The 58275-nt window shown below is 38.6% G+C and overlaps 3 protein-coding genes across 3 annotated transcripts; 1 reads left to right on the top strand and 2 right to left on the bottom strand.

The window, feature by feature from the left end:
* Positions 1–271: 271 nt before the first annotated feature.
* On the bottom strand, positions 272–3926 carry borcs7 (BLOC-1 related complex subunit 7). The gene is made up of 5 exons (XM_014984878.2): positions 3632–3926; positions 2095–2157; positions 1695–1738; positions 1594–1614; positions 272–1490 (listed from the first exon to the last, which is right to left on the bottom strand). The coding sequence occupies exons 1-5, from the start codon at positions 3761–3763 to the stop codon at positions 1439–1441; spliced, it is 312 nt and encodes a 103-aa protein (XP_014840364.1). The 5' UTR covers positions 3764–3926; the 3' UTR covers positions 272–1438.
* Positions 3927–5026: 1100 nt separating this feature from the next.
* On the top strand, positions 5027–10717 carry cyp17a1 (cytochrome P450, family 17, subfamily A, polypeptide 1). The gene is made up of 8 exons (XM_014984877.2): positions 5027–5526; positions 5622–5760; positions 6404–6639; positions 7178–7264; positions 8187–8405; positions 9054–9223; positions 9327–9430; positions 10017–10717. Exons 1-8 carry the CDS (start codon positions 5218–5220, stop codon positions 10295–10297), a joined length of 1545 nt encoding a protein of 514 aa, XP_014840363.2. The 5' UTR covers positions 5027–5217; the 3' UTR covers positions 10298–10717.
* A 1030-nt stretch (positions 10718–11747) lies between these two features.
* col13a1 (collagen, type XIII, alpha 1) lies at positions 11748–54399 on the bottom strand. The gene is made up of 25 exons (XM_088013161.1): positions 52325–54399; positions 48920–48989; positions 42076–42180; positions 41510–41517; positions 41224–41274; positions 40669–40704; positions 40040–40066; positions 39831–39857; positions 39649–39675; positions 39513–39539; positions 38739–38765; positions 37913–37975; positions 35845–35955; positions 33415–33501; positions 33313–33330; positions 33188–33223; positions 33001–33057; positions 32899–32922; positions 32236–32289; positions 23955–24008; positions 23807–23860; positions 21796–21831; positions 16856–16942; positions 14052–14090; positions 11748–13497 (listed from the first exon to the last, which is right to left on the bottom strand). Exons 1-25 carry the CDS (start codon positions 52634–52636, stop codon positions 13465–13467), a joined length of 1470 nt encoding a protein of 489 aa, XP_087869287.1. The 5' UTR covers positions 52637–54399; the 3' UTR covers positions 11748–13464.
* Between the last annotated feature and the right edge of the window lie 3876 nt (positions 54400–58275).

Genomic DNA, 58275 nt, shown 5'->3' with positions numbered 1-58275 from the left:
AGGGTGTGCAGATTTATGGGCTATGATGGACTGGTGACCTGTCCATGGTGACCCCGCCTCTCGCCCGTTGACCGCTGGAGATAGACACCAGCACCCTGGTGACCCCACTACGGATGGATGGATTTATGGAGCCGGGTTTTGGCAGGTTTTCTCATCCAGTAATAAAAGAATATAAATGTCACATTATGTGTGTAAAAAGTACTTTCTACTTTTAATGGGGGTGTTAAGGCTGTGGTTTTGACTGCAAAAAAACAAAAACAATCAAACTGGATCAGCGTGAAAAGACGTTCAATATTATTTAATTTTAAGAAACACTGAATGCTGAAACAAACATCTGTTTATTGATATTTTAACAGTTTAATTGGTTTCATCAACACATTCTGGCACGACCGGCCCTTTAAGAACAGTCAGATTTTTGATTTGGCCCGAAATGAAACCGAGTTTGACACGCCTGATCTAAACCTTCAAATTGAATGTTGCACCCAATCCCCATCTACTTTCTTCTTCTTCTACTAAACGCTCCAATTTGCATTATTTGCTGTTATTTTAACTGATGTGGCCAAACCGGCTACAGGTGGTTTGGCATTCTAAGCGGTTGTGATTCCTTCCTGGAGGAGGACATAGAGTTGAAATAAAACGACCATCAGCTAATCAGACTCGTTTTACTTTTCATCAACGTAGAACTTAGACATCAGCTTTTTCATTTCTGTTTTGTGTCTCTGCTCTGTCTTCTCAAACCACCAGTCGTTGTGGGAAATGGTGTCTCATAGTGAGCCAGGTTCCTCTGAAGGTTTATTCCTGTTAAAAGGGAGTTTTTTTTTCTCTCCACTGTCGCTACATGCATGCTGTAAAAGTCAATGACAGTGTGTGCTCCCCCCAGTAGACGGGGGAGGAGTGAGTCCTGCAAGTCAATGACTCCATCCAACCTGCTGCTGGGTTTAAACTAGTCCGATAAGGGACTGAACTTGTTGCACTATTTGACAGGATTTGACTAGGATCAAAATTACATTTTATATAACGTGCCTCCAGATAATGTGTTGTAAACTAGCACTGTATAAATAAACTGAACTTAATCAAAATTTGTGTCCAGACTCCAGTGGCATCCTGAAGAACTGCTTTCTTAACCATCTGAAGTGACTAATCCTGTCCTTCTCATCCACTGAATGAAGCTCCACAAAAACACTTGACTTCTTTCATTTAAAAATATCAAACACACCAAACACATGTAACCAGTCCAGCTGTGCAATTCATCCAAAACCTGCCAAAAAGCCAACTGATCAAACATGAATGTGACACATAAGCAACCGAAGAGCCAGTTCTAGCGACCACTGTCTGCACTGCAGCAGCAAAAGCTGAGGTGATGATCATACAGGCCAGCAGGGGGCCTCTGGGAGCACCATTACATTAACCCCTGTGATGGCGGCGTTGTCATCCTGCATCACTTCAGCAAATGCGTCAGCTGGTCCTGGAGGTTCTTTGAGTGCTCCACACTAAGGGACAAAGGACAGTGAGAATACGCCGTGGCTTTGTGTTATGGCTTTACTCAGAGATATGGAGTACAGCCTAAACAACGCTGGGTATGCTGAGACGTACTTCTTCTGGATGGCCTCCTGCCTGAAAGGGGAGACACACATGCTTTAACTGTTTTTTCCTCCACAGCACCGACTAAAGTGAAGCAGCTGAGTGATACTTACTGGTATTGTAGATGAGTTGTTATGATGGACATTTTTCTCAGACTCTGGAGGACAGACAACACAAATGTCTCCAGTTAGCTCAAAGAACAAGGTTTCCCCCAGAAAACCTGCTAAGCCTGGTTGGTGGTTGGGCGTTAGGGCAGTCATCCATCCAGTAGTCCATCATGTTTTTGAGTTAAAAAATGTTTAAAGTTGACGTGAAATTTGAAAATATCACTTGATAATTATGTCTTATTGAAAGATTGGGAGATTAATAACTGAACACCAACTATGAAGTCTTAAAAAAATGCAAACAGTTTTTAAAAATTTAAATAAATAAGTAATGCTAAGCCTGGTGGGGGCACAAGTAAAGCCCGCCAGGCTTATAGTACACTGGGGGAAACCCTGAGTAAGAACTTACATCTTCAGAGTGCAGAATGGCATCCTCTTGGATCACCATATTCCTTGCTGCTTGGCCAAGAAGCTGAAAGACACCAATAATGAAAACATTATTGACAAAAAAAAAATCCTTCATTTCAGTAACTCAAACATTACAACCCATTTTGGGTGATCAATTCAACTCAAGTGGGGAAATAGTTCTTCACTGCTAGCAGGCCAGTCTCATATCAGCGCTCCTCAAAGCCAGGATGTTGTTGCATTTTGCAGAATGTGGCTTGCCACTGATTTGCTGGAATACGTAGGGACGTCCCTGAAAAAGATGTTGCTCGGATGGCAGCACTTGTTGCTCCAAAGCCTTTTTGTGTCTTTCAGCATCAATGGTGCTGTCACAGATGTGCAAGTTCCCCATAACACACTGGCACAAACACTCCCCATAACATCACATTAAGTCAAGTCCCAAAATAAACACGTAGGTCTCAAGCCAAGTACAAATTATTTATTAAACTGTATAACAATGTATTTTGTGAACATGTAGGAATAAATATGCCTGATTTCAACTGAATCTAGAAAGGTACAAGTGACATTTTTAACAAAACAGATGATTCTCTGTATTTTTGATATATTAAGAAAACTTAATATGCGTTCAGAACATGCTCTGTGACTATGTGACGCAGGTCTTCTTCATCCAATCAGAGAATCTCTAGTAAATACTGGGTTCTCTTGAATGAGTAACAATAAATCATGCTGCAACGAGCTAAGCAAAACTGGTGGGCTTAGGAAAATACAAGAAAACTTAAGGAAATAAAAACTTGAACTTTGTGGCTTTTAGTAAAGCAGACAAATACCTACTCATCACTGTCCATTTTTAATCAAGTCAAGTTTATTTGTATAGCACGTTTCAGCAACAAGGCAGTTCAACGCGCTTTACATTTTAAACACAAAAATAAAAAGTCATAAAAAACACACCAGTCAACAATTGAGAAACCAGTAACAAACATTATATTTGTATGAGTGCCATCAAATGAATCAGTTAATATTTCTTTTTATTTATCTTATTTTTAAATGTGATCAGTTTTACGTAGCTTGTCTTAAGATCCACTGGCCGATAACTTCTGAAGGGTTTAACTGAAGTGCAAAAAATATATGTTTAATTGAAATATATTTCACTGTGTTTTGTGTTTGTCTTTTTAAAACTATAGTTGAGGTTATCGGAAGACATTGTCAATAATGTCTTTCGATTATACAGGCAGCATATTTTAAAATTTCCTGTTGACATTTTTAACACAAAACACGATGGGCCGCTGGTGGACTACCCTATCTATTTGTATGGGAAATGTGTTGCTTAGCAAGTAAACATAAAAATATACACAATTCGGGTGTACTCATGAAGAACTGCTACAATATTATTTTTATTAAAGTCCATATGTTGGAGCCTGTTAAGACGCTTTTAGAGTAACGTAGCTATCCTTTTATTTTGTAATGTGTCCTTGTTTCCGGTGGTTGTCCGGTAATGTTCAATAGTATGACGAAAACAATAATCAAAGCGAGTGTTGCGTTACCTCTTGGCTGCGGGATCCTTTCAGCACCTGGCGGGTCAACGCAATCACGTCCCCGCTACAGGAGCCCACCTTGTCGGATAATAATCCTTTAACAGACTGGCCGAACCGCGGCTGAGAATCAGCTGACGCCATTTTCCTTGTTACAAAAAAAACAACGGCAACCGGAGAGGTCCTTAATTGAGAAGCAACGCGTTCATGAGGCGCCTGTTCGGTTCACATTTTGAGTCTGTCGTCCATTCGGTAGTTTACCGGTGTTCTCCTCTGCTCATACATTAAAATATTTGGAAACAACTACATAATGAAGCCTTAATTACTAAAAAAAAAAGACTTTAAAAAATATATTCTATTTGAAAAATATCTAAATAATCTGGCTTATTATGTAATATTAAAACAGAATTGAATTTAACCTTAAAGTTTCCTAAGAATTTCCAGGAGTATACACACATGAGCATGTGTGTGTAAATCCACAGCTGATTGTTAATTAACGAGGTCCATTCTTTGTGGCTAAAACATTTGGAATTCTTGCAGGAAGTCTTTCTGCAAGGTTGAGGAGTTTTGATGGCAATTTAGACCACTCTTCCAAAATTGTATTTGTGAGGTCAGACACTGATGTTGGACAAAACAGTCTGACTCACAGTCTCAGTTCTAATTCAGTTTAGTTCAGTTCAGGATTCTATCCATGCAGGTCAAGTTCTTCGACACTAAACTACCTCTGACTGAAGAATATTTAGAAATGAAGACATTTCATGATTGATCTTCTTGCACAGGTCATCCATGTTAGAATTGACTTCAGAGCGATCCTGTCTTCTCCTGATGTTAGTAGCAGCAGTCTCCATGACTAGGTGCTGAATTAGACAGATTGCAGAGAAGAATAAAAAGCTAAACTCGCACTACTGTCTTTGCCTCACTTGGTTTCATCCATAGGATGAGCTAAGTGTGGCCCCAGCACTGGACAGTGAATGTAACTCTGTATCTGTTCCTTTTGTATGACATGTATGGCTTGTAACATTTGATCATTTTTCTGCATTAAAGCCTGTTTTTATATATGACCAAATCTCATTATTTCTAAAGGTAATTTACACTGAGGGGTTCTGGTCGGGTCCTGAAACTGGTAAATGAACCACGGAGGTGCAAAAATGAATGAACTCCAACACCATGCATTTCAGTATTACAATGCCTCCTCAACCATGTGTTATTTTCTTTCACTTCACAATTGTGTGCTACTTTGTAGTGGTCTGTCACATACAAAGTGATAAACCCAAATATACTGGGCTTTGCGGGTGAAACATGACAAAAAGGAGAAAAAGTTCAGGGGGTGTGAACACTTTTGGGAAGACATTTCATTACTTGGAATAGAACATCGTTTTTTTGAAGGGCATAACAATGGTTAAAAGTGGCTTTCTTCAAGGATTTCATCAGACAAGTGTCTCTTATCTTTGGTCTGTCAGAGTCAAGGCTTTGGCCTTGATGTGGTTGCATATAAGTGCAGTGCCGCATGAGCTCGAAGCCTTCCTTCACAGCTTCTCCCTGCGATGCATGGCCACAGGTGAATCAGATCACTCCGTCAGGACCCTCCACTCACAGATATGGCTTGCGTTTTTCTGATTGTCTTTGCTATCCTTGTTCTGGTTGTGTTGACGTGGCAGCTGAAAGTCAAGTCCTCGTTTGGCTCCCAGGAGCCCCCTCACCTCCCCACGCTGCCTTTAATCGGCAGCCTGCTGAGTTTGCGAAGCCAGCATCCTCCTCACGTGCTTTTTAAAGAGCTGCAGAAAAAGTACGGACAGACGTACTCGCTGATGATGGGCTCTCACAGGGTAGTGATCGTCAACCAGCATGTGCACGCCAAAGAGATCCTGCTGAAGAAGGGAAAGATATTTGCAGGGAGGCCAAGAACTGTGGGTACCGTTTCTCTTTGTGTGTCCTCGGCTTCATCTCTCATGCTGACGCTGTCCTTTGTGCTTTTGTTCTGCGTGCCATGTGTATTTCAAAGGTAACTACAGACATTCTGACCAGAGATGGAAAAGACATTGCTTTTGGAGATTACAGTCCTGCCTGGAGGTTCCACAGAAAAATAGTGCATGGAGCTCTTTGCATGTTTGGAGAAGGATCTGCCACCATTGAGAGGATGAGTGAGTACAGATCACTACACTTCCTTTAATGTAACAACATGTTGAAATATAGCAACACTGATTAAAAAAATATTTATTCACGCATCTAGAAATTCTCTCTGGCGTTTATCCATACAGAGTGCCTTTGTGTGTGTTTGTTTCTAATACCTTGTGGGAACCATTTTCCTGACACATACTACGCTGTGGGGACCCACTGCTCCCTGTGGGGACCGAAGTCTGGTCCCCACAAGGGGAAGCGTTGTTTTTGGGTCAGGGGTCAGATTTAGGACTAAGGTGTGAATTGAGTTTTAGTTAGGGTTTGGAATGTTATGGTTAGGGTTAGGATAAGGGTAAGGTTTATGCTGTAGAAATGAGTGGAAGTCAATGGAAAATCCCCACAAAGGTAGCCAGCCAAACATGTGTGTGTGTTTGCACGTGTGTGTGTGCATGTGTGTGTGCGTAATGGAGTGGAGCAAAGTAGGTAGGAGAAATGTTGTGCACTCAGTTTTTTTTTTGGCATATCAGTTTTTTGGAGTGAACACAAATCACTTTCCTCCAAAGTGATTTGTGGTCCTGTAGTGTTAAAATGACTGAAACCTATTAAGTTTATCTACTGGGCAGAACTGGACAGTAACTGAACATGCTGGACCTGTGGTGTGCTCAGTCTGTGCAGAGGCCCAGTCTTTGTGTTCCACTGTGTCCGAGGCAGCGGCTTTGGGCCTGGCTCTGGATCTGGCCCCTGAGCTGACTCGGGCCGTCACAAACGTGGTCTGTTCCCTCTGCTTCAACTCATCCTACGCCCGCGGAGACCCAGAGTTTGAAGGCATGCTGCGCTACAGCCAGGGCATCGTGGACACGGTGGCTAAGGACAGCTTAGTTGACATCTTCCCCTGGCTACAGGTCAGCCGATGTCAATGCCCCACACAGAGACAGCTTCAGATGTGGGAAATGAGGTTGTAATCAGAAAGACACGTGAAGTTACAGCTACATAAACAATAAGAATAGTACAAAAATTACAACAAACTAAATTAGCCAGAAACAGATGTTTCATCCAGTTTGAACAAGAGTACATTGAGGTAAATTTTCTCTCATGATAACTCATAGAAACATTAGCCTTAAATCTCTCCAACTTCCATTAAATGAGACCAATATGTTTAATAATCAAGTTATTAAACTGGTTTGAGGGTCTGATCAACAGCCATGGTAAATGTTTAGGTAACAAATCATACAGAGTACAAACTCAAGTTCTCCAGTTCTTTACATCATTGGGTTTAAGAGGCAACCTGCTTTGTTGCTTTTAAAGGGCAGTTTGTTTCACCTTAACACCTGAATAAAAACACGTACAAAAAATGTCTTCAGTAAATATTGAATCATATAGTAAAGATAATTTGAAACATGTTATGATCAAAACTGATTAACGTCTGTGTCTGTGGCCCAGATTTTCCCCAATGCAGACCTGCGTCTTCTGAAGCACTGTGTTTCAGTCAGAGACAAACTTCTGCAGAAGAAGTATGAAGAGCATAAGGTAGGCACTGATGTTGAAACCATTCATGTTGGTTAGAACCCATATTAAAACTGCACAAAAAGTCCTGGTTTCAATTGAAACGAAATGCAATGTTCCAATTAAACTGACCGTTACATGAATGGGCCACTAGGTCCACTTTGTAGCCTATTATGTTGCACTTGACATATCAGCCCTCAAGACAAAGGTTTGGTCAGCCCTGATCTAACAATATGTGTCTTATTTACTGCTGCTGCACTGCCTGTTATTGGCTATTAATATTCGAGTAAGAATAACAAGTAAGGTTTATTGACTAGAAATGCAAACTACACTGAAGAAAAATATAAACACCCCATGTCAAATATTGTTGACACGTGTAGTTAACAACTGTAAATGAGCATTAGATGACATTTTGTTGAACAAAAGTAATATTTCTCTTGATTTCTGTATAAGTTTTAATCCAACTTGCTTCTCAGTGAGCGTTACTCAGTTAGTTGGATTTTGTTTTACTCAGTGCATGGGTGGGGCATGTCCAGTGGTCGATTGGACAAAATGAACAACAACCTGACAGTCCTTGGACTAGGGACAGTAAAAGGCCACCCCAAAATGTCAAATTTTGTCACAAGTCATGACACCTCAGATGTCCATCAGAGCAGGAGCTGCAGGGCTCAGTGTACATTATCAGAGCTTAAAAATAAAAACAAAAAAAACTTTTTCCTCTTTATTTTCCCCCTGAGTGATACGACCTCTCATCTCCTGTTTGTTTTGACTGTGTGTGTGTGTGTGTGTGTGTGTGTGTGTGTGTGGGTGTGGGTGTGTGTGTGTGTGTGTGTGTGTGTGTGTGTGTGTGTTTGTGTGTGTGTGTGTGTGTGTGTGTGTGTTTGTGTGTGTGTGTGCGTGTGTGTGTGTGTGTTGCACACCGACTCTTTCCTTTCCCGTCTCCCAGGCAGACTACAGCGACAACGTCCAGAGAGACCTGCTGGACGCCCTGCTGAGAGCCAAACGCAGCGCTGAGAACAACAACACGGCGGACGTTGACACGGCGACTGCAGGCCTCAGTGACGATCACCTCCTCATGACTGTGGGCGACATCTTTGGAGCCGGTGTTGAAACCACCACCACTGTGCTCAAGTGGGCAGTAACATACCTCATCCATCATCCAGACGTAAGCCACGAATCCCCGCTCTGTTTATTCTGAACTCTATCAAACTTTCAGTACATTTAATGCTGCTCAAGCTGTTACTCTTATTTAGTCCTCTAGATGGCAGTCATACTATAATAGATGAAAATAGGACAACGTTTTCGGATATGTGCAGATGTTAGTCTTTCTCAAGTTTTACTAATGAAGACCATGTTGACGTCCCCTAAGAATATATTCAAGCTTTCATTGTTGCAGTGCAGCATGCAACAAATTATTTTATTTTTATCAATCACAACTCACTATTATTGGTGCATCTAATAATCCCTTTGAAATACATTCAGTTTAAAGTTAATTAATGATACCTCACTTGTTAAATGAGGTATTAGTAATTATAAGTTTCTAGGAACTTAAATTATTAATGGGGCTGGAGCTCTAAACATCTCACTGTTAAAAAAAAACAAAAAAACTTCTCATTTTTACTGCACGAAGCCAGATTTGATCACTTCATTTTTTCTTTAATTCTATCAACATCAAGCTTGATCTAACGCCGTAGAACTGAGACCAAACCTTGTGAATTTCTAATTGAAATGATTTAATTTTGAAATGGGTGCTATTGGTTGGAATGGTTTTACGATTCAATTTTTTTGTTTGTTTGTTTGTTTGTTTTTCCAGGTACAGAGGCGAATCCAGGATGAGCTGGACACTAAGATAGGAGCAGATCGCTCTCCCCGCCTCAGAGACAGAGGCAGTCTGCCCTACCTGGAGGCCACCATTAGAGAGGTGCTACGGATTCGCCCAGTTGCTCCGTTATTCATCCCTCATGTGGCACTAAGTGACGCCAGGTAGAGTCGATATTGTCGTTATTTAAAACAATATTTACCTCCACATACTGATAATCCTTTCAAGCACATCAACAGAGTGATTTGAACTGTTTCCTCTCATCAGTATCGGAGATTTCAAAGTTAAGAAAGGAACTCGAGTCATCATCAACCTGTGGTCTCTCCATCATGATGAGAAGGAGTGGAGCAATCCTGAGCACTTTGACCCTGGTGAGACATCTGACCTCCAAACATCCAAATACTCTGTAGCTCAGAGAATAGTTTATAAGTCACTGAACGTTTTCGTACCACAACACGTTAAAGATCTGCTGTTGTCGTATCAACCTTCCAGACCTTTTCAGGTCTTCTGGGTCTGGTTCTGGTTCTGCTCTGCGTCCCCAGAACCAGAACCAAACATGGAGACGCAGCATTCAGCTTCTATGCACCACAAATCCAGAACAAACTTCCAGAAAACTGCAAAACAGCCAAAACACTGAGTGCCTCTAAATCTAAAGCTTGAACTGCCTTGTTGCTGAAATGTGTGATACAAATAAACTTGATTGATTGATTCTGGGTTGAACAGCCAGTCTGTTGATTAGTTTGAGCACTGAGGCCACCTAGTGACTTGTTTATCATTCAACCATGAATAAAGACACCAGTACTAATGAGACGACTGACTCACTCTCAGTCGTCTAAATTGAGAGTCCTGGTAGTTTGACTGAACCATTTTTTTTTTTTTCATCTAGGTGAGTAGCTTAGTTCTCCTATGAACAGTTCTGATGTCCATCAGTCCAATCCTGCTGTCTTCCTCTTGCAGGTCGCTTTCTGGACAGTGAAGGCACAGGGCTGACCATCCCGTCATCTAGCTACCTGCCTTTCGGCACCGGGATCAGGGTGTGCTTGGGCGAGGCCCTGGCCAAGATGGAGCTCTTCCTCTTCCTGTCCTGGATCCTACAGCGCTTCACCCTTTCTGTCCCACCAGACCACTCCCTGCCTAGCCTGGAGGGCAAGTTCGGCGTGGTCCTCCAGCCAGTCAAATACAAAGTGAAAGCTACACCCAGACCAGGCTGGGAGAGAGCAAAGAGCCAGATGTGCTGAGAGCCGATCCATGCTCCACTTTCTGCTTCAAACCCAGAGAACAGAGTTAAGAACGAGCCAGCAAACAGAACAGGCAGCCATGCTTTGCACAGATAACATTTTCCAATATATAAAATCCATGAATATATCTTTGCAGAATAAACCACATAAAAATTGCGCCTGCAATCTGACATACAGGAACTGAACACATTTCCTCTTCTGTGGTATTTCACTGAACAAACCTGAGGAGAGACGTCTTTTCACTCCAAAACACTAACACAGACTGTCGTTATGCTACTTTAAAGCACAATTGTTACCTTAATCTGAGATAATGTACTAAAGAAACTTTTTGTGTTATTGTAGTAGACTTGTTGCTGTACTTCACTTTTTTTATGCCTCAAACATTTAATGGAAACATTAAAGTCAAATTGTCGATAAAAATCTGTTTCGATTATAAAGTTTGTTTACAATGAAGAAGCTCGATCTGAACCGATCTGATACGGAGCGAAGAGGAGTGGCTCTGCTGACTCTGCACTTAAGGTTGAATAAAGTAGAATAAAACAGAAGGTAACTCTTTATTTTACAGGGTGTGCATAACACTGACATGGCACTGTCATAAACATGACATAACATCTGTTTTATACATGAAGGAGTCTTTATGAATGTTTATGACCGTTGTCATGAAGTGTCATTTGGTAAATAATGACACTTTTAATGCAAAGTTGACACTTTTAATAGACGTCGAATGCGAGTTTTAATAGAATTTTGCATTAAAGGTGTATTTATTTGCCAAATAATGCAAAATTGACACATTTAGTGGAGTTTTAATGCAACTTTTAGTGCAGCTTTGTATGAAAGATGGAACTATTTACAAAATGACACTTCATGAAGACATTTATGAAGTTATATCATGTTTATGACAGTGTCATGTCAAATAACGCCCCTTCAAATAAAGTGTTACCGAATAGAACAGATTTCTTCCCATGGTGGAAACTGTTTTTCAGAGTTCTCTTCACTCTGGATGCATTCTGAATGACACTGAACCCTAAAACAGCCAGGATCAAACTGGTCACAGATTATGATGACCATAATAATCCCTGACCTTACTCTACAACCCTGTAAATAATGTCAGAATTCAATACAACTGTTTTTCAGATGTCTACCATGTCATAGCTCTGGATGTTCTTTTTAGTGAATAATGCTTAAAATCACAGAGGACAAACATGGGCATCAGGACACTGTATTTGTCGGAGTCTTTTACCTTAGAGTTAAATACAAATATAATTATAAGCAATATAAAATTTATAGAAAAATATTGAGGGATGAACTCAGTCCGCCTGCTGCCACCATTCTCACCATAAGCATCTGGTGGTGTTTTCGACAGATCACGCTCAGTTGTGCAGGTTTCCTGTGCAGTTTTAAAAAGTTGATACACCTCAAAATAATAATAATAAAAAACAAGTCTGCATGATGCTCTTTACTATTTTAATTTGGTATTTATTGGGTATCCTTATGTACATGTCAAATTGAGGACATTTTGGGTTCGGAAAAAAGCAGAAAAATTTTATATGAGAACAACAATGAAGTCTTGCAAATCACATTAATTTAAAATACAATAAACACATTTTTTAAAAATTGTGGATTGCATTTAAAAACCTCGATAGACAAATTCATTAACATTGTAAAATATAGAAAATTACCAAAAGAAAATAAAAACTTTGCTGCAATTGTTGCCAACTTCACTCCCTAATAATGAAACATTGTACATATTTTGTGAAAAAAAAAAAAACAAAAACAAAAAAAAACTTTATACGAAACTTGGCAACTCTAAAAATGTGCAAAGATCCAAAAGGCCCAGATGTATTTGTTACTTTGAAAAGCATTTCAGCTTGTATCGCACGGGCCTTTTGACAAACCAGCTGCCATTATGCTCCAAGAGCGAGGACAGGCAGTAAGTAGTGCTACTAGTGAACCTTGAAAATAACACTCAAAACTGAATCCATTATAAGGTCTGGTATGAAGCAAAAAAAGAGAAAAATCTGCTAGAAGGTCATGCGCCTGTGACCTATAAAGTATCAGTACCCAGGATGCATCCCTCGCTCCGCCTGTCAGAATCAGAATCACCCCATTGACCAGTTTGTGTTCATAAACAAGAAATCTGACTGTATTTGTTACTTTGCTCTGAATAAAAACATGCAGAAATGTACGCTTAAAAAAAGGAAAAACATGACATTAGGAATACGTCTGTGTCTTTTTCTTTTTAATGAAACAAGACCTACTTTTTCTGTTATTTACTATGGCTTTGCATTCTGAATTCAAAAGAACGACAACAGGAGACATATCCTATATGCACAAAACATATGAACGCGAACCACGTTTCACTTTCACATCCAGCGGTTTCTCATTCTAGTTCTCAACAGTACTTTCCACACCGCAGGGAGGCTCAAGCCCAGTCCGGAATCAAATGCCCAAATTCCCACACCAGCAGTCATTCAGCTCTGAACGAGCCTGAAATCAAAATAACAAACTTCTACAGTATATTTAAAAATCAACACTTTTTAAATACCTTTAAATACATAGTAATGAAATTGTAAAATATTTACAAGTATAGACATAAAATGTAAAACACATCAGTACAAAAAAAAGAAAGAATGTTAAAAATGTCACCAGTCATGACATTATGCTCTTTATGGAAATAGCACAAATGTTAACACAAGTTAATGTGCAATAGCTGCACAAAAATAATCTTAATCAGACTATATTAATAGGAATCATGATCGCTTTTTTTTTTTTTTAGGAAACACAAAATGTTAATTTGTGTGGCGTGCTGCTCGTAAGAAGTCTTTATCAAAAAGTAATAAATAAATTCCATTCCTCGATTTCGCTCCAACTTCAGCGCCGTAGGTCAAAGATAATTTAATCAGAAAACAGAAAACGATAACAGAAGACTGGAGAGAAATCCTCAGACATCGTCTCCCTGTGTGCTCCTCAGCTGGATCCTCGGTAACCTGGTGCAGGATGCTGGCATTCCTCTGCCTTTCTGCATCCCAGGACTCAAAAAGCAGGCTTTGTGTTCGTCAACAGGTTTGACAAAAACAAACAAAAAAAAAACAAACTCCCAAGACGTTTCAATATCGCTTCAAGTTTTTTCTCCTCTGGCTTCACTAAGTTGTCTTTGGCAGGCAGCGCTACTTTCTAGCCAGTTGGAAAGGATGTTGACCCTTCAGACAAACAGGTCAAAACAGGTTAATCATTAAGCACTTAGTTAAAAGGAAATATTTCATGTGCAGTTTTCTTTAGGTGGTTAAAACTTTCTCTCAAAAACACACCAGCTGTTTTTGCAAATGCTCAATTTCCTCAGGTTAAACGTTGTTCTGTGTAAATGTGCCTTCTGCTTTTATAGATGATTTTTTTTTTTACGAGATAAAAGATGTACATGTTGCAAAGTAGAAAACATAAGATGGAAAAAACATGAAACATTTGCTGATATTTTTTTTTTGGTCTGTCCATTTTCTTTTTTGGATTGATGGCTATAGCGGTGCATCGCTGTGTAGCTGCTGGGATTAAGTCTGTCTATATATATATATATATATATATACACACACACACACACACATAGGGATAAGTAAAAAATAAATAAATATATTCTTAACAGACACAAAAGCCATTCCAAGGTTATGATCACTGCAAAAGAGAACAAATTGCAAGATATGTTAGTGGTGACGTTGCAATCTACATAAACGTGAGACGAGCACTAAAACAGAATCACACTTACTTTATTCCAGCAGCCTATGACCGGTAAGCCATCATCCCCCTGGAGACAGAAGACAAGGGAAGAAAATCAAAGGTATCGTTCCATGATGAATTATGTAAAAACTTGCAACAATGAATGTAAGAATTATGTTTACGGCTCTTTGTTCGGCTAAATGACAGTAAAAATAAACTAATGTTCTAAAGCTACTTTCAAAAGTATATTTGAAACATGAACATCCATAGAGAGTCAAATGTGGCTCCAACTTTACTGACTTTTTTGAGTTTTCCATATGCATGCTATGGATAAAATGTCAGTGTAAATAACATCTATCACAAATGTTGATGCATTTCATGAAAAAACATTCAAAAATACTTTTGTTATCTAAACAAGACATTGTTGGATGTTAAGCAGAATTTTCATTTAATGCATTTTATTTCCGCAGTAACTCACGGAGAGAGTTAGTAACTGTACGATCTGTGCACACGATCAGCACAGCTCTGACCATACGCATTTCCATTTCTCTACAAGCCCGTAAACGCAGCATGATGGGCGGTAGAACATGCCCCATCAACCCATCTGTATACTCTCACCAGAAAAATTGTGTTGACTCTCTGTGTTCAGGGGGCATATTAGTTAGTTGGGGTGGTAACTTTTCTGATTGATCTGATTGGCCAGATTTTTCAGATCCGATGACAGCAAGCAGGGGATCTGGCCTAATAGGAGAAGAGGAGCGGGAGATGTGACATGGATTCAAAGTGTAAAAGGAAGCGGAGAAAGATGGAGAGGAATAAGAAGGTGAAGAAAAGGAAAGATGGAGCCCTCCTTAATACAGAAATATGTAAATATATTCTTCCATACTTGGTGAGTTGTTTTTATTTATTGATCAGTTCACATAGCGGTTGCCTTGACCTACCAGTTCACAGCTTCCCGATGAGCCTCTTTACCAGCTTTCAATCTGGGATGTTCGCTGGTGTTTTGCCTTCTGAAAATATTTTAAAAGATCAACTCAGACCTTCCCTTGCTGGCTGGGGCGTCGATGGCACCGCTCACCTGGAGTTACTGTAATATTGTATTTGTTGTTGTGTTCATATTTTCTTTCAAGGTTTCCCCCAGAAAACTTGCTAAGCCTGGTGGTTGGGCTCTAGGGCAGTCATTTCTTCACTGGACGTTGCCCCCCTTTCATCACTGCTTCCCCCATTGGTAAACCTCAGGCCCCCTTGAGATTCAAATGCATTACTTCAGCCAACAATTTTGGTTAAATCATATTAACTTTGCCTTAACCATTCTGTTTTAGGGTATTGCAAATTAAAAAGTGATTTTTAAATATTGAACTTCAATCAATCTCATAGAACTTTTGAATCTTGTCTCCTTTCTTCCAGTAGAACTTACCTGTGTCCTTATTACAACCCAATTTTCCTGGAGTATTATTCCAGGTGGCGCTGCTGGTTTCTTTCACTCATTGCAACTTTAACATCCTCTATCTGGGTTTCAAAACCTTTAAGAAAACCCGCCCTGCACATCAGAAATGTCTGACACACAAACACCAGGCCTTTGACACATTTGGACAGAATTTGTTTTGCCTGAGTCTCTGTGGTAAGTTATGAGGAAAAAAATGTGATGCCCCATGCAAGCAATATGCAGTTTACCTGAAAGATGCATACTTTTGCTAAACTGTTACTGCAGGTCTTTTGAAAATTTTACTAACAAGTTTTTTTTTCAGTTGAAGTGCACATTATACACATATCAAAGTTAGAAGTTTTTTAAAGTGGTTTCATGTCACAAACACCTGGAATCCTAACATTTTGAGATCTGCTTTATGTCAGAATTTAAATGTTCTGTTAATGATATTGTTAGTGTCGTTAATACGTTTCTGTGTACGTGGAAGAAATCCTTAGTGATTAAAAAAATGCTTGTTAGTTTAAGTGAGATACCAGAATAGATATGCCATAATTATAAAAAGCAATCATGTAAATGTTTGTTCTTGTTAGAGGAAGAAGTAATATTTTTGTTAATCATCTTTTTTCCTTTGGCAGTAAGAATTATACACAGTGCAGACATGCTGAAGATGTAACAGGAAAGGAAGAGGACCATACCACAGGACAAGGGGCATCCAGCCCATCCAGGCCTGGCAAGCCTGGTTCACCTTTGTCCCCTTTAAAGCCTCGGAAACCCTGTTTATGAAATCAGCCATTTAAGATCCATTGCTGTAGCTAAGGTGTTGCAGATCTTCCCTCACTGAGTAATGAAACGAAGTGCTCCATTCAATCAAATGGCTGCAGAGTCACTTTAAAAATGGGCTCCAACTGATGACAACACTTTTGTTAATGAAAACCGTTTTTGCTGCCTTTTTGGAAGTGTTTTAAAATTGACTTGGATTATATTTTTCTGAGTTGACTCCCTCTGCTCCCCAAACTGGTATCTCAACTCCAGAGAATGGCAAAGTAAAATAAATGCTAAAGAAGTCTAACATACTTTGGGGTTTGTGAACACTCACCAGGAGTGACGGGCTCCTGACCGCCTCTTTATGAATAAAGAGGTCCTCAAAAAGAGTTTTGGCCTTATGTCTAGGCAAAAATGGTTTGCTTCAAATGTATATCGTTGGTTTATTCTAATTAAGGTTTATTGATATTAACTACAATATCAGTTGCTGCCTTCTGGTAGGTATGAAAACCTGACCAAAACTTTTCTTGTTTTTTTATAGTCAATAAAAGAGCAAGATGATTTCTAAGTATAAATGTTCAGGGTAACCAAAGCACTGTGGGATTTTCCAGAGTGGTAGTCCTTCCCTTTGCCTCTTTACTTTCCACATTGATTTGCTGACATACCAAAGGACATGGGGCATCTAATCCAGGTGCTCCTTGGTCTCCCTTATCCCCTTTGGCCCCCCTGTTGCCTTTCTTGCCCCTTTCTCCCTGCAAACAACAGTGTATTTAAAAAAAGACACACTTTTATGTCTCTGAAGTACATTTAAAGCTGCAGTATGAAACTTTTATTTAACTTTTTTACATATTTGTTGAAACTGTCACCATGTCATGACAGCATAACATGAGAGAATCTATGAAAAAAAAATCAAGCTCGTCGGAACTTCTTCCAGTGCTAACTCGAAACAACGAATTGGAACCAGGAGGTGTGTCTTAGCGCTGTCAGTCATCCTCTTATTTGCACTGCTTACCCCTTGCTCTTTGCTACAGCTTCTTCCTGACAGCAGTGGCTGTCATGAATGCTCAGGCAAGCCAGCATGGCAAAGGATAAACAGTCATCCTGAAACATTAAGTTGTTTCTCTGTCATTAACACTTTGAGCAGCACATACACAAGTTGATTGACAGCACTAAGACACTTCTGCCTCTGATTGGTTGTTTTGACAGAGAGCGATGCATTTCTTCACATGGCAACGGTATTGATAGGAGGTGGAGGAGCTAAATTTTTTCACAGCCTCACTGTCTCAACGCAGTGACAGTTCTAAAAAATATGTAAAACAATTTTTTTTGTAAAAGTTACATTCTGCCACTTTAACTTGGCATACATGGAAAATAAGTTATTTCAAAATACTACTTTGATGTGAATTTTTTGAGGTATTTAAAAGACATTGATTTCGTGAAGCATTTCTGGTGTGAAAGGAAAGTAAGCAGAAGGAATTAAAAAGGGAGGTCAAAGGTACTCATTTGGTGAGCAGGGTTCTTATGAAGTGTCTTTGACATGTAAGTGATTAAACAACACTTATAACAACACTTCTTGGCACATAGCTTAATATCATCCACATAGAGAGGGATGCAGATAGTGAGATGTGCATCAGAACGCCATCCATTAACAGCTAGCTGTAGGCGTCACTGCCAAAATGCAGTGCACATGTTTCCTTCTAACCTGCTGGCACAGAAAGAGGACTTTTTAAACCTTCGAAGTGTTAACTGGAGAACTTCTAGAAGTATGATCATCAAATATGATTTGATTCTCATTTTATCATTTAATATACACATTCCTTTCTGTATTTTTCATCAGTAGTTAAATTACATGCCAATAGTTTGACGAAAGAGGTTAATTACGAAGTAATTCAGCTGTAAATTTAGGCTATTTTGTGGACAAATTCATCTTCTTATATCAAAATGGGTAGACCAAGGTCACAGACAGTCTGTAGGTTCCTTACCTGTGACCCATAATGACTAAACTGCATAAGAATTTTAGGGAACTGAAAACTTAACAAGCAAATATAAAGTAAAACAAACATCCTGGACCCCCTCCAATTTGCTTATTGGACCAACAGGTCGGTGGATGATGCAGTCAGCCTGGGACCACAATTCATCAGGCACAGTTTTGACTGTCTAAGGACATGTGCCAGAATCCCGTTTGTAGATTTCAGCTCAGCCTTCTAAGCCATCAGCCAAGCCATCCTCCAGCTCACAGCATCAGACCTTCGCCTGCAAGTGGATCACCATCTCCCTGACTGACAGCAACAACAAATGAAGCAGAAGAGCATCTTCTCCTCCACAGGAACAATCAGCAACGATGCCCTTGAGGTGTGTGTTCTTTCTCCACGTCTTGTGACAAATCAAGAACCTACTACATGAGCTCCTGCTCCTCTTCTACACTGCCATTATTCAGTCTGCCTTGCAAACGTCTAAGATTGCCTGGTTTGAGTCAGCCACAAAAGATGACATGGCCAGAGTGCAACGAGCAATGAGGTCCACAAAAAACATAAACAGGACCGTCTTTCCCTCCATTCAGAGTCAGAAAAAGGCCAACTAACATCACTGCAGACCCCACACATCCTGGACACAAACTATTTAGACCTTTAGCTATTTAGAATGCTACTTGAAAAAAATGAAGCCACCACAGAGACAGATTTTTCCCCCCAAGGCTGTAAAAAATGTCTCACACCAAACTGTATAAATTTGTATTTAAAATGTATGTAGATTGAGAGTAAAGCAGAACCAAAGCCAAATGGTTTGTCTGTGTGCACAAACGTGGACACTAAAGCTGGTTTTGATTAAATAGAGCAGTGTTCAGTATTGGTTATTGGTTGTAACCCAGCTGTGTGCAGTTTGGTAGGAAAACTTAAACTAACTGAACACTGTATTAATGGAGTACCCTACTCACCAAGTGCACGGCTGAAGGAGTGGATGAATCATTCATCTGGCCAATACCATCAGTTGTTGGCAAGATGAAAGATGAATATTGCATAAGCAAAATTTCAATGCAGAATTGTTAATATTTATTTATGTATTGCCAATTTCAGGTAAATAATAAGGATTGGGATTTGGGGGAGAAGGGAGTTTAAAAGAAATAGCTACTGTTATATTGAGAAAGGTGGGGAAAAGGGAGGTCTTAAAGGAAAAGGATTAAATCAGGAATATGTTAATGTGGAAAGAGGATGAGGAAAAGAAGGCCTGGGTTTGTAAGAGAAAGGAGGGCAAACCCTGCAAAAGCAGTCATAGGGCAAAGAACAAGGTGAAGGAAGGGAAAAGGGGATAGGAAGACCTGCAGAAACAAAGGAAGACAGGACAAATGGTAAAAACACCAGTACTATCTCCCAGCCTTGATTTTTTTTTTTTAAATATCTTCATTAAAGAAGTTAAAATTGGGTAGGTTTATTTCATGTGTCCCATTGTAATTTTGGATACTCATAGAAACCAAGGCCAGTTGAATGTGCTGGGAGAGCTTATGAACCTCAAGGATAGGAGTGGAAATATACATTATATATGTATAATGTATATTATATATATTTATATATATTAATGAAACCTATTTAAAGAGGTATACACAAGAGAGGAGAGTGACTATCAGTTTCTTAGCAGCCAATATTTCACTAAGATGTTCTGTATAAAATGACAACTGAAAATTGTTTATATTACACATATATGTGTGTTGCCTAACATGTGTACTTATTTTATTTCATTTCATTTTTTGCTAGGCTATTCGAACATATTCTAAGCAAACCCACATAAGTGACGTGCGGTGAGGTTCATGACTGGTGAGGCACAGACTCCTGGGTCAGATCAGATCCAAAATCAAATACAAATGTTATATTTTAAAAATTGACCATACCGAATTAAAGCTGCTAACAATATAATAGCAAAAATAAAAGAAGATTTAATAAGGTCACTTTTTTTTTATTATTTGACCTCTCTCTTTTCTGATTAAACTGAGAATCATGTATGATCTTACCTTTATTCTATAAGACGTCCATATACCTATCCTTCTCCACAAATACTCTGTTGTAAGAAAACATCCTTGTTTCTATTTATTTATTTCAAACACACAAAATGTAAAAGCAAGAAAAGAAAATTAAAACAAATTATCATGCCCATCGGCATGCAATTTAACATTATTTGTTCGAAAAGGAGCAGGTAGACGACGCAAGATCTTATGATTTCCTGCCCCTCTCATATTCCTAAACATTTAAATCTCCCCACCAGATTAACTCTCAAATTGTTCCCACTTTAAGTGACACTTAAATCTCTCATTCTCATCCTTAAATGTACAATTATTTATACATTTTTAATATGAATAGCAGTTTTGGGTTTTGAGACACCCATCCTATACAACATATTTCTCAATAATAAAAAAAAAAGCTGGTTTATATTTTTACTTTTTTTTAAACTCATCACTTAATTCATTCCATTAACACAGATATACAAACACTCTTTTGGGTTTGACACGTGACATGAAGAGAGACAACAGTGGGAATGCGTCAACTGCCAACTTTATTCACTTGTGTGATTCAGATGTGAGGCGTAGCACTGAACTGTCTCACCCCAATCGTCTTTCATGTATTTCAACAGGCAATGCATAAATTCAGTGATTTTGACCATAAAAATGTTGAAATTACCAATAAACAAAAAAATAATTCATAGAAAATTCAAGTGGACAAACTGGTTTTCTCTCGTCATTGTTAGCATCTATTTTACTTCTCATGTGTTTCTTTTTACTTATCAGGATTACAGGTGAGGCAGTGCCTCACTCGCCTCCCCTGACCGCACGTCACTGCCACGTCACTACAGTACGGGTTTGAGGTCATATTCAACATTGCTGCTGCTTAGCTGATCAATTTTATCCTCAAAAAAATGAGGATGCAACCAACTTTAAAGCTAAGTCACTAAGTCAAGCAAAGTTCAAATCAAAATGTCAAGCAAAGTTGAGAAAATAAAAAATAAAAATAGGTGAAACGTTTCTCTCTCTTTTTTAGTCACTTAGAATGACCAAAATTATTATTTTTTCTACATGTCACAACATTAAGAGACAGAATTTATCAGAGATTTATTTAGTAGTGCCAGATGATCTATCACGGCCTCAAAAGGAAAATGCATTCATCAATGAAGCTAAGTCACTATCAAGGAAAGTTCAAATCGAAATGTCAAGTAAAGTTGAAAAAAAAAAAAAAAAACTTGTGTGATACAGGATTACTTTTAAAAATGTCTTGTTTGTTCTTAAAATACCACTTTTAGATTCTCACTATAGTACACTAGTTCTGTCAGGACGAATGGGACAGAACCCCAACAAACAGCTGTGAGAAACACGTGGAAGGATGTCCAAAACATTTAAAGTTATACAGCTCAAAGACAACACTAAGAAATACTAAGGAGATATATGCAAATGATTGTGACATTTTGCAAACAGAAATAATTGAGGTAATACTAACTGACCAAAAAAGAAGAGAAGTTTGAACTGATTTAACTTCAGACAGTAAGACAGAAAAATGTGTCTCTTTGTGGGTGATGCAAACTTCTGGTTTCAACTGTAATTGTCAATAAGAAATTTGTAATTTCTTACCCGATTCCCTTTCAGTCCTTGTGGTCCTTGCAAACCCTGCAAAGAGAAATGTGAAATAAATAACACTTTTAAATCTGTAATCATACTCAATACATTTGAATTTGTGCATCAAGCAGCGTTGTCAGTAACACAGCGGGTCCCACAAGGGCCGGGCTCCTGGTCTCCTACCACAGCTTAAAGCCCGAAGAGGAGTGAGTCGGGGAAATGCTGATTTAAAAGCCGAACGTGACAGCTGCAGTCTGGGAGCGCTTTGGATTCAAACTGAATGACTGAGGTGAACAACTGAACCTGTGGAGCCGCTATGTTGTAAAACAGTAGCAACTAAACAATACAACCAGCATATTTGTAGCTAAACTGTATCTATGTAGGTTTCCTTGCTTGGGGACCGTCATAGTGACAGTCCACAATCACTGAGGTGCAGTGGCGTTTCTGATATGGGACACATGGGCCACCGCCCAGGGCGGCATCTTGTGGGGTGCGACTCCTCCCCCCAACTTCAACCAGAGGATCTGAATGTGAACGGTGCCCTTGTTAAATGTTCTTTTGAAATTACTGACCACTGGCAGGGTGTATTTGCCTACTTATGCAATTGTTATGCTATTAAAATGACAATATTATCGTTTATCGCAATAATTTGTGGGACAATTAATTGCCCAGCAAAATTTGTTATTGTGACAGGCCTAGTTTCTCTGGTCAGAGCCAGCAAACTTCAACACACCTGCATGAGTGTAACATGAGAGCTATAAAAGACTTTGTAAATGGCTTTGTATTTGCATAGCACCTTATCAAGTCCAGAGGGCCCCAAAGTGCTTCACAATACAGTCACCCATTCACACACACACACACTCACACAATTGAAGGTGGTAAGCTACTGGATAGTAGCACTGATAGTAGCCCTGGGGCAGTCTGACAGAAGCGATGTAAGGGCTTGAACTGACATGTCGAGACAATGAAAATTGCTAAACTCAACACAAAACCAGTCAATGCAGTCCATGTATAATCAGGCAGTTTGTTTTTTCATTTCAGACTTTTTTCCTTTTTTGTTTATTATTTCAATGGAAATAAAATAAAAAAAATAGACTTGTTTTTTGTGTGTTTCCTTTATTAAACCAAAATCAGATCTTTTTTTTTTTTTTACATAAATACATATTACAAATGCTGCCTTTCTGGGGTTGTCAGACTGTAGCGAGCGTCTCACTTCATATTCCTAAACCTTGAGGTTAGAGGTGCTTAATTGCACTCCTGCATTCGAAACAGCGGCCACTGGAGCTCTGACTCGAAACGAGCAAAGAAGTGGTTCAACTTCTCCATTTATTGAGATGACACTTTCAGCTGCTCCATGGCTGGTCCTGTAGTTGGTGACGTGCTGGATTCCCACCCAAACCTGCCTGCTGTTGTTATTGCCCTGGGGCTCCATGCTCCATCTGACGGTTGCTCCATGCCAAGCTGCAGAGGACCTTGTCCCCACACCTGAAAACAATGTTAGCAGCCACTGGACTACGCGAGTCATCCATGCCTTTTTGTTTGTGAGGACCTGGGTACTGTGACATTGTCAGTGCAGGTCTTGATGTAACACAGAACACTGTCAGTGAATAACTCCAGGTCTGTATGTTCAAAAATGTCCCAGTTTGTTCTTCCAAATCAATTCTGCAGCTGCAGAGAGGCATCATCAGCCCAGATTGTGATGGTTCTCGTGGTGATACCTTTTTATTTTAGTTTTCAGAGAATAATTACTATACTGTCATGTAGTAACTATAAAAGAACTGTGTTCAGAATGGAACATGATTGTATTTTCAAAGTGGAAAATCTCAGTTCAAATATTTTACTGTGTAAGAATACTGTGTCACTTAAATCCTTATGTGTAAAGGCAGATTACATAATAGTTTTGGTGATGTAGGATAACTCCCTGCTCACACAGACACAACTTTCAGTAATAATGCCAGCAGTTTGAAAATGTGTTGTTTTCCATAATGCTGGATAAAAAATATGTAAAACGGAGCGTCCGACTCACAGGGATGCCTTGAAGGCCAGTTGGTCCTAGCAAGCCTGCATTTCCCTTTTCACCCTGTTGCCATGTGGAAAAAATATAAAATGCATCAACAATGTAACACTTTTATTATGCTTTCAAGTGGACAATGAACAATAAAAATGTTAGTTACTCTATCTCCCTTTGGTCCTGGAGGCCCTGGTATACCTGCTGGTCCTGTGGGGCCCTGTTAGCACAAAAAACAAAGAAAAATCACCTGAGGGCATGCATAACAGAAAAGAAGCACAAATATTTCTAAATGTGTTTAAATGTTAAACTAGTGATTTTTTTTGCTGGATATTGCTCATTCATTCATCAATCCATCCATTTTCTAACACCCTTGTCCCTTAGTGGGGTCAGGAGGGTCCCTGCTGCCTATCTCCAGCGAACGTTTCGGGCGAGAGGCGGGGTACACCCTGGACAGGTCGCCAGTCTGTCGCAGGGCGGGCATTACTCAATTTTACAAAATAATTTTTTGGATTGATTATTTTTTTCCTGAGTCCAATTAACGTAAAAACTTTAAAAAAAACAAAAAAAAAACAGTATAAAGGGCCAGGACTGTACCTTTATTGGTACTGACAATAATGGCGTGGTAATGACATTCAGCATTACTGCGCCATTGCAGTGTGCTGTTTTTCAGTCATCATAATGTGTGTGTAGTATTTAACTGTTCTTAAATGGTCCCATATCTATTAAAACTGCTGAGGGACTGCAGCACCAATGGGCAGCAGCTTCATGTTAGTGATGGCTTTAGTGTTTCTCAAACTTTTTCAGGCTGAGGAACACGTAACCCATTTAACAAACAGTCACGGATCATCTAACCTGGTCCATGACTGCCCCTGTGATAACACATCTTAATATATAATGCAAGCTGAAATGAAAATATTAGTCTATTAACTCACTTATTGATGTTTTCTTTGTTTTCCTAATGAGAAGAGTGGCTCTGTTTGGTAAATGTGACTGGCCACGACAAAGCCTTGAACACGTCTACTTGGGCATTTTAAGTTATTTGCAGATTCTGAAAGTGTCTAAATGTCTAGACACTGCTACGCCCGGTGGTAGTGGCAGTCCACCAGTAGCCCGCTGTGTTTTTGCATTAAAAAATGTTAAAAGTTATAAAAAATGTGGAGGTTCATGAGCAGGCATTATAACTTGGAAATAATAGTGTGAAAAAACAAAAACAAACAAAAGAGATACTAAAGTCTCTGTGAACAAAATTGCCCTTCATCAGTGCACCAGACTGAAAACTTTTGTCATCCAGTTTTCAGTCTGGAAAAAGAGAGAGAGAGAGAGAGAGAGAGAGAGAGAGAGAGAGAGAGGGAGAGAGAGAGAGAAAGAGTGAGAGAGGTAAACAAATTATGAAAAAAGAAATTATTGAACTCTTTTTAATTTATCATGCAATTAATTAATTTAATGCTTGTAAAGTATTAAATTAATTAATTTAGTGCGCTTTCAAAATTTTCCACCATAGAGGTCCAGTTGTTTTCTTGGCTCTGGTTCTGGAGCCAGTTCTTACCCGATTCTGTAAAAGAACCAGTTTGCTGAGAGCAAAGCCAGTCACGTCATTATGTCGTCATGGACAGCCCAGGTTTCTTATTTGACATGATGGGGAGGTCAAAAGAAATCAGCCAAGAAACCAGGAAGAGAATTGTGCAACTGCACAAGTCTGATTCATCTTTGGGAACAATTCACCGATGCTTGAAAGAGCTGTGTTCATCTGTTGAAAAAATTATATGCAAGTATAGGCATGATGAGAATGTCCAACCATAATATTGCTCAGGAATGAGAGGGGCTCTGTGTTTCAGAGATGAATGTCTTTGGTCCAAAATGTGCAGATAGACTCTAGAACAAAAGCCAAATATCTCCTCTATATGCTGACTGAAGCAGGTAAGACAGTGTTGTTAACCACAGTCAAACTGTTCTGTACTGACATGAGCTGAAAGGCCACTTAGAGATGAAGAAACCTTTATTTCAAAAGAAACATAAAAAACCAGATTGCAGAAATATGTCAGCTGGTCTGATGAAACTACAGTGGAATTGTTTGGCCATAATGACTATCATTACATTTGGAGGAAGAATGGGGACCGTTGTAACATCCTAACTGTCAAGCATGGGGGTAGCAGCATCATGTTGTGATTATGCAGACATAAGTTCAATTTGTGCGTATTTAAGTTTTTAACTGCGACACACTGTTCCAATAAATATATTTCAATTTTGCTTTAACTTTATAAAACTTATTGTTTTTTAAAGTAAGGTTCAACATTTTGCACCACATTATTATGTATTACTGTACTAGATGGACACAGGTCTACCGAATCAAATCTGAAACTGCAGCAGAGGTCACAGAATGGATACTTAAACTGGTTCAACAAAGAATCTTGTTGAACCAACGGAAAGAGTTTAGCAACTCATATGCATTACCAGCGGTGCTTGATAGAAATTGCTTCTATGCATGTTCTAACAATGTATTTTACTTGTAAGCATAAAGAACATAGCTGAAAACTAATTCAACACATTTGGTTACAGATCAACACTGAGGTGTGAAAAATCCTGGGGGTAAAGAGGAGCATCTATGCCCCAGACCATCCCCAAGCCATATTTTGTTTTCAATTTATTCAACTTGATGAGGTTTGAGGAAATATCAATGGAGGAAGAAGTGGCTGTAGACTTTAACCGGGAAGAGAAAATACCAAAAGTTGTCCAAGGAAACCAAGAGGAAGTACAAGAAAGAACTAGGTCAAGACATCGGTCACAAGCACAGCCTCAAAGCTTTCAGGATGGGGACATTGGAGAAAAAAAAACAGAAGTCAGCAACGGAAAAGTGGAAAGATGGACCCAGATTTCCTTGGACCCTACACCATAAGTAAGATTGATGGGAAAAGTGTTGGCATTGTTGATAGCAGTGGGAAATCTATCAATAAGATCAAGATTGATCACCTTAGAAGGTACAAGGAGAAAACTCCCAGGATCCCATTGAAATTGATCAGACTTTGGGTGGCCACATCTGTTCATAACCCCTCATCATCTTCTGTCACCTCCGAGCTAACCACCTCTATCATCTCCAAAACAACCGACACCACCACCACAGCACTGCCCTCAGTCATGCCATCTGCAGTACCTCTTGCTGTAACCACAGCAAGTACCACAACAAAAACCTGTGGAACCACAGCAACACCACCTTCTGTTGAGTACAGCTTTTTGAGATGATTAAATAACTACTCAGATAAATCAATTCTGAGTGGTTGAGTTATCTGAGCAGTTATGCTAACAGATTTAAATGCTTTGCCTGGCCAACTAAAACCCACTTAATACTTTATTGTTATATGCCCCTTAAAATGGCCACCATTCCCAGGATACTTCAAACAAGCTTTGTTATCAGAGCAGTGAAGGCAACAGTCATACAACTAACAGCATGGCTGTAAACTCAATTTTTAAAACTGTATGTGAAACTTTTTTATTTTTATTATTGGTTAATTATAAAAGTAAGTACAAAGATTAGAAATGTTTAGACAGTGACACCATAGCACAGAGAAGAAATGCATCCTAATATGAAGCAAATGTTCAAGACCACAAACTCTACAATTGTAATTACTTCATTAAAAAACAAACAACAGGGAAGGAGGATACAAAAGTCTACTTACAGAAAATCGAAGAGAGCCTCTGTCTCCTTTGTCACCTTTTTGCCCTATCGCACCCTTTTCCCCTTTGATGCCAATACCTGGCTGTCCCTAAAAAAATACACAAATTTAAAAGTCCTTCAGATATTTGATGGATAAAATTAGAGGAAGGCTAAGGTTTACAGGATACTTCTTTGTTTAAATGGCTTTTAAAGAATATGGACTTGGAAATATATGTCTTTGCGGGATGAACATCCCAACATAAGGCATAGACTCTTTCGGATCCTCAGAATGTAGCTTGAATTATGTTTCAAGCTCCATACAGACAGTGTTTTCATAAAAGCTGCCAGTTTAGAAGCTTCAATGCGCCAGGTGTCGCTGATCATTTTGATGGATGAAAAAGAGCCAGGCATTATGCCACACATTATTCCCGTAGCCTTTGCCGGTGATGCAAAGGCTACAGTAAATTCCTTTGTATTTTTGAACATTTCAAACTGTCTGACAAACTCACGTGACTGTGTCTATTTAACGTGATGCGCAAAAAATGAGCCCAAAGAATTGACTAGTCTAAAACTTTATTAATTTTACTGTGTACAGTGTCAGGAAAGCCCTCGCTTACCACAGAACTACTGAGCAGGTGAGGACAGCTGGTTGAACCTCATACCCATCTTGGAATTAGTGATGTGAATCCAAAGACATCAAGACAGAATTAACATCGAGTAAGCGCTACTGCATTGTCATGACAGAGAAAGGGAAAGAGATGATTATATCTCTGGTCCCCTTCCCGCCCCAGAAGAACAGGCAGTTTCAGCAGACTTCTTAGACTGACCTGGCTGTCTTCCGTTTGCATTCTTCAAAGTGTAAACTTTGTGGAAAATTTTTATATTTTCTGGGGAAGAAGACATCTTCTGGGAACTGACGGCCTTCATCTAAACAATTCAGGTACCCGTATTCCCATGTGCTTCACCTTGGACTACAAGGTGAAGCACACAACCTCACCATCCATATCTGGTAACTGTCTTACCACATCAGAGCAGTCTGGTACTGATTGACATCTACATGGTCCTGGTATTCATTCTTCTTCTGACTGTTTTACACAAACCATCGGGCCAGGCCCATCTTTCCTCATTAACCAGTTAATTTCAGTTCGGATTACATACAGCGAGCAAACTATACATAACCGTATCCGTTCAGTATAAGATATGGTCTCGTGGTGTGGCCTTGAACATGTGTACAATGTTTGGTTTAACTGTTTCAAGTGGCTGAAAGTGGTCCTTTAGATGACCAGCACATCATGAAGTGGATGAAACTTGTCCAAGATGACATCCACCCTGGGCAGGAAGAGTCCTGTCCAAGGACAGTGGTGTCAAAGAGTCCAGCTTCACTCCCATAATGTCTTGCAGGTCAGTCTGTTCAATCTGTTGGCTGCCCCAGCACACACAAGTATTTTAAGGTTTTTGCAAAAATCGCAACACAAACTGCTCCGCGGCCCCCACTAACAACTTTCAAAATACCCTTTGCACTGACCTTACTTCACCAAAGAGACATGAAATTTAGTACAACTGTCGAACTTGTGCAGGCTGAAGGGGCATGTAGAGGTCTCAAAGTTTGACATCTCACCATGAAACACAAAAACTGTTACATTTCCTACACAAAGACTCACTGAGACACCAAACCTTCAGTGATTGATCATCATTGAGTGCCCTACAATACCCAATGGTCAAATGATGACACCACTTAAGCCGCCAACACTAAGAACAGGAAGTGTCATGTTTTACTGTGAATGGTCTCTATCTGACACCTTTGACCTAATCAACATGAAACTATGTCTATATACAGAAGACATTGTGGTGTAACTTGGTTTCCAACACTGACCAGATACAGTGGAGGAGGTGGGCATGGCAGCATGGCGAAGTGACCTGTGACGCCATTGCCATACGTTTGACTCTAAATTCCACAGATTTGAGCCGAGCTGCACCAAACACATTGGGATTGAGCCTTATCCACCCCCCAACAGGAATCAACAGCAATATTTGGTGGGCTTGGCCTACAGCATCCTCTATAATACTTTAAGTAATCAGCCCAAAGCCATGCTTTATCCCAGAATTATTAAACTTGGTATACATCTGTATAGTGGCCAACCCTCAAAATCTGACAGTTCACCATGAAACATCAAGATGCATTAACTTCTACATACAAGGTCACAGCTGTATCAGACTTTCTGTGTCTTATTACAAACCAGCCCTCATCACATTCACAGGGTCAACTGGTGACATCACCTTAGCCGTGTCCACTTCCAACAGGAAGTCGCATGTTTTTCTACTGGATGTCTTACTTTTACTCTTTAATTTATATAGGTTTAAACCTGTGCCAAGTGACAGAAAATCACATCATGATGAATTCGCTCAACACTGGCTGTGGCAGAACAGTGTGGATGTGGCAGAATGGTGAATTTCAATCCCTCGCTGCTTGTATACGGTTGCCTCTAAATCAAACATGAATCAATCAATTTGCACCAAACTGGTATGTGTTGGGAACTGGGGTTTTAGCTTTTGTGGGGAGTTCTTCTCTGTCTGCTGCCTTCTCTCAGACAACAGTTCAGTCAACTAGATGGAGCCAGGAGATTGTTCACCTGGAGGGTGTTAAGATTCCACTTACCTGCAAGCAATCTGCCTCATCAGCCTGGGTATAAGAGGAGTAGGTTGCCAACACTTCAACACCTGAGTGTTTGCCTGTTGTGGTACTCTCTGCCCCTCTGAGTTTTGTCTCTGTGTTTTTCCCAGATTGTTTCCAGTTGCATTTACCTGTTGATCTCATTGCAGGTTTACCTTTGTGGCACCTTGGATTTTACCCACTGTGTGGCCTGAGTCCTTCACCTTATGGTCTCCTTTTGTGGTGCCTTGGATGTTACCAATTGTGTTGCCCAAGTCCTTCATGTCCAAGACTGCAAGTTCCTAAGGAAGAATCTCTGGCCTCTCCTTCCACTACCTGTGCTGTTACCTGTCCGCCCGCCCTATAACCAACAACTTTTCCCATCTCAATGATCACGCTGCTCCATCAATCATCTAAATCCGGACCACTACGTGTTCTACCCACAAAGGTACAGAGCCCCAGTGATATCATCATTCATAGAGAGCTCGTAAATTTGACCACATCACACCTACTCTTTACGAGCTTCACTGGCTTCCTGTAACTTTTAGGATTCAGTATAAAATTGCACTTATCACTCATCACTGTCTATATGGAGCCTCACCGGATTATTTGAAGGACCTCCTTATTTCACATTCAACTTCTAGATTCTTACGATCCCAAGCCTATAATCTTCTCCACCTTCCTCGATCAAGGCTAAGGACTATGGGCGATCGGGCATTTGCTGTGGCTGCTCCTCGTCTATGGAACTCTCTTCCGGACTATTTGAGAGCCCCGCAATTATTGTCTGATTTTCAAACCAGCCTGAAAACGTTTCTTTTTAGACAAGCCTACTCCACTTTTAAATGACTGTCTTTTTTCGATTGTTGATTTTATTTGTTTTTTGTTGCACTGTGTAGCACTTTGAGATTTTTGTTAATGAAAAGTGTGTTATAAATTAAATTGATTATTATTATTACTATCATTCCCCCCTGGCAGATTCTCATCTACCAAATCAGTAAGTTTTACATTTATATATTTATTTTTCCACAAATCTGACTGCAATGTATCGGTACAATAACATAAAAAAGACATTTTTAGGTTTAACATAGTTTTCATCCCCACACTCATTCCCCTTACCATCCTCAACACTATCAGTCCCTTGCAATATTTAGGCTCCACATATTCTCCTAATCAATTGTAGTCCTCACTTGAAGGCCTATCAAGAGCAACTTAAGAAGTACAACCTGCTGCTTAGTCCATTTGATTCCAAGTGGCCACCTATCTTCCTTTGGTAGCCAAAGTATTCCCTTACAGCGGACTTTAGATGAGGTGAGGGGCAAGGGGTCATCATGCAGCAGCTACACATGACCGCTGGGATCCTACCTCCACTCTGACCAGTAAAAAGAAACGCTTACTCTGGAAGAATGGTATGAAAAATGTCTGTGGTTTGAAACAGCGACTTTTTCATATTATGGTATGCTTCAATACCAGTAACTGGCCCATCCTTGGTTGTTGTTAAAACCAGCAAAAACTGCTTAGAATAAAGCGGGGAAAAGCCAACAACTGAAAATGTGAGTGTTTATACAGTAATCATGCTTATTTTTTTTAACCAAGTATACCAATTAAACATTAATCTTGTTTGAACAAATTTCATCTTAGTTACAAACTTCTGTATGACAGCTAATATCTACCTTTAAAATTTTAATAAGCATTAACAAACAACTTTTAGTGCTTAGATCTAAAAATCTGCATTTTAATAGGCTTTAGCACAATTGCCAGTGCTAAGGCAGTAAATAGACAGGCCTGATTATTGTCATGAATTGTAGTGTTTGTGGTGAGGATGTATGCAACTGGACCTAGGTTGAAGTGGAAAGTGATGATTTTAATGGACAAAGTGAACAGAAATCCAGGTAAACAAAGAAGATAGGGAACTAAGACACCACTGGTAGCACTGGAACTAACACTAGACAATGAGACACGACTAACGACTAGGATCCGGCAGGGAGTGGGTGACACAGGTGAAGTTAAATACACAGGGAGGTAATCAGGGCAGGGAGATGACACAGAGACAAGATTAACTAGAAACAGACACACAAAATCTACATCCTCACAATTATAGGGTTAGAAAATCTTGTTTAAATGCCATTTTTAAAAAAAATCACCTACCTTTTCACCAGGTGTTCCAGGGGATCCTGGCGGTCCAGGTAATCCAGGAAGCCCCTATGATGATGTGGAATAATGTCAGAAAAACAACATAAATCCATTTGGTTTGTTGATTCTACTTCTGCTTGATGTTTTGGAGTTTTGCTAAGTGCCTCATCCCAACACTGTTTTTGCCTTTCAATATCATCTGCCCTTCAAGAGTCATCTTGAAAGTTTGATCTTACTATCTTACTGTTTGTTCTCTTCCTTGCTAATCCACTTGGGGCCTTTTCTTCTAAATGTTTGCATGTATAGAAATAGACTTGATAACACAAAAAAGCCTGTTCTTCAAAGCAACATGCAAACAGAATTGAAGAGCAAAGTGAGGAGAATCGCAGGTGCTATAAATTTAACTTGCCAATGCGACTAAAGTTAAAAGCATGGATGAGTTTCTCTAGATCTTGTAGAGAATGACAAGATCTCATGAATATAATGTATCTCTCAACCTTAGTGTTAGCCCCTCTGAGCTAGTCTGATCTTTAAAGCAGTCTGCTTTAGCGTTGCAGTTTTAGTTCATTTTAAGTCATGTTCAACATCTAGCATTCTTCATTGGCAGAACTGAATTCTTGGTTTGAGCAATCCTCCAACAACCCACCATATACTAAGGGATAAACTAAAGTCACTTACCATTAGGGGCATATTGCGAATGCTCTGCAAAGAAACACACTATTACTAAACCAATACACGTTCTCTTACAGGGATACAATACATACTGAAATAATGGAATACATTTTCAGTGTTCTGGAGTTCAATCTTTCCTGGCTGCCCCGTTGGACCTGATGGACCCTAAGAAACAGGACAAAAACATTTGGAACCTTTGTGGACACAGAGATAAAAGTTCTTTGATTAGCAATGAGAAATGAAATCCTAAATTTAAAAAATGTAGTATTTCAATTATGTAATATTAAAGACTTACTCTTGGGCCAGCAGGGCCTTTGGTACCTGCTTCCCCCTAATAGAAAATTGACCACTATAACATGTTTGCAAAGTAATTACCCTTATTCTTGTTTTTTTTAATGAGTGGTTTCAGTTTTGTCTTACCTTATTTCCTTTTTCGCCCTAAAAAATAAACTTCTTTAAGTCTTTGTTTTTTGTACAACTTTAATTGCTGAGCTAAAAGATAATCAATGATACTTATCTCACCTTGGGCCCCATTGGGCCAATTAGTCCTGGTGAACCTGGCTCTCCTTTACTCCCCTTAGCAAAAGAGCTTGGCTCTCCCTTTTCACCCTGGCACACATAGAAAACATGTATGTTTCTTTGGTAATCCATACTTCCAGGTGCTTCTGTTTGTGTGGGCAGTGTATTGAAATGCTTTGAGTATACTGGTTGGTTGCGGTGGTTCCTTTTTCTTGGAGTGAGGGAATTAAATGATATTACAAACTTTTTAGGGAATTTGTTGTTTTGTGGAATTATAATTTTAATCTTTTTCCGTCCTGCTTTGTATTTGGAATGACAAACCTTTAGAGGGACAGAAATCTTTAGACACCTTAGACCAGTGGTCCCCAACCCCCGGTCCGTGGACCGGTACCGGTCCGTGGACCAATTGGTACCGGGCCGCGAAAGAAATAATTAAATATTTCCGTTTTATGTATTATTTGAGTCTGGAGGATCTTTTATTTTGAAAATTCTTTAACCGGATTCTCTCAGTTACTTGCGCGCCAACATTTAGCCCACAAGCAGCAAAATGAGTAAGAAACGGATCAGATGTCTTTGGAAAGTTTCTTTGCAAAGGGGAAAATGCCCAGAGAAGAGACAGAAGAATGGATTTATCCCGGACCGGTAGGTGAGTCCCACATCAAGCCGCTCTGTGTAACATGCGGCGACCGGCTGCTAATGAGGCAATGAAGCTTCCAACTGCTTCGCCACGTAGAGAAAAGCAGGCTGTGGATATAAGCAACACTTCGGGTGTTATTGTCTCCCATCACCCCCAGATGGGACCATCTCGTTGCAGAGAAACAAGCTCAGAGCTCCCGTTAGTTATTATCGTGAGTTAAAATTTTCACGAAAGTAAAATGTTCATTTTTGTGGCGCATCTGTATCTTATTTTGAAGGGATATGTAAACGTTACCATAGCGACCAGAGTCAGAGAGTGTTTGGGCAGTGGTCGAGAGGAGATGAGTAGAGCTTGTGAGTCTTAAGTCTGGTTTATACGGCAAGATTTAAGGATTGTCGGCCGATTTTCCAAACCTCTGTGATCACAGAGCTGATAAAAGTACAACAGGTTCGATCGGTTCGTGTCTCCAGCCACAAGGCAGGAGCAACAAACCACACGAAACGATTCCACTCACAAACATCGCGATTCCAGAAGAAAATCCACAAAACCCCCAACATAGCATACGGGAATTTAGAATAACCAAACACGGATGACGATGTAGAAGCAATAGTGACAGTCTGTGGAGTCATTTTAAGAGATAAAAGACGTAATAAAAAGAAAAGGCGGTGGATAATAGACAGCGGGAGCAGCCGCTCTATTTGCCGCACTATGATTTGGAGGTGACTGTTTTTTCATAGTTAACATTTTTAACTGAATAAACATAAACATATATAATAATGACCTTTACATATAATAATAAACATTTTCACATATCTCCGATATCCACCGGACTCTCAGTTGCGTGATGTCAGCTGTTTGGGATTCCCCTCTGTTCTTACGTCACCACGCTTTCTGATTGGCTACCTGTCACATTCAGCAGGTTGTATTCTCGTTCCCAGTCAGGGTAAACCCCACAGGCTGCGATAAAAAGGCCAAGACAACCCAAATTGGGTATATGCAGTATTTAGAGGGAACACCAACATGCAGAACCTTATCTGACGGTTCACGATGACCCCCCCCGTTCCGCAGCAAAATTTTCCAAGTCTTGACCGGTCCGTGGTAATAAAAAGGTTGGGGACCACTGCCTTAGACAAAACCCAGACTGTTTTAGAGGTGTCCATTGTAATGGCATTCATTTGCACTTACCTGAATTAATCACCTGAAACATCAACTTGAATGTAAACCTCAATGGAGTTGGAGAAAAATCAGCTGACATCCAAATGGCTACCTGTAACGTCCAGTCAGCCCGAACTCTGTACTTCAAATCCACAGTACTCCTGACTTACCCCTAATTCATAGCAGCTGTTGTGCTGTTATTTACGGTTGCAGGGTTACAGACTTGCTATCGATTTTAAATATTTTGACATCGATAGCAATGCCAGGTTTCTTTTACCTGGCATAAATGGCGACAAATCAGAGGTGGATACATTGCAAGGATGTTTTAAAAAGCGTTGTGGACAATTGATTAACAGTATCTCACTCATCAATTCTCCGTAACTGGGTAGGTGACATGAAATTATGACCCAAAGTTAGCTACATTGAGAGACGATGGTGGCAATAGTAGTAGGAGTTTTCCCCGCAGTCAGTGTAAATCTTTGCTAAAATGTGTTCATTAAAAAGAGCAAGAGTACTACTTCCATGACAGATGTTTACATTTCTTTTCAACAAGGAACGATTAAAAACTAGACTTAACTAGGAATATTGTACAAAAAGTCAATTTTTTGTGGTTTTGTATTTCAAATAAAGCTGGGACTCACCGGTGGTCCGCTGGGACCATTAAGGCCAGGGGAACCAGGGGAACCAGGGGAACCAGGGGCACCAGGGAGGCCTGGTGGTCCTGGGGGTCCTTGTAATCCGGGTGCACCCTGCTGAAAGACTTTTGAGTTGCAATCAATTATGAAGACTAACAAAGCTATTAATAGACAACTCTTTACATTACTGCAAAGTTTACATTTGGTACATTATTTTTCTATTTCAGGGAAAGAGATGTACAAGTTTTAAAGCTTCTGCTAGAAGTGACAATATAGTTAATTTCAGCTAAAGTAATGAAAGCAAGTTCAAGTGATTTCCATTAAAAATATTAATGGAGAAGACAGTTAATGACTGCGACAGACTGGCGACCTGTCCAGGGTGACCCCGCCTCTCGCCCAAAACGTTTGCTGGAGATGGACACCAGTACCCCTCCTGAACCCACTAGGGACAAGGGTTTTAGAAAATGGATGGATGAATGGATGAACAGTTAATGATCAATTTTATTTATAAAACCCTTTAAACACCCAAAAAGGTTCCAGAAAGTCGATGATGGAAGATGCAGTGATGGAGTTCAGTTTGCAAATTTCTGACCACTTAGAATGAAGATAATCCACAACCAGCAGGTGGCGAGTAAGAGAAGGTACCCCATAATGTTCTCCACAGAGGTCAACCTGAATATGTTCCCAAGGTGAAGACAGCAAAGGAGTCAGAAGAAGAGGGACTGCAGCGGGCTGGACAGTTTTCCCGCTCAGAAGACAGAAAGTATGACACCAGCTCGTCATCAGTCTAATTGGGACAAACAAACTCTCTCAAGGCAGCACTGATCCAGGACCTGGACCCATTCTTAGTTGCTCTCTGAGTCTGATGATCCTCCATCCGTCATCTTCGTCACCGACATGGTTCTTGGCTTGACTCTTGACTTTCAGCTAAAATAGTACTGACTCAGCCAGAGCCATGTGACTGAAAAACCTAAAGTGTCTGGAGTGGGATGAGAGCTGTGCCCACATGGTTTGTGCAAAGCTTGCATGAAAGCTATGAGGTCTGTACAGTATTTATGGGGACAACAGCAGGACCATGGCGTGCACTAGAGCAGAGATATGAGAGCCCCCATGGGACAAAACTTGCAATTGCGCATAAATGTCTATATATATGCTCTCACACAAACACAACCAGGATTGTTGACTGTCTAACTGGCAGACCATATTTCGTGCGTCTGTGACACTGTGTGTCAGACAGTGTTGTCAACAACACAAGGGTTTCACAAGGGACTATCCTGTCTCCTTTCATCTTCACACTCTTTACAACCGACGTCAGCTATTGCACTGAGTCCTGTCATCTCCAGATGTTCAGATGTAGTTGGTTGTATCAGTGAGGGTGATGAGGTTAAATACAGGACTTATGTAGGCAACTTTGTCACATGATGTGAGCTGAACCACCTGCAGCTCAAAGTGACAAAGACCAAGGAACTGATGGTGGATCTGAGGAGGAGGACCAGGATGCCAGTGGCCCCTGTTATCATCCCGGGGCTCAGTGTGGATATTGTGGAGAATTATAAATATTTGAGACTTCACATTGACTATAAACTGGGCTGGATCAAGAACATTAGTGCTGCATACAGGAAGGGCCAAAGTCGCCTATGCGTTCTGAGACGGCTGAGTGACTGATGACAAATGATACCATGCGATACATTGGGCACGTATTTATTTTGTAGATGTTTTGAGTTAATTAGCTGATTAGTATGTGGTTCCACAAGTTTTCAATATTTAGCTTAGCCACAATAATCTTCTTTTCTGAGTTACTGAATTTTCTTAATGAATGAATAAAAAAGTAGTAATTTGTTTTGATGTAACAATTCATACCAAATCTTTGCTATGCAAAATTCTTTTTTATTAACATATAAAGTCTGCATGCCGGGTATTGAATAACAACAAATCTCTTTGGTTTGAACACGGCCAAAAATGTTAAAGCCAAAAGATTGTTAGGCAGAAGACAGAGGAGACAAAGTTTGTGGCATGTTGGTTAGTTGTACATAAGGCTTAAAGAAAAATAAATATTGTCTAGACAGATGTTTACCTGCAGGCGTTTTAAGATTAGATGGTTTATAGAAGGTGTGTTTCTCAGGGTCATGGGCAACACCTGTAAGAAGAAGTCATAAACAGACTTGACCACCATGCAAAAAGATTATTGGAAGGAAAAATCTAAGGTTCAAACAAGAATGAAAAGGAAAAGAATGAAACGGGAAGGAAAACAGACCACAAGAATGGAAATTAAAAGGGGGAGGGCATGACTGGAGTAAAGAACATAAAGCGGGAAAGGAAGCAAAAAAGCATGTGCAACAAATGTTTGCAACAATCTTAGGGATAGAAACAATAAAAATCTTTTTTTAATGTTCTTCCTTTGAAAGGATTACATTCTAGAGATCTGGAAAAGCCCAATCAGTGCAGCTGTAACAAATTCAGTACATGTACAGCATTAATTTCTCTATTCCTGGACTTTTTTTCCATGAATCTCATCACATAAAGCTTGAAAGATTTCCATTTTCAAGAGGAAGATCAAAACAATACTCCCTTCATATCTACATGTGCTTTTTTATTATTGTTATGTCTTTTAAGTATCTTTCATCTGTGTAACCATTTTGATGTGTGCTGCTGATTTTCTGCCTGTCTATATCACAATGGGGCTTTAAACCTGGTGAAGAAATTGAAAGGAACACATTTGAAATACACTCAACATGAATAACATCAATGTGAAAAGGAAGAGACTATTTAGGAAAACCCAAACCAATCAAATTGTTGTTTTCAATAGGTACTTATGACGTGTCAGCATGTTGTGAATATATATATATATATATATATATATATATATATATATATATATATATATATTAAGAAAATCTTACCCGGTGTGTTAAGTCTCCACATGTACCCTGGAGATTAAAAAAAAAAAAAAAAACATTCAGTAAACCTTCAAGTATCCATTTCAGCTGTGTTGTAAACATTACACCAACTGCACATGTTAAAGTCAGCACTTGTTTTGTATTTGGATGTCTAGAAAACTGTGTATCGAATTTGAAATGTAAACCAAACTTGACTGCTTTGTTTAATAACCAGGTTCAAATTGGATTAAATGTATTTATTGTTTGTATCTTTATTTTCTCTCTCACTGAAGGATAAGTTCTTTTTTGTGACATTGTTTCGCTTACTTATCTTCCACCGCTCCTTTGGAGGTTTGGATGCGTAAATTACCGGTGAAGCGTGACCTACCGTGGCCACCGGGGGGCCTCCAAGAGTAATTTCTTCTTTCTTGTTGCCCATGTAAAGAATGATTTCTACATGATCAAATATATATTATTGTAAAACAAATCACAACTTTATAATGAAATTGTGTGTTTTTGGTAATGTTACCACATAGAAATCATTACTATATATATATATATATATATATATATATATATATATATATATATATATATATATATATATATATATATATATATATATATATATATAAAATAAAATCAGTTCCACTAAGTGGCCGCTAAATTCAGACCTAGGATCTGGGTTTATACAATAGGACAAAGTTGTAATCTGTTTCCATACAGAAATACTTGTTGAAATACATCCACAGGTCGGCTGACTCGTGGTATTGTGATGCAAATGGAAGCATCACTCACCTTCTCCCCTTTGAGGCCCGGCTCCCCCTAGAAATAAATGAAAGGGAAAAGAAGTTTTCTTTTGATATATTTTGCAAAGATATCAGGTTTGCTATCTTATGAAAAAGAAAAAACAAAAAAATAATTGCAAACTCACCAGGTTTCCTTGAGGACCACGAGAACCCTAAAAGAAAAGAAAAGAAAAATCAACAAAACAGTTCCACTTTATCATTCCTTCAATTAAAACTGGAAATTTTATTCCACTTTTAAAACTGAAACGGTCAAACAATTCAAATTATTACTAGTGTATTGTGGGTAAAAACAAGTAGCCATGCTCACCATGTCTCCCTTTTGTCCTTTTTGCCCCTGAGTGAACATAAAATGTTAGGTTAGGTTACACAATGTGAATCGTTACATTGTGTTGTTAAAGCCGATAAAACCAAAAAGAGCTTTTAATTCATTGAAACCACAGCCATGCACTCACACAATAAACAAGTACACAAAAATCTCTACTTTTATTTTCTTCCAAAAGAAAAAAGAAAACTCACAGGCTTTCCGTCCAACCCAATAGGACCCTATGGAGAAGAAGACAAACATTTAATCCAAGTCAGTAAACAAATCATTAACAATGTCTAAGAAAATCTTAAAACCGGATGAAGCAACATCCGGTTTTAACCTAAGCAGCGATTTAAATGTAGCAAATTTAAGTATTAATCAACATGTACTTCAACAATAATATGGAAGAATAAAATGCCAAGGAATAAAAGTGTACATATCAAAATATATATGCAATTGAATTTCCTGTTATTTTAAACCTGTAAGAAAATTATGTTGTCATGTGTTTAACCTATTTAACTTTGTGTATATCTAGTCCTTTTGTTCCTTTTTGGTTGCAGATCAAAGATTAAAGGTAAAGGTTAAAGTTTGGGTCATAAAAAATAAAACATTTTACCTTGTCACTTACTTTGATACAAAAATCAGGCAGTACTGCAAAATATTTAGACCATTTTCCTTGTATTTTGGTCTCTATTCTATATCTTATATCTTACTTAGCAATTATTCAAGGTTTCTATGGCTACAACTGTGGCGTATGACGTAACTGTAAACTAGGTTTTGTGATAAAAGACACATCCGTACCCATTCCATCTGTCTCACTAAAAACTGTACAATCACTTACTGGGAAACCAGAGAATCCTCTTGTGCCAGGTTGTCCCTAAAAAGAAAGAGGAAATAATAAAAATATTGTTAATCTGGCATGCAAGAGTGCAGGATAGTAAAGAAAATGTTATCAATTTCCTTAGCTGGGGACAAAATTCATGACTTTTTCTGTTTTCTAAGATTTTGAAAAGACTTGGAGTTCACACTAACAGACTGGTCTCAACAGATTGTTGCTTTGTGACAAAGACAAGCATCACACACTTTGCAATTGCTTTTGCTTAGGGAACAAAGGATTAATCCAACCAACTAAACCTAACTGAAAACATTTAGCCTCAGAGGTAGTAACAGGGTAAAAACAACAACATACCGTTATCTAGCAGATATCAGGTATTCTCAGAGTACAGACTGTACAGTTATATCATATGCAAAAGTCAAATCAGACTAAACTTCTCTTAAACCTGTTCATTTTTAGCAGGTTTAAAAATGGAAACCTCCAAGGGAGAAAAATATAATAAAATATATACATTTTTGAAGTAATCATGAGTTTTGGCATATCATAAACAGCAGTACTCACAGGAGGCCCTCTTGGTCCAATGATAGACAGACCAGGCTCCCCTGCAGTCCCCTATGAACAGATAGCATAAGAGAAGCACACACACCAGAGTATAGTGTGTGTGTTTGTGTGTGTGTGTGTGTGTGCGTGTGTGTGTGTGTGTGTGTGTGTGTGTGTGTGTGTGTGTGTGTGTACACATATTGTATTCCACAATATGTTTTAACTCTAGTGGTGCAGTTCACACAAAAATGATAAAAGTTGTCATTTTACCACATGGAGTTCAAATACAGCGTCTGATGTTACTTACTGGAGGTCCTGCAAGACAGAGAGAGACAAAACATTGAAATTGAACTTTCAGTAGTAGAACATACATGGGAATCAAAATGTACATAAATGTTTGACACATGAATGCAAAAAGTAAAACAAGCAGAAAAAAAAGTCTCAATACATTAAATATGCATTAATCAAATTGGGATACTGGAACCGAGTTCAACTAAGAATTAAAAATTACTTTGGACATATGAATTTATGCCACATGCAATGGAGAAAAAGTATATATTTTTCTTGCTTTTGCTGTCATAAATATATTTTTTTTTATTGAAGCTTTTATTTATTTTAACTTATACATTTGACTTTGCCAGACCCCAACTGCTCTGCTTTTTGTTTTGTTTTACATTGAATTAATTGCAAAGTTGTATTTTTGAAATATTTCTCAAGGTTTGCTTTACCTCACCTCAACTTCTGTTAGACATTCGGGCCAGGAGGTAGAGAATGCAAAATATCCACATTTGAATAAATGTTTCTATTGTTATTATTTTCCTTTTTCTGGCACATTTGGAACAAGTATGAAAGAGTGTGATATAATGGTGAAACCTGAGAAGTGTTTTCTTTTCTTTAAATGTTCCAGCCATGCTAAGGTCTCTGGTAAAGTCATCTTTCCCCTGCCACGTTCGTCTACTTCTTCAGAGAGCTGACGCGCTGCAGTTGTTGCAAAACAAAGATGAGCAAAGAAGAAACATGTATGCAGACGCTCAGCAGATTCACTGGTTACTAAAGGAATCTTTAGATACTTTTGGTCAATCCATAAATTCCTATGACGAAGAAAAGCAACTGTTGTCACTCTAATTTTACAGCAGTCTGACATGCACTGCGACTCAGAGCACAGGTCAGACTCCTGTCATCTGCAGAAATACTCAATGACTGCAGTCATCGGGTGTTTTAGAGATGGTCAAGAAGCTTGAGTACAGAGTTGATGGACCGCTTTATGGCTAAGTCCACACAGCAGCCTGAATCTGATCTGATGACAGTCTGAACAACACAGATCGGATTTTTTTCTAATGCAACCCGGGCCACTTGGGTATCCGACACACATCTGATATTTTCAAATGTGACCTAATGTCCAGGTCGCATTCATCCGACCTGAACGTCACTGATACTCGACAAATGTCTCTATTCTGCATCCTGATACAAGCAAGCAGGCAGAAAAATAACAACCATGACGGACTATAATGAGGATTAAGTTGTTAATATTCTGGCTCCGGTCGGACAACAACTTCAAATATGTAAGCTATGCTCCACTGTTAGCGTCCATGTTTACTTCCACAAACACTGAGGACTTCTTCTTGTTTTTATGATGGTTGGGATAAAACTGAGCGTGCTCTCTCTGTGTGATGTCATTGTGCCCTCTACTGCGCATGCGGGACACTTTCAGGTCGTTTGCCCGTTCACACTGGAGAACACATACAGGTCGCATTTATTTGGAAGTGCGAACGGCCATGGCAAAAAAATACGATTTGACAAAAACCTGGAAATGCAGAGTGAATGTAGTCTATGTGTGTGAGAACAATCATCTCATCTTGAAGTGGAGGTGGTTGAGGAATAGAAATACTTTACTGTTCATTTGGCATCAGAGTGGACAGGAGACTCGTCAATGAATCCAACTATAAGAAGGCACAAAGAAAGGCTCTACTTAATGAGGAATCTTAGGTTCTTCTGTGGTTGCACCAAGATTATGTCTTCCAAAAGTCTGTTGATGAGGGTGTCATCTCTTCTGCCGTTATTTGTTGAGGTAGCAGCATAAGATCCAGGGACTGATGAAGGGAAGAAGTGAAGATGTGGATGTGACGGTGCAAAGAAGTTTTTCACATAAGGTCAAGAAAATGACGGACAAACCCGAGCATTCTTCACGAGCGTGGTACACAACAGTGTCTTCAGTCAGAGCCAACACTATCCATCAGCCTCTACAATAACTCTTCGAAGAACCTCGAATAATATGAGTTACAGCAACATTTGTTTTCCCTTTGGGGTTCAATGATTAACTTTGAACTGAATTGAATCATGGAAGAAGAGATTTTCCAAGTTTTCTTTCTTCCTCTCTGCATTCCAAGGAAAATGGCCAGGTTAAGCAAACAACACAAGGGTAATTTAATTTCTTACTTTTAGTTTTTAGAATTTAATGACAAGTTAAATTCATTAAATTTAACTGTGCTGTTTTTTTTTCTTTTTCAATTGCTGACAGTAAAATTCAAGGAAGCTGATTGATGATATTTCAGGATACAGTTTTGTTTGTTTTGGGTTTTTTTTATGTGATTATTATAAACAACCATATTTGGAATATGTTGGGATACTCTACCAACACTGTAGCAGAATATTCTCCAATTGTTTAGCTAACACCAGAAATTTTGAAATCAACATTTAACGGTGACATTGGTCAATAGGAGGACAATTAAGTGGAATATTTATGTTTTTTTTTTTTAAATCTGACCCCACTGGTGAGCTTCCTGAATACGTCTTGTCCTTTTATAGGGACAACCGTTATACACTTACACAGTTTCCCTTTAGAAAAAATAGACTAAATCTTACTTTTGGCGTTCTACAGTATTCAGGTTTGGGGTTTATGAATATTTGGGTGTACAGAGAGGACAATCATTTTTCAACAAAGCAATCCTCTAAAATACACCTTGCCAAGTGACTATGCCACAACAGACGTATGCATTGCACACATGCATCAGCATGCCGCCTCTTCCTGTTCTCTGTCTCTGGTTGCCACACTCTCCCCAGTTTGTCTATGCATTAGCAGCTGTCCGGTGAATATATCAAACCCCACAGAAGGTGATACGCTGTGGGCTTTTCCTGTCAACACAAATGTCAAGGTGAACTGGCGAGTCTACTTAAATAACGAGTCCCATGACCCTGGAGCACACTCACCCTGTGTCAGCTGCACAGATAAAAAAGAAAAGGCTCCCGGCCGCATCAGGCATTGTTTAAAAATCTCTTAACTCAAAAAAAGCGGGAGCACCTTGACAATTTCTGAACAATAAACATGAGATGTAGCTGAAACAGATCAGATTTCTAAAAAAGAAAAAGAAAAAAAAAATAGCCCACTTGTCACAACGATCAACAAGAAAACAGATAGGAAAAAATGTTATTAAAAACCACGTCTCAAAACGTATTCACTCCCCCATCCTGATCATTGTGTTCAAGTTTTCTAAACATATTCTTGACTATAGCTGTAACACATAATAATAATAAATAATAATAGTCCACATGGGCTGGTGATCAGCCATTTTGCATATGTGGGTTTTCTTCTGTGTTTATCTCCTAACACCTACAGTAACGTATATAAAATGTATTCTGGATAAACTGTAACACTATGTTTTTCCTTGAGTTGTATCATCTTTCAGCACTTGGAATAAATCAAATCCAGAAAATAGGCAAAACCATTTTCCCCCCATATGTTGTTCCCCCCATTGTCCCCCATATGTTCCAAATGTTGGAATATCTAAAATGCTTTACTGAATACCTTTAGGCTACACACTATTTAATGCTCTGTTCTCTTGTGTTTTTCTTATATAATATAGTTTGTTTTGGAATTTCTACCATTATGTGCTGCATTTTGATTTGCTGGTTGTTTTTCACTCAAGCTAACTGGACACAAAAACTATCTGTCTCTGACTGGCTGGAAGTGTGGTCCACTGACGTAGACATGGCCACTGCTTTCTGCTTTCTGCTGTTGCACTCTGTGGAGCTGTTTGTGTTTGAGACTCTATTCTAACATGTAAGCATAATGAACATATTTTCTGTTGCTACACTTTAAATTTTGGGAACTCAAAATTTCACGAAAAAAAAAATTAATTACAGAATATCTTAATCAGACAATGCTGTAAAACCCTTTAAAGAATTTGTACTGATGAAAATTAAAAAAGACAAATCATATTTCTCCTATTTTAGCCTCATGTAAACGGCTCCCTGTTTAATCCGAAATACAAGAGCCTTACGTGTAAAATCCTTCATAATCAAACTCCGTCATACGTCAGAGATCTGATTGTTTCATATGTTCCTAAGAGCACTTTGCTCTCAGACTGCAGGTTTACTGTTGGCTCCGATCATTTTTAAAAAAGCAGAATGGGAGGCAGATCCTTTAGTTGTCTCCTGTGGAACCAGCTCCCAGTTTTAGTCCGTGAGGCTTTAACTATCCTTAAAGCTTAAAGCATGCAGTTAGACTGCCTTAGGTTATCCTGAGCTATTTCTGTAGTTACACTACCGTAGAATTAGGCTACTGGATAACAAAATGTCCACATTTTCTCACTTGCTTCTTCTACTACTCTTCAGTTCACATTATTTGAATCTATTCACTTTTTTGTTTTCTCTCTGTTTTTTATGTTTGTCTGTTGAGAAAACTTTATTTTATGGCTGTCAATAAGTGTGTGCCTCACACACGTAAGTGTAACAATAAGTGTGACGCTTATTGTGATTTAAGTGTTCACGGGTTAGGTGTCCCAATGTTACCTGTCATCTGCATGAGGTAACATTAGGTAAATTAAGCTAAGCTAAACTGTACCTGAAAATAATGTCCATCTATACTTTATGCTTAGTATTAGACAAAGGCACTCCTTTTATCTCTCTCAAGAACTGGATGTACTCAGTTGTTTGTGGCGGCCGTTGGGGCTCCCAATGATTACTACTTTCAATAATTACACATTCTCAGTCACCTGACAAACCTGAATCAACAGAAAAACAGAGAACAGCACATGTCATATTTTGAAATCCTACTGTATTCCATTAATTTAAAAGAAAAAAGGAAAACAACAAAAGGCGGTCTAGCTTGTAGCACATTTTTGATCCCAGAGGTGTTAGCAGCGAATGGCTATCAACCGGGCAGCTAATTAGAACACAGTGGTCTGCATGTACCTTAGTAAATCTATTACTCTGGCAGCTGCTTTGGTATTCGTGGCTCTCAGTCAAGGGTTTATATTTTGGGGCGCTGAGACAGCTGCATTTTCCTGAATAGCACAACCACAGAACACACATTTCTTTCAGCTTACAGACTAAATGTTATCGAGCGGACAGACAACTGAATGTACAGAAATGTGCAAAAACTCGGTGATTCCCCAAATCATACTCCAAGACTTGTTTAGTTTAAAGTCAGGAAGGAAAATGCTGCTCTTTACAAAGTAATCACAAAAAAGCGAAACCTTTTCAACGCTGCATACAGGCTCGTTGCCATAGCAACTGTCAACGCCATTGCCTCATGTTTACATCACCTCATGTTTCAGGATTCAACACCAAAAAGCACTCAAATCATTTCCCATACAAAGAACAGAACATCCACTCTGTTACAGTATTACGTTTTTAGGCTTGATGTTTGTTTTGCGATTATTAATAAGTGATCACTGTCATAGATTAGCTACAGCGCTGCTGTTAGCTAACCTAACAATGGTGGTAGATTAGCTAACTTAAACACCTGGTCTACTGATGACCTGTGAGAGTTGGTGTGTAGGTCACCTTTGATATTTCTATCTGAACCACGACTCACCGAATTCCACTTCACATCTACATGTGAAGGTCGTCAAAGTCAAGCAAGAATAACTAACCTGCTTCAAACTCCCTCGCTATTTTTTTTCTTAAGACTTTTTCTGTCTTTAGTGAAATATTTTTCATAATGTGCTTGTCAAAAGTCTAACTTTTTTCCAAGTGTGTTAAGCATTTGAAAATATATATAAATATATATTCTGTTTGTACAATTCTGTGTCATATGTTTTTTTTTTGTTTGTTTGTTTGTTTTTACCAGTTACTGTCCCACTCAGTAAACCAGTCACCTAGTCTATCAGTCTTGCAGTCACTCTGTCAGTGAGTGAGCAGGTCATACAATCAAGCAGCCAGACAATGCAGGAATCAGACCAGGAGAGGCTGAGAACAGGATCCTGCTTGTTTGCCTGAAACTTTGAAATAAACCAACAAAGAACTGCATCCTGATTTTTGACTTTTCTGGAACCAGAAACCCTCGACACATCAAGAGGCTATTTGAGTTGGATTCACTTTTATTTCGATCACCCTTTAACTCTTGAGTTTTTTTTTTTATTTGTGTCTTTTGAGTATTTTTTGACAAATACAAAAAACTATATAAATGTCCTTGACAAAAATGGTACATTTAATGTGAACTAATCAAGCATGTTAGTAGTGCAAAAGTAGCAATACTTAAAGTGTACAAAGCATACTTCATACTTCATAGTAGTACATTTAGTGCACTTCAGATTTGTGCTTTTCTACAATTACAACTAAAACATATGAAGTACAAAAACAGTTGATCCAAAATAGCTTTCTTTAAGTTAAATAATTATTAACAAATTTCAAGTCTGGCCTTAAACTTGCTCACATAGGCTAAGATTTAATATATTTAGTATCTTTATCTTTCACAACTGTTGTTTCATGGTTATGTTTGAACAATAACTATAATCAATAAAGATTTCAAGAGGAAAATAAAATTGAGACCACAATTATTATAGGAATTGGCTCCCCTTTCCAGAGTGCAGTGATGCTCCTGCATATGCGTCCAATATGGTATGACTCTGCTGTTTGGTTTTGTCCTCCCCCTTTCTGTTTGCTGCAGCCAGGTACTTGCTTCATGTTATCTTGCTGTATGAAAAATGTTACATTATTGTGAAATTATACTAATTTTCCGACCGTTCATTTGAATGTTCATACCGAACAAGGAAGGGAAATCAATTGGCACATCAACTCCACCAAAAATATTTTACACCAGCTGCCACATTTGGAGAACCTGAATATTAGCAAATATTAGCTGGCAGCTGGCAGCTATAGCGTTGATGCCATGGAAACTGTTCAAGCTTGCATCATCGCTGAGATAAAAAGAAATCCGTACAGAAGTTAAGAAAGTTTTAACATCTGGGACATTAATGGAATAACTTGACTGGTTTTAAGGAGAAAATTGACCAAGAGGTCCTGAACATCGTAACATATTTTATGTTACATATTTTTAATTTGTCATTATTTTGTAGAAATTCCTTGGACTTTGACATTGAAGGGCTTTCTCTTTTGTTCATTAAAAACACATTTTGTTGATCATGAGTAATTCATAAAAACAGAACATTTTACAACAGAGTGACACAGAGATGTTCATGGAGAAGGATAGGTGCGTGGATTTCACATAAAAATAAAAGGAAGACTATATGCAATTTTAATCAGAACAGAGAGGCCAGCCAAAGATATTACACTAAAAGAAAAATCATGTTTGACTTAATATTAAATATTCTTTTGTTTGCCTTCCTATCATATTGCATAATTCGAAGGTTTAGGTCAAAACTGAACTATAAGCGTTCTATGTTAGATCTTAGATTTGTACTTTCGGGGAGTCGGCCCCACCGTAGAGCTAACCGGACATCACTGCTTCAACCAAACATCTCTGCTTTAACCATACCTGGAGGACAAAGGCAGCTTTGTGGAGCATCTCGGACCTCCCGTGTCTTTGACATCTGTGTTGCAAGTTTCTACACAGAAAAAGAAGAAAAAACCAAAGTCAGAAATCTGTCACTGTTGCGTGTATATTGCTGCACTTCACTTCTTTATTGTATGGCTGCCTCGCTGTCTCTTACTCTGCAGATCTGTAGTCACAAGACCAATGTCTGGGATCATGAATTCTGATGATCTCATGAATTCTCTTGCCATGAAGCAAGAGAATTTCCTGCCTCACCTGGAATCTGTTTTCTGCTGTTTATGATCGCGTCTCAGCACGCGAAACATGTTACACACACGGTTGGTGGCAAAAAGCATTGTACATTATATACATAAGCTAAATTATGGAAAATCAGTTCATATATAAAATGTTTTAATAACCATTTTATTGGCGACATACAGACAGGAGGAACATGATCCCATAGAATGGCAGCCAGTGTAGTTAGCCAGAGGTTGGCAATCCAAGGTGAGGCTCAGCTTCGCTTCTGAGCATTTGAATGGGAAATTACGAAAATTCAGCGATTTTGAAGAAAAAAATAATCAAAATTGGTTCAGCTAAATGAAAAATAAATACTTTGTAGTACAAACCTCAGGGTGAAAACAACAATATAAACTTTCTTATCATTATATATTGTTCTTCCATGATGACAGGTGCCTCACCTAACTGCACATCACTGAGGTTTTCTTAAAATAAAACAAAACAAAACAAACAAAAAAAAAAGCATTCATGTAATGTATGTCTGATTTGAGAGAATATTCGCTTTACCAGTCTGACTTAGCGCCGTTTCTCTTCTGTTCCTAAAGTTAGGTCGTTTAATATAGATATGTAACTAAAGTACCAAATGGAGACCGACTTCTGTGACACCTCCACCTCCTGCCAGGCAGAACCCGTGGCCTGATGGGTTTCCAACGTTCTCTCACAACACATACCCGGCTTTGAGACACAGGGCAGTGAGATTTATCTGAGCGAAGGCAAACTATTTGCAATCCCAAGTGTGAAATCTGACATTTCTACCATCTCAGAGGCAGAAGAGAGACCGTTTCAGACCATAAATGAATTGACAGGCGGAACATTCAGCTGGCGAAGGAAGGAGGTTGTGATCCGCTCTCCAGGGGTTGCAGCATTGCAGAATAGCTGCTTGACTCTTTCTGAACTTACTTTTTAATATTGTAAATCAATGCCTTTTAAAATGTAATATTCCCTCACAAATTTATATCTCTGGCATCGGAGTTTCAAAGTTTTTATTCTTTCAAAGTTTTTTGGAGAAAATATTGCTCCTTCATTACTATATTCCTTTCACTTTATTTAGAAATAACTTTATAGTTACAGTTAATGTTAGATACACACAAATTTAAATAAGATGAAACAAACTTTAGAAATATCTATTTTCAGTCATTCTTCAAAAGATCATGTTAACTAGGAGCTCATAAGCTTTGAACAGGTGCACATACTGAGTTGATTGAAATAACAACCTGTGACTCGTCTGCTTTTAAAACCCACTGGATTTTTTTTTAGATAAAACTAACTATTGCTTAGTTGTAGTGATGCAAAACACACCGGTCAAAATGTGTTGCTGATCAAACTTTTGGTAAAGACAGATGGACCAAGACCTTCAGTGATAACATAACTGAAAACAAGAACATTTATTTCAGTGACAAGATCTTAATTATTCTTTTTAAATCCGAGTGTCTCTGAGGTGCAGACTCTTGATGCGTCACTGATTATACAAGAGAGAGAGAGTGGAAAGGAGCTCATCTCAGACGGCTAGGTGAGTCATTTTTAAAAGTCCAATTGTATTTGCCCTTCTGAATAATCTTCAAACAGTTGTTTTCTGAAAAGCTGAATCCTACAACTTTTGGATACGTTCCTGCTCCAAAACAGCTGAACCGAATTATTGAGTTTCCTCTTCAGAGTGGCATTAGGAGGCAGAGGACTGTGATGAGCAGTTTCATTTTGGGGAGTGTTGGAAACAGGAACACACCAAAGCTCTTTTAGAAAACTGCTATTGTTTTCTTTGCAATTGTATTCCCAAATTACAAATGTGAAACATAGTTTATGGAAAGTATGCAACATGAATGAATGTCTTACAAGTTGTGAACCTTGTATCAAAGTTAGTTTATTAAGTCCCTTTTCTAAATTAATGTTATATGTCCAACACAGACCCATATATTAAACTCTACGTTTCCCATAAACCAGTTGCTGTGGGTAGGCTTGTCACAATTACAAATTTTTCTGGACGATAAATTGTTCCAGAAGTTATTGCGATAAACGATAATATTCTTTTGAGACCATTCTTAAGCAATATAGTGGTAATAGCAAAAATAATAATGCAAGAAGACATTCTAACAAATCAGTAAACTTTACATTCTAATGAACATTTAACACTGGAACTAGAAGACTTTTTAAATATCTAAAATAAATAAACAAAACAACAAATACAATGAATTTTGAAGTATTTGTAGACATAATAGTCTTTCAAACAAAGGTTTGGTTCAGACCAAAGCACCAAACTGAAGACATTTATCATCCAATTTTTGGTAGAAAGAGAGAAAAAAAAGGATGAAAGATAAATCATACCAACGGGAATTATTGACTTTGTTTTCAATTTATAATACAATTAATTGATTTATTGATTATTGAGATAGGCCAAGCTCTGGGCGTCATTACCAAAGGGATTCCTGTGTTCATTGATCATGTGGCCTTCATCTCCAGTGTCCTTCCAAACTCACCAAAACCCTTTAAGTTTTTCAAAGCCTTTTTGTGGGACTTGATTATTTGTCTTGACTACATCATTCTGTACTTCTATCTCTATATAATCTTTTGTTGGGACAAAAGTAGGCAACTCTGATAAATCTACCAGGTAGGTCACACTACACAAGGTCTTCATAAACCTGAGTAACCAGCGTTATAAAATCTATATCACACAATCGACACAAGTTGTGTCACCAAAATAAGTCAAATATACTTGAGAGACTTTGCAACTAGTTCTGTCACTAGACAAACTAAGTTAATTTTTAATAACTGTGTAAACCTGTACAAGCTTCAATGTAGCTTCAAAATGAAACCAGCAGCACGGAATATGGCTAGAACAGTAAAATATCCTTCTCCATGCAGAAGGTTAGACGATAGAGAAATTAATTATTCTTTGAGACAAGATTAATGAGATAAGCTACAAGCCGTGAGAACGGAAAAGACAAGATGTCTGCTGAAAAATTAAATACAACTGAATCCCCACGTTTACTGAACTGGTCTTTATTTAAGGCATTTTTTTAAATTATTAAGATATAAATATGTTACCCACCTCATTTGTGCGTATTTGTGTCCTTTAATTAAATCTTATAGAAGTAGTAGTAGTGTTTTATGCGTTACCTCCTCCAGTAACTGGTCCACCCGACTCATAATAAGGGGCTCCACCTGCTCCAGAGTCATCATCCAGGCGGACAACTTTGCGTCCTGTTGCTGCTCCAGACTCAGTATCCTGGACTGCAGTTCTGAGGTCCGCATTATCACCAAAATGCAAAGTCCAAGGGAAAGAACGGACACGAACATGCCGACCATTATCCCGTTCAGGTTTTTCCAGCTGCTCAACAGTGGCTGCTTTAAAAGTTGCTGTCGTTCTGTGTGATTCCTTCTTTTCTCCCCAGGTCTATCAAGTATTTTACACCCCGGCTCATTTTCCATTCTTTACATTAAACTAGAATTACTCACAATTCTCGTCGACTTCGAAGTAAAAACAGTCTGACGATTTGAGGTGCCGCAGCGTATTATTTTTCCAGGGTGCGGAGAAAACTTTCAGCAGATGCCTCACGTCAAATTTACTCTTTAAAAGTTCCTTCTCTCCACATTAAGCGAAAGTATAACTCGGAGTCCAGGAATTTTATGTCATTTGGCTTTTTCATAAAAAAATAAATAAAATAAAATAAAATAAATAAATTCGAGGTTCCAAATTCCAACGAAATCTTTTTGTCGGTTTTGTCCTTCGTTTGTCCAAATAACTTTCCTCGTTAGAAAAGAGCTCTGATATATTTTTACGATCAGCTCACCTTCAATGCGCTCATATCAAAGTCCGCCTTCCTCTTCTGTGCTCTGGATGCGGAGCGGCGGGCTCTTTGCTCTTGTCCCCTCCCTGGAAGCCTCCGCTGAGGGGAGGCTTTAGGTTAAATACCGGAGGGGTATTCATAGCAGGGCTGCTGCCCCCTTTGATCCGCACACTTGGTGAGAGATATTTTTAGGGGTGTGAAAAGCCAGGATCCACTGACACAAAGCTGGTTCACCGACAGTGTTGCTGAGATTCGGATATGCCTATGGCGGATGTAGATGCACATTCGCTACGGTACATCTGATTTAACTGATGGACTGGAACAATTCTATGTATGTACACGGTTTCGCCTGTTTGTGCTAAGCCCGATGCTCGGGGCGCTAGGTCAGTCATCCAGCTGGCCTCCATGTTTTTGAGTTTAAAAAATGTTTAAAGTTGACAGGAAATTTGAAAATATCACTTGATAGTTATGCTTTTTTTGGAGGGAAGACTGGGATATTAATACCTAAACACCAATTATATAGTCTTAAAAAGCTTAGAAAGGAAACATCTTTTTTTTTTTTAAAGATAAATTAACAATGCTTAGCCTGGTGGCCCACAAGGCTTATAATACACCAAGGGAAACCTGGATGGATGCGCTTTGAGGCGCCATTGTTGTCACCAAAGGAGTCTTTGGTGTTGGTGGTGTTAGAGTGTGTTCAGGTGTTTTCTAGTCAATAACTTCCAGGCACGTGCAGGGGGAGGGATGGGGTAGAGGGGCTGCTAGGGGTGTTTGAGCACCTGCCCCTTTTGCTCCTTGCCCCCAAGTGCCCTTTTGGTCAAATGTTTTTTTAATTTTTATTTTTTGTTGGTATTATTATTTCCTAAGCCCTCTTCTGACACATAATAATATGTACTAAAATTATTTGCTTTTTCGTTTCTTTTTTGTATAACATAATAAATTGGTCACCTTGTTTCCTTTGACCTTTTGCCCATAACGCATGACGCAGTTGCCTCTCGCGCAGTGAGATAAGGCGGCTAACTGGAGCTCAACGTAGCGAACGTTACAGATTACAGAACTGTTTTTGGTGAATTAAAAAAAACGATTTTGGTGAATAAAGTGGAGTAGACTGATGACGGAAAACGTTGAACGTATCGTTTCTGCTTCAGCACGGAGTAGCGGGTTAAGCAGAGAGGTAATGAAATACAGACACTGACAGGCCTCTGCGTCTGCCTTTCTCTGAAGAACCAATAAGCGATACTGAAGAATGACTGATATCATTAACGATACAGGGGAGCAGCTTTTCAGTTATCTTGCTTTGCTAGCAAAGTCGTTAGCTAGCAGCTAGCTAATAGCACATCAACAACAGCCTAATGTCTGTATGATAAAAATACTGAATCGATAGATAAGAACAGTTTTTCCTCACCTGGCTGTCTCCTCCCGCTCAGTGGTAAATGTATCTTGAAGGAGAATAACACTTAAATAAAAGTCCAACAAAGATGTTCATTTAGAATTAAAAATAACTCACCCTGATAAATATAATGTATGTAATAAAAGTGTCATTAATGAAGGGGAAAAAACTCAATCCAGACTTTAAGTAAGTTTAGGGTCTGGTTCGCAGAGTATTAAGTTATTTTTTTCCCCAATTATTCAATGAAAAAAAAACAACTAACCTCAGATAAGTAAAATAAAATTGTAATCAAAACTTTTGGAATTGTAATGATTCCTTTTTTTTTTTTTTTTTTTTAAAGTTTTGTTTAAAAGACTTTTTTTTAAAGTTAAATAACTCATTTTTACCAAACATAAACTTTTATTTGCACACATCAGAAATCTTCTGTTGCGATTTTAGGCCCTGCCCACGATGTCATGTGAGAATCGCAAGCAAAACTTTGAGTCACAAACAAAAACTTAGAATAGCAAGAAAAGATTTCTGACAAGCGAAAATAAGTTTGTTTTGCAAAAAAAAAAAAAAAAATCACTTCATGAGACAAAAATGTGTGATTTTAATTAAAAAAAGTTTTTTAAGCAAAACTCAGTAGGCTTTTCTCATGGTGACATGCTTTAACAATTCAATATATGCTTTTGTTTCTTTTCTTTTTTCTGCAGTTCCACGTTAAAGTTTGATGCAGCTCTGCTTTCCTGAATGGACCATCTTCATCTCCACTGCAAGTGTAGCAAACAGGCAGCTCTTTTTTATATAGATTACAGTACCCCAAGAGGTTGCATTGTGCCCTTGTTTATATTTTTAATAGTGTAATTCTGTAAAGACAAAATATGTCTGGTGGTCTAGCTCTGATTTACATATCTTGCTAAATTGCGGGTTTGAATATTGCAATACTTTCCTATAACAAAATAGACCTGCAGAAAGAAATTACTAATAAAATATCTTATGCATAGTTATATGCTCTATTTAGAAATGTTCCTTAGCTTTGATTGTATATCTCACAATTTTGTAATTTATCATTGTTTATTAGACACTGAAAGCTGTGTGGCTTTGTTAATATTCTGTCTTAGAATGCGGTTAGATGTGCCCTTTTTTTTGTTGAGCACCTGCCCCTTTAGTGGTCTCTGCACGGCCCTGATAACTTCCCTTACATTTGTGAACGGTAAGAGCGAAAGGATTTCTTTCCATTAGCCCCTTTGCAGTTTATTTGAATTGAATTTGCTTCATAAGGGACAGTGCAAATTAATCAACAGGAGTACATTTAAACAGTAATGCAAAATGCCAGATTTAGCCACAAAGGCAAATTTTTATCTGCAGTCCCTGGTAGGTTAATGATAAGAAAAAATAAAATAAAATAAACAATTGATACACACACAGATGAGCACACATACCATTTACAACAAACTACAAGAAATCGCTGTTTTACAACATGGAAATTATAAAAAAGTGAGCCATAAAAGCAAACACTTTAAACATTACTTAACTCAAAGATGTTAATTTAAAATATGACTGCAGATGTATCTATTTAAAAGCCACTGTTTAAATGATTTTCTGAATTAAGGTTTTTTAATTCTAATGGTAATATACAAGAGTGTGACGCTCAGACTAATGTTTTAAAATCCCCCCTTCCAGCCGCTTTTGTGGTTATATTTCAGTGCTGGGGCTGCTTCATGAATCACAAATGCTAATATAATATCTCAATAGGCAATCATGTTTACCCAAATCAGAACATATTTACTCAACATTTTACAATGATTATATGAGTTATTATTTTTTTTTTTTATCTAGAGTTTTCAAATTCTGCTTACAAAGTCTTTCTGTTGGGTGTAATGTGGTCCTGCCAGCCCAGGACCAGCTCATCCCAGGCAGGCAGTTTATTGTTTGATGAATTATTGTCATTAAACAATAAACCTATTGTTTGACGAACTGGTCCCAGGCTGGTCACATTCTGAGAAAGAATTGCAGCATTTAAGTATAATTTTAAATCTTCCACTGTCAGATTATTTCTAATGTGTCTAAAGTTACATGACTTGAATGTAATTTTATTTCTTTTTCTATGTGACTATTAATTGAAAGTGGTGAATATATTATAATGCCTAAATATTTGTACTCCCATCCTGCTGTTCATTTTTGACAAGCAACTGTAATGATTGGATCCGGCTCTCTCACTTTGAAAAGAACGTGCAGACTGTTTTATCAACATTAAAATGAAAACTTTCATTTTTTAGCCACTGACAAATTGGCACCATTGCTGACGACAACTTCTTTGCAGCCAATACTTTAGTTTTTTGCATGTAAATAAAGTACAGCATCATCTGTGTGTAACTAACATGTGACATCTGTCATTTATCTACAACAAGGGACCTAAGACTGAGCCTTGGGCTGTGCCTGTGTCATCATGAGCTGATGGTTTGACTAATCCATTAAAATATAGCCTTGACAGAATGTTCCACATAGTTTTTTGGTATTTCGTCCTCCCAGAATACCCAAAACAGAAAAACTGAATGTGCAAAAACATAAACTAGAACTGAAAGCAGTTCCAAACCTCACCCTGGAAATCTTCCCCTTGCCTTGATTTTATAAACCTTTTGTGTTTTAGCTTAGTTAGAATTACCAAGATTACTTCAATGTGCTAAATGCCAGACAATTTAGTGAGAGCATTTTTTTAGAGATTTTTTAAATTTAAAAGTTTATATAAATTTGACCAGTATCAAAGATAACAGTCTTTTAAGCTGTATGACTGTATGACAAGTTTCTCACAATAGTTTGCCGGAGTTCATTGTTATCAGTTTGGAAGACCAATCTGTTCCCAATCTTTTACTTCCTGGCTGATGTATTTAGATGTTACTTCAGTATTTCTACGTAATGTTTTTTCCACATATTTGAAGTGCACCAGCTCCTCTCCTGATTCTCATTAACTCATTGCATGTTTTAAGGTGTGTGTTTATAGAGAGTTGCACAGTTGTTGAAGACCACAAAGGTGTACTTTATCAAATATAGGGAGCCAGGCTGAACAAAAATGCCAGGGCTGATTTTGTGTTCCAGTCTGCCCGTGGGGCAACACAGACGTAGCAACTGAAAATGTAAGCCAGAAAAAAATGTCTACTAAGTACTAGTACATATCAAAAAAATTAAAAGTTTAAAAGTGCAATATTTCTTGCCAGTCATCTCAGAAGATGAAACATTCATTTTAAGAGACTCATTACACATAGAGTAAAATCGATGTTAGGATGTTTTTGCATTTTTCATGATTATCGTTTACAGGTAGCTCGGTGAAAACCATCCCCTTGTTCCACGCTTTGCTTCGTACAGAGGGCCGGGACCCTTGGCTATTGAGAAGCGATTGCTTCCTGGAAGTGTGGGCTCTGTAGACGTTTTAAATGTTACCCAATCGCTAATGTTTGCCATTAATAATGTGCCAGTTTGATGCAATGAAGCTTCCTGTAAACATCCAACCTCCACTACGAAGAGAGAAGTGTCGAGCCGAACAAGATTACCAACACAGACTGAATGGCTTTGTCTGTCAAGTCCAAGTCAAGTGAGAAGGGTGTGAACTAACGGTTTAATGGAAACCATTAGCTTCCATTAATGACCTTTTTCACTGTACTCTTTCTGAGATATAAAATTTGGGGGTTTTATTATTTGTAAGCCATATTCATCAAAAATTACAAGAAACAAAGGCTTCAAATATATCACTATGTGTGATGACTCTATATACAATTATGACTTTCACATTCTTGGATAACTGGTAAGAAATATTGCAACATTCTTTTTGTTTTTAGATGTACCACCAATTGGTACTCCATGCCAGTGGATACCATCCCTCCTAAAGTACTGGCATACTGTAATAAAAGACT

This window comes from Poecilia mexicana, unplaced genomic scaffold (genome assembly GCF_051168715.1).
Source record: "Poecilia mexicana isolate PSO_F unplaced genomic scaffold, ASM5116871v1 scaffold_15, whole genome shotgun sequence".
Taxonomy (NCBI): Eukaryota; Metazoa; Chordata; class Actinopteri; order Cyprinodontiformes; family Poeciliidae; genus Poecilia; species Poecilia mexicana.
Note: the sequence above shows the minus strand (reverse complement) of the source record. Positions and strands in the feature narration are given on the sequence as shown.

Bases quoted from the DNA above. Each gene is read 5' to 3' on its own strand.
- cyp17a1 (XM_014984877.2), top strand. From the start codon at position 5,218: ATGGCTTGCGTTTTTCTGATTGTCTTTGCTATCCTTGTTCTGGTTGTG. The intron at 5,761-6,403 runs GTGAGTACAGAT...TGGTGTGCTCAG, and splicing joins TGCCACCATTGAGAGGATGA to TCTGTGCAGAGGCCCAGTCT. The intron at 6,640-7,177 runs GTCAGCCGATGT...TCTGTGGCCCAG, and splicing joins ACATCTTCCCCTGGCTACAG to ATTTTCCCCAATGCAGACCT.
- borcs7 (XM_014984878.2), bottom strand. From the start codon at position 3,763: ATGGCGTCAGCTGATTCTCAGCCGCGGTTCGGCCAGTCTGTTAAAGGA. The intron at 2,158-3,631 runs GTAACGCAACAC...GGTGTCTTTCAG, and splicing joins AAGGATCCCGCAGCCAAGAG to CTTCTTGGCCAAGCAGCAAG. The intron at 1,491-1,593 runs GTACGTCTCAGC...TTTGTCCCTTAG, and splicing joins CAGGAGGCCATCCAGAAGAA to TGTGGAGCACTCAAAGAACC.
- col13a1 (XM_088013161.1), bottom strand. From the start codon at position 52,636: ATGGAAAATGAGCCGGGGTGTAAAATACTTGATAGACCTGGGGAGAAA. The intron at 48,990-52,324 runs GTAACGCATAAA...TTTTCTGTGTAG, and splicing joins TGGACCAGTTACTGGAGGAG to AAACTTGCAACACAGATGTC. The intron at 42,181-48,919 runs GTATGGTTAAAG...CAACAACTGCAG, and splicing joins AAGCTGCCTTTGTCCTCCAG to CGCGTCAGCTCTCTGAAGAA.